The following is a 56,674-nucleotide window of genomic DNA, read 5'->3' on the forward strand; positions in this document are numbered from 1 at the left end:
GTAAAAACATTTTTTGTTATCTCCTATGACATTCTCAGCCTTGCTACTGTTTGGACCTGGGGGTGTGCAGCTGTGGCAGCTATGCCAGGTTTCTAGATTCAACACCCATAACATTTCTCAGCCCACATGAAACATTGAAGAAGGTCAATTTGATCAAAGGAGCCTGTGTAGAGACAGTGAACTGGGACACTGGGCACGCGTTCTTTTCTGCCACCTCCTCTGTGGGGCAGAAAACATCTGAGGAGTGCCGCTGGTAAAATTGTGCAGCTTTTTGTTCAGTAAATCACATTCCTTTTCATAGAAATACTCCCTCGAATCATGCTCTTGCCCCTTCCCATTGGCGTTTCTGTTGCTATGACTCTTCAGTGATCAGTCTAGGAACCTTTTCCTCTTGTGCAGTGCTGTAGTTTTTGGCTTTGCCAGAGCTGATGGGGTGGCTTGTGGCATACAGCCTTTGGAAAAGCAGTTGTGTAGTGGATCTGTTGTGATATGGCCCATATGTGTTGCACAGGCCTGAACATGCTTTTTCTTTTTCCTTTTTCTTTTAAGCAAATACCAGACTTCTATCTGACTTACAGGACATGACGGGGAAAGTCTGAAAACTCTTCCAGAGCTATTTGTTCCCAGTAACATGTTTGTGAAGAATCAGGACAGTTTGGTTTGACCTCTGTTCAGTCAGGGGCATCACGTGTTGCCGTGGAAAGCTGCTGTGTAGCTATACAAAGTCTCATGTAAATATTCCCAGTGGGTGGTTGCTCCACTGAAGTTTGAGCCTACGGCTTTCGGCATGTTCTTGCTCACTGTCCAAGGCGGTACGGGGAGTGGTTTTTGTTGTGTTGCTGAGCAGGCTCCAGGCTTGCTTTCCCAGTAAGTGAGACTGTTCCAGTCTTTGGATAACTGCTCTCTGCTTGCTGCCGTACACCTTTTTCTCTTCCATGGGTTTGTATTGATATGGTAGCATCTGTTCTTGTTGCTGTCCCTACAGGAAGGTCTAGAAAGGCTACTCAGGTGTGCGGGACAGGAGAAGAGAATATGTGGGAGTGAGCAGTCAAGTAGGCTCAGCCAGGGGTGGGGTGAGTTTGAGGAGTAGAAAGCTGGACTAGAAAAAATGGAGCAAGGAAGTTTGCATAAACAAAAATGAGATGTGAGGAGAAGACAGCATACAAAGGGATGGCTTTTGTAGACCATACAGCATAAAAATGTCATGGGTCTGTTGTGATGTGGTCTGTGCCTTAGCTGGTGTGCTAATAAATGCCATTGATGACAAATGACATAGTCATTTCTGATTTCAGAAGTGTATTCCTGTGAAGTAGGCAGGGTTGAGGGAGTAGACGCTGTCTTTTTTTCTGCCCTTTTTGCCAAACTCTGTCAAAGAATAGCCTAGGTTGCAAACAGGAACGTAGAAATTGCTGTAGCAGATTGGGACTGAGCTGCACACCAATGTCTCCTGCTCTAGAGTATTCAATGTCAAATGCTTCAGAGTAGTCTTCAGGTCTTTTTATCTTTTGCTTATATGTAAGCAACAAAACATCAACTGGTTAGCTGGACTGGATCTCTAGGCTTAGCTGTTACATCCTTTAAAATTTCATTTCCTGCCTGTGAGAGCTATCTTGCCTATCCTGAATGGTGAGCACCTTGATTATCTGTAGACTTGTTTGTTTTGTGGACATTTCTGTACTTAGCTGCATATTTATCATCTCTGAATGTCAGACCACATAGCTGGGTGCACATAGACTGTTTTTTTCTTAGTAGCTTTCTGCAGCTTGTTAGCTGGCTGTCCTTTTATGTTTTTTTTTCTTTTTAGTAGCACATTTGGTAAAGATTTTGGTATGTGTTATTTGGTAAAGATTTTGGTATGTTCCTAGAGCACTTCTTGTCTCTTCCCTTTTCAGATGGCAAGTTTGGTGCCTACATGCAGGTACACATCCAGAACGATGGTCCTGTAACAATAGAATTGGAGTCCCCGGCTGCCACTGTCGACCCTAAACAGGTAAGTGAGCCAGCAGGTCTGTCTGGAAAGGGTGGAGGTATAGGCTGTGCCACCTCTGCAGATTTGTAATTCCTGTTATGAAGCAGTATAGCTTTCCTTAGGCATGAGGACCTTGTGCTTCCTGTGCAGCTGCTGAAAAGTTAAATAATTGCATTGTTTTATTCAGTTTCCTGGCCTGTTGATAGCTGCCTGCTGTCCTGGTAAAGATTGTGCGTGTGTAATGCAAAACAGCTTTTTTACAGTTTATTCTTGCTCATCATTAAAGCTGCTGTTTAATCATAACTCATTAACTATGTTTTTAATGTGTCTGGACCCTTCCCTTTTTTTTAGTGAAGTTTTTTGACATTTAGGAGCTTTTGCATGTGGGTGGCTCGACGGAACTGGAGAGCTGCGTCTTTGTCAGAAACAAGAGAACAGCAAATTTAAGTCCTGAATTTAAGTCTGAAGTGGAGAGGAGAGTTAGCTCTGCTGAGGAACAGCACAAGCTATGCTGAAAACCAAATGCAGTGATGAGGTTTTCTCATTCTTTAAACGCAACAGTGACCAACTTTTCCAGGCTGAAAGAGAAGGGGGAGGGATAGTTATTACCAACTGTGCTTCAGCGAGGCCACACCAACTCAATTTGTATAACACTTCACTTAACCTTGTTAAAATTGTTATTGCAGTTTATAAGAAGGGCATGAGGGAAGAACCAGGAAACTACAAACCTGTTAATCTAACCTCAGTACCTGGAAAAATTATGGAGAAGGTTATACTGGGTGCTATTGAAAGGTATTTAAAGGACAATGCAATCATCAGGCACAGTCAACATGGGTTCATGAAGGGAAAATCCTGATTTGATATCCTTGTATGATAAGGTCATCTGCCTAGTGGATGAAGGAAGGTGGTGGATGTAGTTTTTCTGGATTTTAGTAAGGCTTTTGATACTGTCCCTCACAGCATCCTTCTGGACAAGTTGTCCAACTGTGGGATGAGCAAGTTCACAGTGCGCTGGGTGAAGAACTGGCTGAAGGACAGAGCTCAGAGGGTTGTAGTGAATGGGGCTACATCTGGCTGGCGGCTGGCAACCAGCGATGTTCCTCAGGGTTCAATTCTAGGGCCAGTTCTGTTCAATATATTTATCAATGATCTGGAGGCAGGAGTTGAATGCACCATTAGTAAGGTTGCTGATGATACTAAACTGGGAGGTGCTGTTGATTCTCTCAAGGGACAAGAGGCCTTGCAGAGAGATCTGGATAGACTGGAGCACTGGGCAGTCATCAATGGCCTGAAATTTAACAAGAACAAATGCCAGATTCTGCACCTGGGATGAACTAACACTGGACGGAAGTATAGACTGGAAGAGGAGTGGCTGGAGAGCAGCCCTGCAGAAAGGGATCTGGGGGTGCTGGTTGACAGCAGGTTCAATATGAGTCAGCAGTGTGCCCTGGCAGCCAAGAGGACAAACTGCATCCTGGGGTGCATCAAACACAGTATAACCAGTTGGTCAAAGGAGGTGATTATCCCTCTGTATTTAGTGTTGTGCGGCCTCACCTTGCATACTGTGTGCAGTTCTGGGCCCTGCAATTTAAGAAGGATGTGAAGGTACTTGAATGTACCCAGAGGAGGGCAACAAAGCTGGTGAAAGGGCTGGAAGGAATGTCCTGTGAGGAGTGGCTAAGGTCTTTGGGCTTGTCTAGTTTGGAGAAAAGGAGGCTGAGGGGTGACTTCATTGCTCTCTACAGCTTACTGAGGAGGGGAAGTGTAGAGGGAGGTACTGATCTCTTCTCCCTGGTATCCAGTGATTGGACGTGTGGGAATGGTTCAAAGCTGGATCAGGGGAGGTTCAGACTTGACATAAGGAAACATTTCTTTACTGAGAGGGTGAGCAAACACTGGAACAGGCTTCCTAGAGAGGTAGTCGATGCCCCAAGTCTGTCAGTGTTCAAGAGGCATTTGGACAATGCGCTTAATAATATGCTTTAACTCTTGGTCAGCCCTGAAGTGGTCAGGCAGTTGGACTAGAGGATTGTTGTAGGTCCCTTCCAACTGGAACGGAACTATTCTATTATTGTATTCTAGTCAGTCTTTCTAGCTGCAGTTTGTCCCATGTACAGTGATCCTACCAAACTACCTGGCCAGTTGACCAGCAAGATAAAATCACTTTGCTGATCTGGTCTGTCCTTGAGTTGCCACCTGACCATCACTCTTCTGAATTAAAAATCAGACATTTGGGTTTTTCAGCCAGCCATGTATGTTTATACATATATCTTTTAAAGCCTGCTTATAGATTCTGTGATAACTGCAGTGCAATGGCTGGCTGTAATTGGTGGGAATTATGCATCTCCTGGGAATTCTGCATATCTCAAAATATCATACAAAAGGCATTTGGAGCCTACTGGGAGAAGAGTGTGGGAAAGCTTAAAGAAGCATCTCTTGTTGCCTCAAAAGCTAAGGTATCTTGTTTTGGAGTCGTTTCGTTTTACCTCCAAATTCTGTTCTTTATCCTTTTGTGATGTTTTAGCCCCTGAAGGAACTATATCTGGTCCTGGTCTGTCTTTCTATACCCTCACAGCTTTAGCACAAAGAGTTCTCAGCCCAAATCATGCATAATCATCATCAGCAGCTGTGTCTTTAGAGTGAGGAATGATTGTAGATGTAAGCACTCACATCCCTACTTGGAGGAACTGAGCTGCTGCCTGATTTGCCTGGGAAATAGAGTCTGCAGAAAGCTCGATGGCAGGGAAATGGAATGCTGTGATGTCCCCTTTGAACTGTTCATCAACCCTCAAGAGAGTTACGGCCCACTGTTTTCAGGTGCCATGTTTATGGTATAGACTTGTAAAGGCTGAGGTTTAGTTATGGTACTTGTGGCAGTATTGACCCTCTGCTTTTGCCACTTCAGCTCTTTGTGAAATAGGAAAAGACATATTCCCTCCATGCCACCAAGCAATGTTTACTGCACAAATTCTCCATGCTCTTGCATGGTTCTATCTCAGGTGCTATATCCTTTCCATAGCAGCATTTATTGTAGCCTGCAGTTGAGTGCGTTAGTGGCAGGCTGGATGGCAGCATCACGTCCTGCTGCCTGTGACTATGAGATGGAGCTCCGTGGTGTCTTGGTCTCTAGGGCAAAGCTGGTGACCAGTCTTTTTTGCTCAAGCAGTCTAGTGGGAGTCATTGGTGTAAGGGTAGGTGGATCACTGAAGGATGGCACGGTGCAGTTTCTGACTGAAATGGAGAGCACTGAGAGAGCTTTTACCATTGCTGTCCCGTGTGTGGGTGTAAAATAACCCAAGAATAATCACCAGGGTGTGCTGGATTTTGCAAGTTTCCATCTCTTTCTTGGGGAACGTTGGCTTGTTTAAGGGTTTTAGCCTCACAGTTGCCTACTTTCCTACCTGAAAACACCTCCCTGCTGGCCATAACATGGGCTGAAGACTGGGAAGGATGCTGGTTTTCAAACTTCGTCTGGCATGAATTCCCCCTTTAATGTGAATGATTCTGCTTCAGTCTCGCCTGCTGATTGCCTTCCTTTCCTCCTTAAACCTCATTCTTCATCAGCGAAAATGAGGCTTATTGTGCAGGATGTGCTTAGAGCACTGTCATTTATCCTAAGGTAAGGTTACACCAAGTACCTTCTTTCGGAGTCTGTGTCTGGACCCTATGAAAAGGAAGACAGAGTCATTCTGTGGGCTATCTGAGTGGGTTCCGACAGTTCTTATATGAGAATAAGAGTAATGCAAATTTGCTTACCTTTCTTCTGCAAAGCGTTGTCCACGCACATTTCATGAGCCACCCTCAGTTCCAGCTTGTCCTGATATGGGGGATTCTTGTTTGTCACAGAAATGGATGAGCTCTTACAGTGGCGCAGACACCAATAAAGCAATCCAGCCATGTGTGCTTTGGATGCACAAAGAATTTAATCTATGCCACGTTTCAAAGAACCCCATTTACTTGAAAATTGGCAGCTCTTTTAACTGTTACTTGGTATCCTTTCCAGCTCATATCAGGACCTTAACACACACTGTTGGAGGCACTCCTGTTTCTGACACTCTAAAGCATCCTTTCCTGATATTATTTGACATGTGTGCCATCATCTGTCACCCATCATACAAGGTGTGGGATGAGGAAGAACCAATTTAAATTTGTCATTCTCTTCTCTTTTCCCTGCCTGTTGCGTTTTTTTTTGCTGTCATACAGTCTGTTGATTTGCTTGTAGCATGGGAACTGAGGCTCAGAGACGGTGTGTTTTTTATCTTTTTGCTTTCTGCTTTAGCAGGAAGAGGTAAATAAACCATCCTGCAGTGTTTAATGTGATGTTAACAGAAAAAGATTAGACAAATAATTGCTGATGAATAGCTCTTTTATGTCATTGGATGTGACAGTGAAATACCTCTTTTTTTGAGTGATTGTCTGTGGTTGTGATTGGTAATCTGATTTTTATAATTCCTTAGCAATGTAATTAGTAAAAATACATTTGGATTAATTAATCCAAATGTATTTTTATATTCCTTGAACTAGAGAGGTATAAATAAATCACTTAAAGAATTAATAAAAAAATTAATAAAAAAAAAGTCCTCCTCATACAAAAAATATATATGTGTGTGTACATATAGATATAAAAAACACATATGTGTGTGTGTATATATATATAAAAAAGAGAATATCCCAGCTGTTTGTGAAACCCTAGCAGAGGAAGCTACTACAGTTCAATTGGTTGTGAACTGTTCAGTTCCGTTGCTGTCTGATTTAATAATAAGCAAATGAATTGAAAGTATGAAGTAAATCAGAAGATTCTTACACCAGCAGTGGTTAGTGATTGCTGGGCCTTTTCTGAAGGCTTGTGGTTATTTTTGGATTTGGACATGTAATGGAACAATAGAAAAAGAAAAAATAGCTGGCATTTAATTGGCATTACCAAAAAGCACCTTTTGGTAAGTCTGATGTACAAGAAATTTTGCTTGAAAGGCAAAATAAAGCCATGGATTAGAAACTGGATAAGAAATGTGAAAACAAAAAGGCATAAAATGGGCGAAGGTCAATATACGCATGCGGTGATTCTGTTCTGAGTTCAGTAACAGTGACTGCATTTCCTACATAGTCTTTGAGAGTGAGCGTAGAAGAAGTATTGCTCTTCACTCTTGGCTGTGATGCAGAAAACAAAAGGATTTTTCCTGATGTTCTAGCACAAATCACAAGCATTGTAGTTTCCAGCCTTAACGGGTGAAGCAATTTTGGATAATTCCTTTAGAACTTACTTGCATCCATAATAATTGCATAATTACAGAGGTCAGCACTAAGAGTGTAGAAAATTTCTGTGCTGTCTTGATGAAGTTTGTTGTGATTGTTGCTCAGATTAGGTTAACTATGCCCAGAATGCTCTGTATGTTTACATCCTGTTTTGGGGAAGGTTAGGGAGATGTACTTTGTATTTTTTCGTAGGAATTTGTAGCTAGTAGAAGTAGCCAGACAGAAAATGGAGCAGGAAGAGGTTTTAGAGGGTGCTTGGGGAGGTGACATGGTGACAACTCAAAAAAAACCGCTTGAACTTTGAAAGGATTATGGATAATTATGGAATTTAGATTGGAAACATTCTGTGCACTTTCATTTCTTCTAGGGGAAACCGCTAGGGGAAGCGGCGTAGCAGTTTCAGTGTTTAATGCATTTATTCTAATTAGATGCTGAACTGATCTCTGTGGGTCCGTTTGTTCCATTACTGTCCAGAAGGAAATGAACTACATTATATTTTAAACCATCTTTTGGAACTGGTCACTGTAGTGGGAGGGATAAGAAGAATGAAAGCATTGGAGCAGATCTTTGTTACTGAACCTGCCTGTATCAGTACTGTAAAGCAGCGTGCCATGCTTCATCGATGCGAGGAATAAATAACAATGTAATGTCCCTTGGAAATGACAGTGTTTTGAATGAGAGAGGAGCTTCTCAAGACTGACATTTAAGTAACTTACATTTTTACAATGGTAGGAGGATCTTGATTATAGAAAATCCATTAAATGAATTCCACATAAATATTCTATTATTGATGCCTTAAATAACTTCTCATAACTGTGTAGCCAAAAGTGATTTCTCTGCTGAATGTGGAGAAAACCCAAATCTAGTATTTTAACTTTTCTATCACTTTTCAGTTAGAACATTTTAATATAATGTAGCTGAAGGTGTTTTCAGTTCCCCAAGTATGGCGTTGCTTCAACTTGCATTTTCATTTTAGGGAGGGATGGGGATTGTCTTGGAATTGTGTGATCAGTAGCACAGTCCTGACGCAGCTGGTGTCAAATATTTTATGATATTAAACTATGGTAAATGGCTGTACAGTGAGGGCCTCCATTTGCAGCGAATGGATTTTTCCCATTGTCTTTGAATTTGTTTTTTGTCACCTGGTTTTTCTTCCTTCCCATGCGAACATACGCACCGTTATGAGAAATAAACTATAGTCCTCTCCTTGGCACTGTCAGCTGACGTTTTTTCTAGATGCTATGTTGCCAGCTTTGATGTTTCTCTTCTTCCAGTTGCACTGTTTTTGAGCTTACTTGGAAGAAACAAATCCAAAACCTGTGAGTTCATTTTCTTACACCGAGAGTTTTGGTGAGGAAAATGAACCAAAGGGAGCTCAACTGGTTATCTGTATCACTGGTGGTAAAAAGCAGTTGCGGAAAATGAGTGGGGAAGCCATGCAGCTGATAAACTGCTTGGCTAGGGAATTTTTCCAAGACCCTGAGCAGCGACTTAGACCAGGCTAACTGATGAAGGGCTGGTGGCACTTTTCTTGCCTCAGGCTTTGGACCTATATAGTGTAACTTCATTGTGTGCTGCTCATGTTTCTTCTAGGAAAAAAAATGAAGTATATAATTCCTTGCATGAGCTGCTTATTGGCCAAAAGGATTTTGTCCTCAAAGAGAACAAAGCTCCTAATAACACTTTGATCGTAAGTCTAAGGTATAGATATGTGGAAAGCAAAAAGTCAGATGATCTACCATCTCCTTAACAGATTGTGAAGACTACCCTTCTTCTGTCATGACCTGTCTATTGATTTGTTTTTACAGGAGACCTCTGATAATCATTTTATCTCAGTGCTGTTATTTGCTTAGTGGCATTAATATTGAACTGCTAGATTTGTAATGCCCTATGGCAGTTTGAAGGATTGGACTCTTCCCGAAATGTCCTTAAAGTTGTTGCGATTTTTTGGTTTTTTTAGATTTGAAATTGCAGCAGCTTGGCACACCACTGCTGAAATTTAAAACATATATCTGCAGATCTTGTTGTGTTTTGAGGTTCCAGAAACATGAACACTGCCACTGATTTTCTGGCAGACTGCTAACAAAATAATCCTCTTGTTGGTGTCATTCACTTCTTCCTGGTGTTATTCATGGCTATCACAAAAGGAAAAGCTGTCTCTAGAGCAGCAATCAACCTCTGTGTACACACTGATCACAGAGAAAAGGGAAAACAAAGGATATGTTTCTGTATTCAAGAAGGTGGAACTTCAAGGAAGGCTGACACTAAGGCATTTCTGAATATGGGAAATTAACTTCAGCAAAACAAACAACCTTGAGGATTACTAGCATTTTCAAGTGGGGGACTTGGTGTGCCAGTTTGTTTGCATATTTTTGCTACGGCAAATTGGTTGCAAAAATGATGTGTTCTAGTATTACAGCTGACATAACAGCAGACATTTCTGCCTTGGTGAAACCCTCTTTCACAGTGCAGTCTAGCTTTCTACTGTAATTATTAAATTTTTAGAATTTCATGTCTGTGGTGTAGTATTAAATTGCATCAGGCTAGAATTTGTCAAAGAAGCTGTCAATCCAAATGTAAATTTTTACCTTTTTCAAAACTATTACTCTGTATGTTGGTCAATCTGTTGGGGACGAAGCAATGTCCACATAGTTTGAGATTATTAGTTCATTGGTAGTGTCTCAGCAATGTAAAATACCTGTCTTACAATGGGAGAAAAGAAGTGTTGCCTTCTGTGGACTGAGGACTCTTGCATTTTTGTGCATGATTATGAGGGAGATGGTCTTAAACACTTGAGAAGCTTCAGGTTTTCTGACTTCTTTTATGCTTCAGAAATTCAGCAGTTGGGTCAGACCAGGTATTGATCCCCAAAGCACCGATTTTGACTGCTGGCAAGGGACCATAAAGGACTTCTTCTGAACAGCTGATCGGCTTGTGGGTTTTGGTTCTGACCAAAGTCGTAATGCAAAGTTATTCCAGGGTACTGTGGCTTGAGATAAAAGGATTGACATGTACAGGTGCACATTATTTTCCATGTGAGTTTTCAAGCTTAGTTACTCCTGTTATGTCTATAGTTAAGACCGTCTTCACGGATTCAAGGGCACTGATTTTAATCCTGTGCACAAATTTTTGCGTATATGCATGTCATAGTGCAGGATGTCCGGTCTTGTGTTATAAATGTGAATATTGCGGTACTTGTGCAAATGTAACTGCTACACGCTGCTGACCACCCCAGCATTGCATCTTAGGCACACACAGTACTTTTGCCAGAGACAGTGCTGCTTCTGCTGTAAGATGCCCACGCTTTGAATCCTTAGGAGCCTTCCAAGATGTCTCAGAAAAGAATGAATTTTGGTTTATAGATGTAAAGCTGAGTTAGACACTTTCTGTAAAGGTGCACCATCTCCACAGCTAGCCAGCAAACATCATAAGGCAGTAGCCACAAACAGCTTATGATATTTCTGCAGATGAGACGATGAGTATGGAACACACTCTGTGCTTATATGGAAAGCATTAAAGATATGTTTCATTGAACCAGACTTGTGTGTCTGAAGTTTTATTCACTGTAATACCAAAAAGTTAACTGTTGTAACTTTTTTCAACTCACTGGCAGGTCTTTTGTGGTGGAGCATACTCCTATAACACATCCTTTTGAATTACTCAAGCACCTTATAAGCACAGAAATGAAAAAATTAAGAGATGTGTAATTCTTTTGTTGCCTGCATAATAACAACGAGACTATTTTTTGACTACAAAGAAATGCATTTTAATCTTTGTGTCTGAACTTTGGTTCATAGACTGATCACAGTGTATGCACAGATTGGAGAGCGTGCATGTGTGTGTTTATGTCCATAGGTACACAGAAATCCTTATCTATTTTAGTATTATTTGAGTTTTAGATGGATGAAACAGTTCATAAATGAACTTCACCTTTAATTTGTTATAATTTTAAAAAAAAGTAAATCCTGTTCATGTGAGACATGGATAAATGCAGCTTATCAAATTATCCTCTCCCCTCATCTAAATGAACTTTTTGTGTCATTTTTCTTTGAGCTGGGTGAATACTGCTGTCAGATCGTGCCATGGAAGTTCTAAATATTCCAAGGTTATTCCTGCTCCTGTTTTTCCTCTGTCTATTAGAGATGTTGCCCTGTGAGAAAGAGATGTAGTTGAGTAGTCATGAGTAGAGCTTTGAGTCTGCTGCAGAGCCAAGTGTGAAGATGGATCTGGATTTATCTCTGCATATATGCTGTTTTGTTTGCCCCCTGCACTACATCGTTCTCAAACTAATTAGTTACAGGACTAGGTAACTTATGAGGTCCTTTTTGATAAATATACATGTGATAACTTTGGAGACCATCTGTTGTGTACTGTTTACTCTAGGGTATGAATGCTGCTCCTATTTCTACAGAGAATATGGTCCCCTTGTACATCAGACTATATGTACACATATATTATGTATTTATAAAACTATATATAACTATATATACTTCAGAAGTCTTAGTGAGCATGCTGTTTGCCCCCAAGACCATGTTGGAAAATGGCCAGTGTAGGCATGTTTGAAATGGTAATATGACATGCTATCATATATTGAGCCATTTCTGCCTCTATATGTAAATTTTATATGAACAAATATACATTATGGATGTGGATTCTGTATTGCCTAACACAAAGTTCACGGCGTGAATACTCTACTGTTTTTCCTGTTTTGAAAATCCGGGGTTAGCTTTGTTGGGTTAGCTCACAGCCTTCTCAAAGGTAAAGGTAACTCAATTTAAACATCGGTATCATGTGTCTCAGGCTTTTTCTTCTTTCAAGTAGTAAGAAACACTAGTTGGAGGAGAGGGGATGTCATATCATTCAGTAATCACATTATTTACAGAAACAATGAAGTTTCATGGAGTTACAAGTTACAGAACTACAAGGTAACGGAAATTTTTTTCGGAATCATTATTGTTGAAAAAGGGTCACTGCTAGGAGCCTCGATGCTGCAGTAAAAAAGGGGGTACAGATTGCAACAGCTGTTTAGAGGTTTGTTGCAGCAGGTTTGACTGTGGTTTGGCTTGGTGTTGGGGGGTACTTTGCAATTGCTGACTGCTAGGTTGAGGGCCAGTGAGGAATGATGAATATGCACTACCTACTCACGTAGTTACTTACATGTGTACAAATCTATATTTTGAAACCTAGGAACTGTGCTTTCGGGTCTCTGCAGCCTGCAGCTAACGTAGTGTGCCTTCCCTCATCTGGTACATTGTTGTACCATGAAGATCACTGAAACCCCAATTCTGACTTCAGCAGCTGGATGACCCCAATACCATTTGCAAAAATAAAACCCAACTGCATAGATACCATGGGAGTACCATTAGTTAAGGTTGAGTACCTTTAATACTAAGAGCTCACAAACTTTTGTTTCCCTTCCTGCAGGTGCACTCACTTTCTCGATTACCTTTAACATTCATGTGCTGTGTATATAGGCAGCAGAAGACTAGTGTGTGTGTTGTCAGACATGTGAGTTAAAATACTGCCTGTATCATGCCCAACACGTTAGATAACAATCTCTGCACGTGACTTGAGGATTAGGTCATGCTAGACAAACAGTTACATTGTACTCTGTCATTTCACATAGTAAAAATAAACTGGTTTTAGTTTTGAAATAGCCAGCTAAGAATATTCTGTGTTAGACTAGAAGTCCATGTGTGCAGGTGTTCAAGGAGGGTGTGTATATGTGGGATAAGGTACAAGGGGATGCTGTGCATCCTCCCAAGGCTCTGCAGTCTGCACTCTTAGCTCTTACTGACTTGGAGCTCAGATTTTCGTCTTTGTATTCATCTTCCATGGGCCGTCTAATTCATAATCGACACATAATCTAGCTTATTTTATTCTGTGAAGAATAAATTCTAGCTTATTTCACCTCAGAAGAGATCTTCTGGCCGTGAAATTATGATTTATGACTAGTATGCTTTATCTTGAGGAAATTATGGAAGCAGTAGAGAAAATCAGTAGATTACAAAAATTATCCAAATGGATAAACTGCACAAAGTGTAGTGATTTAAGTAGCTATCAATATGTAGTGTCCCCAAAACTTACTGCAACCTGCTTCTCTGGAAAACGGGAAAGAGATGTAGAAACGACAGCTATGTGCAACTTAGTTTGACTCTTAGCATTGAAAGCATTTCTACTGAGAGGTGGCAAGGCAGTGTTAGCCAAGGGTTTTGTCCAAGCTGATTTGAAATGGTTATCTATATACTAGGTGATGCTAAGGCTCATATATCTTTTTCTCTGGATAAAGAATAAAATAAATTTATTCTTGCTTGCTGGATGACCGAACTTGGGATACATCTGTTGTCAGCAACTTTGAAACTACAAAACTGCCACTTAAGAGCCAAAACAGAAGAGGAGTTTGGTGGAATCCAGCTCCCCCTTTTGGTCCTTTTGTTTTATTCTTTTCCACATTTGCAGATTGTGTTGGGCAGAGAAGGAACCCTGGACAGCAGAGGATAGTCATTTGAATATGTGCACTTCTCTTTTACACTCGGGGTGATCTTGTTAGCATATGATGATAATTCACTGTCTTCTCCAAATTTCTGAAAATCTAAGCATTGGGCTTTTTTTTTCTTTTCTGTTTTATTGATATATGTATTGGTGTTGTGAATCTGAGTGGCAAGTTTTATACAAATGCTCATGTTTACAATTTTTTTAGAAATAGTCTTCTGAAATTATTTTATTCCATGAAGTGTTTTCTCGCTCTCCTTACTTTGTGAATAGCTGACAAAACTTGAAAAACAGCAACAAAGAAAAGAGAAGACCAGAACCAAGGTGCCCTCTGAGTCAAGTAGAGAAAGAAACCCCCCCCGTAACAAGGATGACCCCAGCGCAAGCAGTGGAGCAGAAGGAGATGTGTCTTCAGAAAGAGAGCCTTAGCTCATCCAAAGCAAGCCTCAGGTTTGGCTTTTCCATTCCTCTGTAAAGCTGTGTCCTCCTGCTTGGCGGTCTCTAACCCTGTGTGCTTTACTGAAGCAGCACATGCAGAGGGTTGCATTAGAAGTGCTGAAAGGTGAAATTCTGATAATCTTGCTGGTTGGTAACCTCTGCTTCTGTCTGCAGTCGGCACACCAGAAGTGGGTGAAAACGTCTTCCCAGCTGTGTGCTTGGCTGGAGGTGTGTATCTGTGAGTCTGGCCCAGCATGACTGTTTCCAGGTTGACTAAGGAAATCTAAAATTTTGGTCTTATAACACAGCAGTCACTTAACTCAGTATCCTGCTTTGTATTCTTCAGAGTGGAGATACATGGTTGTGTTTCTCTCTGTGTCTTTACCTAGCAGGCAGGTCACTCTGGAACAGCCCTCACCATTTGTAATACCCAAATAACATATAGTCCCCAGCAGTGGAAGTGGAAAACATTTCAGAAGTTGGAGACAGGCCAGAACTGCAACTTCTTATCACGGTTCCTACCTCTCCCTCCTCAGTTTGTTCTTTCCCAGGATGACTTGATAACAGGCTATTTCATATACCTTCACCATCTAATGAGAACATTAGGCCAGGCACTGAGAGCCAGACTTGCTGCTTGAATTCAGTATGAGAACTGGGATTTTCTCTCCCTTCAGAAACCTGACCTGCAAGACATGCCTGGATATAAGTGAATGGAATCAGACTGAATATAGACCTGAATCCTTTGTCATGGATTATCTACATATGTAGATATGTATTTATCATACTCTTCCAGTCAGTTTTAAGTCTTCAGGACACAACTTTCATTGCCTTCCTTACCCCTACCCCACAAAAAGGCTACATTGCTGATTTTGAACTTTCAAACATGTCTGAGCTCTCAAGAAAGTATTGTTTCCCTCATCTTCACACTGAAGCCCTGAGCTGGCTGTGCAGTTTAATTATTAACAGCTTTGCAATATTAAGGTCTAACCTTTCTCTCATTTTCCCATCCCTAGAGTTCAGTCTGGCTTGTGATTTATACAATTCAATATCATGCATTGCTCAGAAAGTTGCTTTCAAAAAAAAAAAAAAAAATCCATTAATTTCCCCTGGTGGTCAAGACATTGGGGGGTGATTTCTGTTTTATAGAAGTTTGTATTATCTGTGTGGTACTAATATAAATGAATTTGCATAAGGCATTTAATAGATTTCTGGAAATATGCTAATTTCTTTTGGATTGACCGGGAAAAGGGATCAAAGAAATTTTCAAGTCCACAGGCTTTTTTACGCTGGCCTCATGGAGAGAAGCTTCAAGACTGGTGTGAAATGGTTCTGTTCATTAATTGGGTTGCAGTCAAAAGTGGATTGTCATGTTGTACACAGCTGGAATCAAATGAGTTCTGCTTTCTTCAGGTTTATGCTCGGTGCACCTTCCTGTATTAATACTGGAGAGGAGCACGCACATTGGGAAGGAGAGCGTGTTCTTAGAAAACGAAGTGAGGGTGTATTATTTCTCAGCAACGGTTGGCCTTGCTGCTATGCTGCAGGAATACAAGGTTTCCCCCACTGTTTCTGGGTTGTGTGTTGAAATAACGTTTTAGAGAGCAGGAGAATGCAGGCCTTCTAGAGTTCCTTGGTCAGTCTGACCTTTCCAATAGCATTTGAAATTCTAGGGAGCTGAACATTTCTAAAATGTGATATACTGATAACCTAGCATTAATTTTCATGCTGTGACAATACGTAAAGATACTTTTCTCTATGGGATTTGAAGGAATCATACTCTAGTTCTACTCTACTTACAGTAATGTTTCTGTTTGTTTGCTTTCCACAGTTTCTCGTACAAAAGCTACGCTGAATTCTTGAAGAGAGACCCAACAGACATTCACCTCAGCACCACTCTTCAATGACTTTGGAAAAGAACGGAAAATGGGAAAACAGAACTAAGACATTAGAAACCTATATCATTCTGTATTGAAACAACCAAAGCAATGCTATCAGATTCAGTTGTTAATGTGTAGTATCAGTAGTAAAAAGGACTTGTAACATTTTTGTGTATGTGTTTTCACATGACTGCTGAATAAAGGGTGACTGTAGGCAGATTGTAGCAGTACATTCACTCTCAGTACATAAGCTCCATTTCAAAGATAAATCAGGGTTTTTCCTTAAACTTACACTTGAATTCTGAAAATTATCCAAGCAGGCTTGTATTTTGATTCTCACTCTGTGGTGTCATGTGCTACCTGTTTCCATGGCAGCGTGTAGATCTGTGTGTATTTTGGTATATTGTTCAGCTGCTACGTAACACCAAGTTAGGCAGTCCAGTCTTTCTGCATAGATTAAGTTATTAAAAGGAAAGATCAGCCGCTAGTTGTTTATCATGTGGAATACATCTGTCTTGTAAACTTTTTTAAAAACAGAAAAGACTTTATTAAACAAATGATGCTAGCGGAGTGTCTGTTGGTGTTTGTGTATTACATTCCCTAAGATATAGTGATGTGTTTAACAATGTGAGTGACACAGCAAAAGTTACAAGCCAAGAAACACCTCGTAACTCATCCACTTGTCCTTTGGAAGTTTGGAAGTCAGGTTGCTGAAATCTTTGCTCTTTCCAACACATCTGAGTCCTTTAGTCACTTTATGGTGGCCATCAAAATGCTGCAGCAGCTGCTCCACGAACTACATCATGCGCCTGCTGACATTTCTGTCAGATTCATCAGAGGCAGAACAGCATTTCGAAGCTGCCAGCAAACAAAGAGCTGAGAAGCAGCTGCAAAACTGCTCTCCTGTGGGTGTTAAAGCCAAGGAAGTTTCAGGGGAAATGAAAGACTGCAGATCGTTACACCTTTGACTTCTTTCAGCGGTGGTTGTGGTACCTTTTATACAGGGTATTCTCCAGGCCTTCCTTGGCCTTATGGTCTTCACTAACCATCTGCCGTGGCCACCATCAGAACCAGGATGCTTACTGCGCAACGGTCTTTACCTGATTATAGGGCTAACTCACTGATAATAGTTGTTCTTAATCCAAATGCATACTGTATTTACAATACTGCAGACAGTGCAACCACTGTGGTTTTTTTTTTTTTTAACTTTTCTCTTGTAGCTTTTTGCTTCTAACTGCTTGTTTAGTAAAGTATCAGTCAAACCAAGAGAGGAGAGTTTCAGAACTGCACCCTGAAATGGCTTTTTAAAATACGTGAAGCTTAAGTAAAGATTTGGCAAGCCACACACCTAGCATTTATGAAGAATGGTGAGTAGCCAGGATAGGTTGAAATGTTACAGTTAGTCTTGCCTTCAGGAATTTACATCATTTTTCATCTGGCCATTACATGCAATTTAGCTTGCCTGAAGTCACAGCCTTGTCACAAGCAGTGCTATTTCACCTCCAGGTACACGTGTTGTGTCTTATCCCTTCAGATGTCCCTTGCCTGGGACTAGAGCCTGATAGGCGGTTGCCAGGTTAGTGCTTAACTGGCTGCAAAGGGCAAATTCAGTCAGGAAGATAGCGAGTGCCTACCTCTTGGGTGTTGATATGGTGGTTGATTGACCAACCCTCAGACCTATCTCATCTAGCTTAAGTGTCCTGCTTGCTCCAGCACGTTTGAAATCTTGTCTTCTGCTTTGCAACTTGTTCTTAAGAAGACAATGGTGTGAAGAAACTCCCACGGTCTCTTTGCATCCTAAAAGGTAAGCTGGTAGAAGCCAAACTAAAAAAGAATAATAAAGGTTGAAAAGAAAAAGTGTTATAAATACGTCTCAGGGGAGGCAAGAGGTGTATTCTAACTATGTTTAAGCAGAAATAAAGGGCAAAGAAGTGGTGGCTGTTGGTCAAAGATGGGGTGACCTGATGCTTGGCTCCCTGCTCAACCACGCTTTCTCTGAGTGACTGGACTATGTGGTCTTTCTTAGTCTCCCTTATATGTTTATAAAATGTTAAGGGACAATATTAATGAACGATAAGTTGCTGCTCATTATTCCCTTTTCTACAGATTTAGAGTTACAGGCTTTTCTCCATTTTCCTGTCCCAGCTCACAGAGCAGTTTTGCCAGAGTTCACTTCTTCGTGATTTATGGGCTAGAGTCGGAAGATGACCATCTAATGTTTGCTAGCTATACTAAAACAGCTCCTGATTCAGAGACCCTGCAATGTCTGATCTCCAGCTGCATGCTAGCTGCCCTCAGGTTGAAGTCCTGCAGGCAGAAACTAGAGGGTGGACATTTGGGGAGTGCCCCAGAAATCAATGTCCTGTGGTCATTCGTCTTTGTGACAATGCTTCAAGGATCCTGGTCAAATCTTTCAGATTCCTTTCTGCTTCCTCCTGTGTTGGTGCTGGTGTCTATTTGCCTCACGCTGTCTCGTGAACTCGGGCGAAAATCATCCTCTTCAGTGCCTGGGGAACCTCTGAGTGCCATGAAAATAATAAAGATGACAAGCGAGGGTCAGTATTACAGTCCTCAAGCCAAGAAACTGCATTAGTCTATCATTTCATTGTGGTTTCAATTGTTCATAATTCAATATATTTTTTACAGTCTCCATACACCTATAGTGTGGTCAACAAGCAATTCTGCCTTTACAACAACAAATGCACATAAAACTACAGAAAATATTCTTAGTAGGATTTCTGCAAACACCTGGTAGCATTTGTATGTGAGCGAGGTCTGCAAGAAGGTCATGCTGGATTTTCCCATTTGAAATTCCTAGCAGGTATCTGGGAGACAATCTAAATCTGAATACAGATATTTTCCGTAACTGTTTAAAGTACTAGCTAACAAGGGAGTGTCCGCAAACCATTCTGTTTCAAAACTCTCACTTGGACTTTCCACTGCAGGTCCTATTTTTCTTCCAACCTTATTTTCTCAACAGAAGACTCCCCAAGGAAATCTCCCTGGTAAGCAGAAATTATGCTAGGACTCCTTTGAAAATTTATTGCTAATTTTCATTGACTGCTATAACCAGAAAAGACAGTAATTATAACAGTAAAAAACTGTTTCGTAGGTATTTTGCGAGCATCTCCATTCAGATACTGAATCTATGGACTACGTTGCTTGAAAAAGTAGGATTTTAAGAATGAAACAGAGTAAGTGATGCTCCTACAAAGCTATTCGGAAAAATGATTGGGTAATTTTAATTTGGCGTGTAAATACAAATGAATTAAAGGCAAAATAACTTATGACTATTGATGTAAATCCTCAATGGATAAACTCACAGTTCCCAATTTTAGAAGCTAGTGCAGACAATGAATGAAAAATGGTCTGATTTACAGAGATGCTAGTTCCTGGAGAATCCTTGTTTGAACATGTTGGCAGTAGCTCCCTCTCTCTGCTCCAGTCTGGTGACCGTGTGATGATGGGTTTCAGTCTCAAAATAATTTACTGCACTTTGCTAAAATACACCTTCCTATCATTCTTCTGCAGGACCAGGGTAGTTCCAGTCCATTGCAAACCACACTTCAATAGCACACCAAAAATGAAGTCTAGCATGGCTGGATAGTGGTGCAAGGAAAACACTCAGGTGCATTTAGGGGCTTGCAGTTAAAGCAGATCTGCAATCCTTTCAGTGATCACAGTGCTATCGATTGAGCAGAGAGAGACGGAGTTTGCAGAACAGGAAGGAGGGCAGAAGTACCTCTTCATGGTGCGGTACAGAAAAATATAGGGCTCTAAGAAAGAGGGAAACCTGCTCTGGCTGCAGCCCGGCTTTTCCCATTCGCCACCCAGCACCCTCTCTCTGACTAATTGTCCTGGTGTCGGCTGGGATAGAGTTAATCTTCCTCCTGGTAGTTGGTATAGTGACATGTTTTGGATTTACTATGAGAATAATGTTGATAACACACTGATGTTTTAGTTGTTGCTATGCAATGTTTACACTAGTCAAGGACTTTTCAGCTTCCCATGCTCTGCCAGGTGCACAAGAAGCTGGGAGGGAGCATAGCCAGGACAGCTGACCCAACTGGCCAAAGGGATATTCCATATCATATGACATCATGCTCAGCACATAAAGCTGGGGAAAGAAGAAGGAAGGGGGACGTTCAGAGTGATGGCGTTTGTCTTCTCAAGTAACCGTTACGCGTGATGGAGCCCTGCTTTCCTGGAGATGGCTGAACACCTGCCTGCCGACGGGAATTAGTGAATGAATTCCTTGCTTTGCTTTGCTTGCGCACACGGCTTTTGCTTTCCCTATTAAACTGTCTTTATCCCACGAGTTCTCTCACTTTTACCCTTTCGATTCTCTCCCCCATCCCACCGGGGGGGAGTGAGCGAGCGGCTGTGTGGGGCTTAGTTGCTGGCTGGGGTTAAACCACGACACTAATGGAGTTTCCCTCTTGCAGCACTTGCCCAGCAATGGGGAGCCAGACCTCCCGGAGCAGGTTTTCAGCTGGTGGGATGTGTCTGCTCTTCCCTGGCTGCTGGTCCATACCGAGCATTTCCACACTGTCCTTAGAAATGCCCATTTTCTGTGGATTTTGTGCTTGTGTGGTTAGAAATGCTTAGCTGTCAACTCAGCTGCAAGCAACAAACACGCTTTGCTGACAATTAAAAAAGAGCTTCCTAAACTTTTTGCATGTATCTGGTTGTCAGTGAAAGTGAGATGACAGACCCCTGGCAGGAAACAGAACAGATGGTGTGAAAATATGAACTAGTTGTCTGAAATAAGGTGTGAAATCCTAAGGCTGGTCACTTTTCCATGTTCTGGAGTACCCATTCATTTCCATGCCAACCTCAATTTTATCACAAGTAACACTATTCTCAATGCCGTAAGAGAGAGCACCCTATCTCCTCCCCGATCCATGGTTTGCTAGGCTAAATAAGCCACGTCCTAATCCTTCCTGTGAAAACTGGCCTCCTGTTCTCTTGTTCACCCTGGCATAAATAGCTCCAAGCTGAAGTCTTTTAAAGGGATGAGGAGTCAGGCTGAAGCTTGAGGGGTGGATGACAGCGTCACTGTCCCTGAGAATGGATCACGGAAATGCGGAGCTGCGGCTGACCTTGGATTCCCACACCCAGCATAGAAGGGCTGATGGAGCAGGTATAAACCCAGCCAAACCCCCCCGTTTTCCTTGTAACTACATCATGCAACTTATTGGCACGGGATGTTTTAGGAAGCCACAGGTGTAAATGGGACTGAGATTCAGAGCAGCATAGCCTTGGTGGATAAGAGATACCAGGGGCCGGAGACAGCCCATGGCTTAGCGGGGTCTGAGCATCTCCGCTTGCACCAGCTGGGACAAATGGTGAGGGCGGGACATCTCCATGTGTGCTAACGCCCTCCCATGCAGGCTTGTGGTGTTCACCACAGCCCCTCGAGGGTGGGCTGTGCTGCCGGACACCTGAATTTTGGTGTGGGCTCAGTAACTTGACGTTATTTGTGCAGCCCCTGTTGATGCTCTGTGCTTGTAGTACCCATTGCAAGGACCTTTGCCAGGCCCGCCGATGCTGAGGTCCCCTGCTCTTCCTCAAAAGCTTCCAGGTTTTTATCATGTGCTGCTCAAACAAATCACTCCCAGTGTTTCAAAAGAGACGTGATGCAATTTCAGCACAGCGGGGACAGCTTTGGTATTTGAGTTAACATAATGATGTCAGTGAAACAGCAGAATTTAGAGAAAAGGAGGCAGCGGATCAGTGAGCTAAACACCGGTGACTTGGGTGCCACGAGCAAGTCAGCGGCGCCTGCTCTGCCCCCCGCCTGTCCCTGTGCTGGGTTTTCGGGGGAAAGAAAGCAGGAAAGCAGGATGCCTTTGTCAGGGCGTTCTCTCAAGCTGCCTCTTCACAGTTCTCTGAAGGCTTTTGCTCTCTAATTTGTGTACACTCCAACTGTATTAACATTAACCTACTAACCTTCGTTAAAGGAATGCTTGGTAATAGTAATTAACACCAAGTGCTTACACAGGCCAGACTGGATGAGTGGTCTTGGGGTTGCATTGCCAAGAGATTTTAAAAAAAGAAAAAGTGTGTGGTCAGGTTTTCTGGGCTGTGGCGCGTCTCTTTGCCGGACACCCAGCGCTACGAGCCAGGGGTGCTCGCTGTGTGAGCCGGTGCACTGGGGCTCTGGAAGCGACACAGAGGGATGGTCACAGCCATTGTCGCGGGCATTCGTCCTTACACAAGAAATGTGCCTTGGTGGATTTGCTGGTGGCAAAACCCTGAGGATGGATCAGGATGTTACAGGAGGCCCTGTCAAGAAACGTGGTAATGAAAAATTAGCGTACACATGAAAAAGTAAATCTGAGATTGGTGTCTAAAGCAAGCTTCATGAATAATGTCAGAGTTGCTCATAAATCCTTATACTGCTGAAGTGTCAATGAGATTGCTGAGTTGCAAATGCCTGTTTTGTGGTCTGGGATGTGTTGCTGAGAATCACACAAAAATACACTGCAAATATCCTTATAAAATATTGAATAAATGCACCATAGTGTTACTGAAGGCACTTGTGTACCAAGTAAATATTTTTTCAAAATATTCAAATATTTTATTTTTCCATGCTAGTTTGTTTCAAAGAGCTCCTCTGCTTTAAAAAATACTTTAATACTTGCAGTCAACATCATACCCACAATGTTTTAGAGTTGCTCCCTTTATTGCATTGACAACAAAATATTCCTCTTGATATAACGAATATATTGTAACGCTGGTGTGGGGGAATGTGGCTTAGTCGCAACATAAGGAGAGGAGATTTACTCTTTGGGTAAGAGAATACTTTGCTATCCATGCCTATTTAGTTTTTTTCCTCTTGTGTTTAACTGGGGGATGTTAACCAGTGCCAGATGCGGTATGATGGCAAACTTTTTTCCTGTTAAGAACTGGCATTCATTTCATATGGGTGGTTGAAAAGCTTCTGGCTCTATGGAGCGAATATATATCTTTTTATTAATCCTTTTGCACTAACACAAGTGTATACAAAAGATTGAAGTACTTGGGGCGAATAGTTGATACTGTAGATGTTACTATGTCAAGGCTGAACCTGTAAAAGACTTCCATGGCAGCTTTCCTGAAACTTTGAGTGTATTGCCTTGCAGTAATAGAAATGCCAAGTCGTTATACAGAGAGGTTAAGGTATGATGTGGCTGGTGGAGCAGGAGCACGTGTGTCTATCGCCTTAAGACGCGTTCCCTGTGTGCCACCAGGTGTCAGCAAAACCTAAGAAACCGAAAATCACTGCAGTGGATTAAGGCGGTTTTCATTAACGTCTCCTTCCTTAAAGGAAAATAATGATTTTTGGCCATAATTGAGATGGCTGTTTTCTTTAGAGTGTATGTATTGCCTATAAGTGGGATATGTATCCTTCTCCAGATAGCTGCCCTGTTCAAAAACTGTAGAATATAATCATTTTTTGCGTATTCACGCGATGATCTGCATTACATTTGTTGAAAACCGTCAGCCTTGCAGAGAAGCCGCAGAGGGAAGGAGCAGTAACGGGATTAAGAGGCGCCTAGTGCTACCCGTAACCATAATTTACACTGCCGTGGTGCTGGTGCCAGTATTTTCTCTGCTACCTTTATGGAAGCCTTAGACTCTGGGTTGTCTTTGGTTTAAAGCATTCGTCAAGATAGACGGCAGTGGTTTTGGCACCACCAATATATATGGCACGGGTTTAAAGGCAGGACGTGTTTTTTCCTGAGATAAGTTCAATGCTTACAAACACTGTAACCAGTCCCTATGACTGACAAATCACCTGCCTACAGAAACAGGAGCGTGCCTTTTGATAAAAGCAGGATAAGATCGTGCTCAAATACACGCGTACAAGTTCTCTGTCAGGGGAGGAGGTTGCGTTTGCTCCAGGTAATCTTCTCTGGACATTTTATTTTTCCCGCTGCTTGTGCAGATACATTGCAGTTTAAATTAGGCTACAAATACATCTTTCATTGTTGCTTGGGAGTTTGTTTGTTTGAGATGCCCTCGCTACTCAGAAACCAGACTGTTGGTTGTACAATGGATTTTATTTGTATGTACAGAAAAATAAAGGGTTCGTGGTACCTGCAAATCAGTTTTCTTTAAGTGCTTTTTTTGTTTCGCCTGTGTTAGGAGGGTACAGAATAGGAATGTAAAGAGTAAACACACTTCTTGTTAATCCTGAAATATATTAACATTTTAAAAAGTATGATTTCAGGATAATACTTGAAATACTGGAATGGAATATTTCTCTCTATGGAGAGTTAATTGCTACGTTCTTTGGGATGTTTTGTCATGGTCTCACAAGGTTGGGGTTTGCTATTCCTGAAGCAGGCATGTTGTAGGGCAGTGGAGCAGTACGGGCAACAACCTTGTGATGCCCAGCCCAGCCAAGGAACTCCTGGCCAGTGTGGAAAATTTAAAAGTTGATAAATGTTCTTAAAAAAGCAACCTGAACAAAAAACCCAAACTTGCTAAAACCGTTTCTGATATGCTAACGCATAGTGAGGGCTCCGTGAAAGGGGAGGCTGGAGCAATGGAGATGTTTATTGTTTATTATTTATTATTTATTAAAAGGAATAACAATGAAAAGTTTAAGTTTTATGGAATTTGTTGGAACATAGCCAGCGGGCTTCATAAGCTCAGGTGTCCACTGCAACCATTAAGTAGTTGTCTGCCTACTGCAAAACTGCCCCTGTGTTTCAGGGGGAAGAGAGAGGTGAGAAACTCACTTTTGTTTTCTCTAAGTTTAAAGTAAGTAGATTTTTAACACATCTAACTACAAATTTTATGACTAAATTTCCATTTCTCCACCCCTGTTTTGGGGAAATCCACATTGCTCTGCTACAAAAACTGATTAGAAGTATTATGGATGGTAGGAGGAACTGTATATTTTCCATTATGTTCCTTTGTTAAAAGTATATTGAGCTAACCAGAATGTTCCTACAAATAATTACCGTGACATATAATGCATTATTGCTTAAAAATCCATAAAGAGAAATGATCAGGGTATTTATCTCCAGACTAATGTCCTCTGCCTAGGAGAAACTACCGTTGAGAAGTGCAGGGAGCATGTAGTCATATGCTGATAAGAAAACCGTCCTGAAGAGCAGTACTGTGCATTTTGCAAGAGTAAAAATGCTGAGAGTAAAACTGGAACTGATTATGTTGAACATGGTTTAGGAAAAAGGTTTCAAAATTAGCCCAGAAGTTTTGGCTACAACCTCTTAACTTCAATACTTGTTTGCTGTTGTTTGCATTGACGTTTAAACTGTGCCCTGTGTTCATGTGGATTCACTTGTTTCTTCACCTGTACCAGCTGTAGAAACCTTTCAGGGTGAATGGGATCTCGGGTCAGGAGAAGCAGTGCTGCTCCTGATGCCAGTACCACTGTTGGTTATCCTCTGATCTACGCTGGAAAAGGCAGAAAGATTTTGCATGTCTTAATATGAAGGCAGTCCACATTTTTTTCCAAGTATTTCCTACTTGAAATACTTGTATTTGTAAAGATAAACACAGAATACCTTTAATTCCTGTTTTATGCCTAGTGCCTCATAGGGAAGGTCCCAGATGCATTGATTTTGAGCACATTTTCTCTTGCCTTCCAGGGTCTCTTCTTTCCCCACGATCAAGCTGATCGGCTCCTGTTCCTCTGTAGGGCCACGACCATTGTAATCCCACGCTGAAAGGTGGACCCATCCCACCGGGGCTCCTGCCTAAGCGCGATTTCCAGCACAGCTTGCAAAGTGGTTTTTGTGTTTGTTTTGGAAATATTTAGAAGGGTATAAAAATAACATAAAAGGCACTGTGAAGGAAGAAAAGCCGCTTACCTGTGCAGTCAGGAATCATTTTGACGCCCCAGTGGGGTAATGAGGAGTAAGGGGAAAGGGAAGCAGCTGGAAGCTCAAGTGGTATCGATGAGGTTTTTCTTTGGCGGGAACCAAGTGGAGTAAAAGATGCCTCATGTACAAACTTAATGTTTCTAGACTAATGGCAGCGTGCCCAGTACTGCCGAGTGTAAAGATCATAGGAGATGAATTAAATGCACTATATGGTGTTCCCAAATGGCCGTTGTAAATAAAGTATAAAAAACATTGACCCATGGTCTAAAGATCTCTTAAGCAGGGTCTGTAGGCTGACCATCTGTTAGTCTCTAAATGTACATGTAGCGAGAATTTGGAGCATCAACATTTTTTCGTGTCTTGCTAGAATGTTAGTTTAATGCGAGGCAATCATTTTCAGCAGTCAGTCCCTAGTAGTTGTACATCTCTGAAGTGTAATATTTGAGCTCTGAGGTTCGTCCGCTGTCCCATCTATACTGCTCTTGTTAATTTTATATCAAGCCCCAACCTTACTTTGGACGTGTATGCTTCCTATGGAGGCCAAAAATCTGGTGGTGGACTGGTGACTCCTCAATGATGCCAGGGGGATGAAGAAGAACGTACATATCCTGATCTTTCATCCCCAGTGTCCTGTACAGGTTCTGCTGTTGTTCCCCTGTTCAGAAAACACAGGAGATGCTGATGAAGACCTCTTGGGCCACGGTGTTATTCGTATGGTAATGATTTTTACTTCTAGCTCTTCTGGTCATCCGATTCAGTTAGTCCAATTTTCTCGTGTTACCAGCATCTAGGCGAAGTGGAGATTTACTTTATGAGTGTGGGTTGGCAGAGGATTAATTTAAATAACATGAAAATGTTACTCCTGATGGGGAAATTCAGAGGCGCTGGTGAAACTGCAGCCGCTTTTTGTATTCAGGAATTACGCTGTGCCTAATCAGCTTGGGTGGCAGAATGTAAGGTATCTCTTGGATCCTCACGGCAGCAGGGTACAGCATTTCTCTTTGTGATTGGTCTGAGAATTGCCAACTTTGCTCCTTCCAGCAGATCTTGCTGGAATATGCATACATATATATGCATCTGTCACCTCCAGGCAGGGATACTCTGGTACTTTCTTATTAAGAACAACCTTAAAGATCACTTGGCAGCTTCAGCTTGTGCTGACTGCATTAGAGATGTGCATGTATAGCATGTTTTTGCTTCACACGGTGTGCTGAACTCTGGTTGTTTCTATTTTCCAGTCTGTTTTGATCAACAAAATCCTCTCTCAAAGAGAATTTACTTCCACCCTTGCTGGAGGCTCCCAAGGGGTGTTGCTCAGTGCAGGGGTTTCCCTGAAGTTGCACTGCTCGTTTCTTGGGACCACTGGCTTCAGCTCACCCCGTCTTACCTGCTTCTCAAAGAGAATCCAAAAATGTGCTGTATAACATAACGTAATATAATAATATTCTAAGAGGTTTTGACCTAGACCTATATTCTCACTTATAAAAACACTGTTTACAGAAATAGAGAATAGCCTTTTCTGTAACAAAGCGGAATATATGGAATATATTTAGGCCCTTTACATTTTGCTGTAGTAGCTTCATTTATGGGAGAGCCCATAGGAGCAGTTTTACTTGTTCCTTCACTCCAAAGGCTCCAGAACTTGGTCTCCTTGAGGAGTACAGTGCACACCAAAGTTTGCAACATCTCGTTTTATTTTGTAATCATTCTGGTTGTCATTCATTAAAACCCTAGCATTGCTCAGGCGGGCTGCCAGCTTTTGACTCTGCGTTGTGAGCCGTGCTGGTCCCTTGCTTTCCCAATTCAACAAGACAGATTAAAGGGAGAGATTCAAAGCGACTGAGGAAACTGTTGCGCTTTTCATATAAAAATGGGAATTTTTTGCATGTTGACTTTCCAAGAGAGTTGCGTGGGCCCTTAGGAGGCTGTGGTCCATGGTGGTGGACCCTGGCTACTAGACTGAGCTGCTCATCAGGGCTGGTTGGGTTGGACTCAGCGCTGTGCCAGGATGATACAAGGCTTTGGGATCAGTGCTTAGTCATGTTTGCCTACTGATGCCTCTTCAGGCATCTCAGTAAGGCTCAAATTAGACTCGTGGGCTGGGGGTTATGATGGTTTTCATGCAATGAACGATACCTTTAATCTTTATTGGTCTTTCTGGGAAAGCCTTCAATGTCTAGGAGAGGTCTTATCAGACTCTTTAAGAAGGCTGTGGCTTCATCGAGTCTGATCCCTTGCCTCAGCTCTAAGGTTTGGCCTTTTTAGTCTCTCCTAGTAGATCCATGAGAGCTTGAACGGCTGCGGGAGTGGGGAGTCTGTCACCGTCCACAATTGTTAATACTCCTTGTGTTACACAAGGCACATTTTTTGACAGACCTCTGGCTAGAATGACGTAGTTTTTCCTTCTTTTCTTTTTTTTTCCCTGTTAATTTGTCCTTGGGTTTGACAAAGGGTCGCGTTAGCACGTGCGTGAGCGGCTTCGCTAGAACACTTGCAGGAGCTCCAGCTATCGGGAGGAGATGCTTCTGGAAGCAAAATTGAAGAAGGAGAAATGTTACATCAGCAGAAATTACCTTTAGGTAATTTCTGGACAGTTATGCATACATTTGTATTTTTTTCTAATTCCTTTCTGTTGATCCCACAGCGGAACCTAAGCCTTTCTTGGTAATTTCTGTCCTGGAAACTTCTTGGAGTTGCAAGGCTTCTTCCATGGAAATGTTTCTTAAGTTTCCTCACAGACTACTTTTGGTGAATTCCTTGCTGCTTGCTTTGGCTGCCAAATTTTTTTCTAATATAAACATTTCTACTAGGTTTTTTTTTCCCAAACATGTGCTTATATAAATTCCAGAAATGCAGCATACCAAACCAAAACTGTAGTTAGCTTTCTACTATTTTAACAGTCCTATTAAAATATTAGCTTTCCTTTATAGTAATGCATGCTAATAAGCTGAGTTAGGAGAAAGATAACTGTCTTAGCATTTTTGGGGTTCAGAGCATTTTAAGACAAAGGCACATCTTGTGAAATGGCATTTACCAGGGCGATCCTGTGACGTCCAATGTGGACTTCTTACAAGTCCTGTTGCTTTCCACCTTCAGACCTTCTGAAAAGCTGCATAAACTTTATGAAGCCTTATGAAACAACAAATATATCTTAAATTTGCAAAATGCAGAGACGTTTAACATTCATAGTGGTTGAAAGGGTGAATCAGTAATAGATCTAATGAGAGAAGGGTCTCCCTTAAATATCATCGAATGGAAAATTTAACACTAATTCTGATTGCTTTGCACAAGGGATTGCCTGTTCTTATTTGCAGTAACCTCCACATAAAAATGTTGTGTGTGGGGGTAATGAGTGTTTTTAAAATAAAGTGCCTTAATTCTGAGGGTAAGAAATTAGGTACTGATAAGTTTACTTGACTGTGGTTTCTATTGCTATGCCTCCTGCAGAAAGAGGAATGTACATGTCTTTCCTCCATTCACTGCCCATATCTTAATTTTCACCCCAGAGCCTGAAATATTTTTTCCTGTCTCTAAGCAATGTAGCACATAATTTGTTTTACATGAAACACAATAGAAGGCAGGGTGTGTGTGTGTGTTTGATTTTTAGACCAGACTACAAACATCCTGGTAATCAGCGCTGCGTGATCATTTAGGACAAATTAGTTTTGGTTTTGAGAGGGGAGGGTAAAAGCAGAATAATTATGATTATTGCAGTGAGAATTTAGTGATGAAACCATTGAGTCGTGCACTGAATTCTTTAACTATATCAATTATATCTCCTTATTAGGAATGATTATTTTTTTCCCTGTTGTAATTGAAGGTGCTGAAAATGGGCATGCAGGCATTACAAAGTTTCTGTTCCAACATGGAGCGGATATTAATGGATGCCACCCTTTGTGTGCATGAAATTCTTTGCACCAAGCTTCATTTCGGGTAACCTGTAAGTCTATCATCTCATTTCCATGTACTGTTGTATTCTGAATGATAATTTGTATACTTTTTGTGTTGTTATCAGGTGATTTTTTTTCCCTAACCTATCCTGACAGCCGTAAGGCAGTCTAAATGCTAATGGAGTTGAGATGCACTAAAAGAGCATATTGAGACAACATCAGCTGTTAGGAAGCAATAATTATTTAAGTATTATAAATATTGCATGCACTTATGAGTTCACTTATTATATTTGGGAAGTGAATCTGTTATGAAATTTTTTGAGAAAGAGTTCTGTTTAGTATCTCTTCATAAGTAAGATATATGACCTATTTCCAGAACAGAAATATATTAGCTTAATGGTTCTAATAAACAAACTCAATTTACATTTCTGTTTATTGGGTAAATGAACAAATGTGAAAAATTAAATTAAATTTGTCTAATTTGTTCCACTATTTCAGCTTATATTTAGAGTATTGAATATATTGCATTTTTCTGATTTCTGTTTTGAATGTGTGGGAAAAAATAGGTTATATCAGTTCCCCAGTGTTTTGAAGAGCAAAAATATTTATTTTAGGGATACACTGAAAAAATAAAAATACTCCTGGAGAAAGGAGCAAGCAAGGACTGTGAGGATGATTTTGAATTACACCTTTCTTTGTTGCTGCTCAACCTGGAGAATTTAAGAAAGCTTTTATCACATGGCAATGGTCACCATTCCTTTATCTTGGGTTTTTAAACTTGCATTGAATTGTCATCGGATAGAGTTTTACAGTTCTAGTTCTACTTCTACATTGTAATGTCAAATTTCAGTATTTTCAATTTAATTTTAGTTGCAAGCAGGTATGTGAAACCATTATTAATTATTTAAATCTTTTTGTTTAAGTAATTTGATATATTTTCCCTTAAGTAATAGCAAGAAATAGGAAATCAAGCCTGTGAATAGATTAAAGACCAAATTTCACAGTATTATTAATCACCCTTAGTAACACTAGCAAAGCAGTTTGATCCTGATGACATTGCTCCTGTAATGTTGTTCATTACAACTGGTAAGGACCTGTAAAGACCAGATAATCTCTCTCTGGTCCTTAAGTGACAGCAACAGTTTAATTCACATAGACATATAAAACTTGTTAAGTGCAATTATTCCTTTCAACCAAAATTAAATGTATTGCTATTAAACCTGAGGGTGCCTTAACCTAACCAGAGACCTTAACCTAACCAGAGAAGTCATATGAACTGGTCTGTCAATACCTGTGGGGGAATATATATAAAAAAAGTAAGCATGGCGAAGAAATACATCCATCCCATTGCCTTTCCTCTGGCATGTTTGCCAGTTGTTTATCTGCTGTTGCCCTGATCTTTCAGAGAGCTGCACCAGTGACCCCTTGGTCTCTTCTTTCACAATAGGAGTAGAATGCCACATGAAATGCTTAGCAGGATTGTAGATAGTAATAAGCAATGAGTATGATTTATAGTTCCACTTCTTACATTTTTTTATTATTAGCGTACAATATATTGCTAGTAATTTGCAGCTATATGAACCTAACAATCTGTCAGCTGAACCTAACAATCTGAGGAAGATTACTGGCATACTGAATAATGGCAGTGTCCTCTACATGGAGAAAGTGGTTCTCCTCTGTAGTATGTTATTTTAGTGCAATTTTAATAGTGCAGCATAAATAACTAATATCTAAGGATTACATTTGTTTGCTGCACTGCATTTTTTAGTATGTTATGATTAACTTAACAACAGGGTCATCAATACGGTGTCCCTTCAGCAGACCATTGTGCTAGTCTGAAGAAGGTATACAGCCCCAAGTCCTCTTTAAAATACCGGGTTTTGAAGATAAGTTAATTCTTTCCTATTCAGAAAAGAGGAAACCTGTTGCCCCAAGCCACACGTATAGAAGGTCACTTGCTATGCTGGTATGTCACGGCAGTGACAGCTTAAACAGCAGCAACCTTCTAATGGTTCCCTTATTACCAGGGACAAACTGCTAAATGGTGAGGTCACTCTGTAAAGTCACTAACTACCAATTAAGGGTAATTGGTTGTTTATTTTGTGCTGTGTAATCGTAGTGATCTACCATGCGGCGTATCAGCTGTTTTGTCAGGTGCAAACATCAACTGCCAAGCCAGGAAAAAGCCACTGCCCCACAGACCGCGGCACGGCATGGCCATGCCAAGGGGCAGATCCAGACCTCCCAGACCCCTGCCGGATTTACAGGTGTGCCCAATCTCTATGAAATAGGTAGCTTTTGCAGAAGAAAACCAAGAGTGGAAAGCAATTCCCAGAGTGGCAGGTCACCGAAGAGAAGTCTTTCCCGGGGACCACATGGTTTGCATGTGGCTGGCAGCACTTAGGAATAAAGATATTTGAGACAGGCTGTTAACTGCAAAATTATCAGTAGATGCTTGATCTTAACCATTAGCAAAAGGGGATCATCAGCTGAACTGTCATTGAAGCTGTGTGCCCGACTGAGGACTCGTCTCAGGCTGATGAAGAGGTCAGGCTGCAGCAGATATTGAGAGCGCTACTCTTTTTTCTTCAACTTTTCAGGAATGCAAGATGGGTTGGCAAAGTTGTCAGTACTAGAAACATCCTTAAATCAGATACTGCCTTCGTAGCCCTTCCAACAATGCGTAGCTTGTAATCTCTGAGCAGCATTGATAAATCCGAGTATCAAAGGAACTGGTTTGTCCACTAATCCTCATTAGCTGGGAAGGATGCAGGTCAGAGGGGCAAGTTATGAAATAAGATGATTTTTCTGCTTCAGTATCTCGGTGAGCACTGTTGAACAGAAGGAAATATTAATTTTGCTTGCAGCTCACATGTTCACTTCACCTCCAAACTCCAGAGAAGCCTGGATCTAAATGCATGCCACAGGCGCTCAGTATTGCTGCAAAAGGGATTGCTGGGTAATATCAAATCTCTCTCTCTGGTTGTAATTAAAACACATTTATTGCTTGCCTACTTAGAATAACGGAATACAAGATTTTAGACGCACCCGAGCCTGTATGTGGCAATGTAATTTATACAGCCAGTCAATGATGTTAATCAGTGCTAAAGCACACTGTTTGTTATGAACATATTATTGAATGATAAATGCTGTTCTTTTAAGCAAATTCAGTAGTGGAAAAAATAAGTAGGATTTTGTTCTTAAGGTAGGATCTTGTTCTTAATGACCATATAAGAATTGACGAGAAAATTAAAATGTAATTGCTCCATAACCTCACAAATTAGTGACTTTAAATATTTGCAGTATTCTGGAGTTGCTAATGCTGACGGGATCTGTGACAAATGGGCAGACAAAGGGATCCCCGTGTGTTCAGCAGTGGTGGTGAAAAATGTTTGGAAATATTACTTAAAGAAGGCTACAGCCCAGATGCTCAAAAGTGCCTAACATTTGGCTGCAGTTCACGCTCTCAGGTGTGTGGTTTTCCAAAAACAGTAAGTTTACCTCTTACATTTTGAAATTATTCATTACTGTGTTGGCCTTTTTTTTTTTTTTTTTTGGTTTGATGTGCAGACTTTTCCTGCTTTCTTTCCTCAACTCTTGAGATGGTAGAGCTGCACCTTTAGTACTGGATGATGTGCGGGGTTGGGGTCACATGCAGGAGCTAAACAACGTTGCTGAAACCTCCTTTGGGAAGCTCAGCTTTCTGAAGAGGAGTCTTGTAGAACATAATTGCAGTCTAGTTTTTGTGCTTTCAAAAGGCCTTATCAGCCCATCTCTGTCTTCTGGGAAGTTGGCTTGATACTGTAATTGAATCAAAGAGACTCTTAATTAGTTAGATTCTTTTCAATAAGGATGAGTTATTGGAAGATACTGATTTACTTTCTCTGCATGCCAGTGTTGTGCATGAAAACAAAGCTACGTAAGTTTTAGACATACTTTATAATTAAAGTTTCCCCCCGACATGTTTCATACCTTCCTTGCTTCATTATTCTTGCAACAAGACCGCTGTGCCATGCAAGCAGAATATCAGTTCAACATAATAGCTCTAACAAGGACTTGAAATTATTGAGTGATAAATTCTTTTAGATCATAGCCCAAATAATTTTTTGCATGGCATGTGATGCACACATCCCTGCTATACAACAGAAAATAAAATACAGTTGTTTTATAATGCAATGCCTATAATTGCAGCGGAAAATTAATAGAATATAAAAACCTTACTCCTGAATGTACATATATACGTATGGTAGATCAGTGAGCTGCCTTCACATCCTTATCGTTGACTTTTCTTTTAATAATACAGGTTCTCATTCCTAACTCTACAGGAATTAATTCATGGCAAAGTACAGTATTATTCTAATAAAATTATGTTACTGTCTCTGAGCTCTCCGTGTCCTCCTACCAAAGAGGTTCAATGCATAAAATATTATTCAAAAGATTAAATACTGTCACAGCTCAGATCAAGACATAGGATCAAATCTCAGCCACTTCTTGGAAGTTTTGAGCTTTGCATACTGTCTAGAGCTATAGCATCAGTGAGTTTACGGATTTTGATGGAGAATTGAGTCCACACACCTGAGTCTGCTTTATGCTGGAAAACAACAGAGAAACCCAGAACTTTCATGTGGTAGAGAATACATTTGAAAAAGAAATTTTTTTTTGGTCTTTGGCTACTTGCTGTTTTTCATTTAATATTTTGCCAGAATTCAATTTAGTTCACCCTTTACAGACAGTTCTCTTCAGCATTATGAAGTAAGGCAAATGGCTAGTGTGCCTCATGAAGGAAAACATCTTCATAAAGGCTTTTAAATCTTCTTTAAACTCAATTCTAACAATTTTGATAGCAGTGAATTTAGTTCATCCCCCATTTATAAAAAACCAACAAGTTATCCACTTGATCTGAAAACATAGCTCTCAGGGCTGGCTTACATTTGTGAATCCTGATTTCAGTGTCTCATTTTTTCTTCTTGTCTTCCACATGTGACCGGCTCTGATTTCCTTTATTTAAGGAAGAAAAATCAAATTAAGCAACATTTTAACCGCTATTAGATTCCAGAACATTTTTACCTGCAAAGCTTCTTAGCCAAAATACTGAAATTTAAAGTAAGTGCCTCTTGCAACCTGACTCCTGTAACCAAGCGAGGTCTGAATGCAGTAGATGTGGAGGGGCTATCTGAGAAATTACGTGGTATGAGAAAAGCCTGTTCTCTTTAAAAATGGTGGTCTTGAGGTGGTGCACTTCTTTTCCCTGAGGAAAGCCATTGAACGAATTAGTGTGGCTGGGATATTCTTTGCTGAAGTTTTTAGTTGCTTTTGAAGTTTCTTTAGTGGATGTGGATATTAAGTATGTATTGATCTCAAATGTTAAACGAGACAAAGCACTTACAAAGAAATATATTTGCAAAGTGATCGCACTTCACTCAAATATTCTTGAGAATTACCTGCTAGTAATTGATAGGATTGCATATTCTTACAGTTTGTTTATGAAGTATTTTAAAAAGGCTACCAAATACCAGCCATCGGTCTGGGGAGGGTACCTGAATTTAATAAATAACCTGCCAGTTTTGCGATTTTCCTAAAGGGAAAAAAAACCTGCAGTCATTTTTGCTTGAATTTATCCTACTTCAACTAGAAGGGCTAGTTTCAAGGCAGAAAATCAGCAAGGGGACAGTGTGGTTTTTTTTCTTTCTGTTTTTTAAAATGAAGCACGTCCCCCTGACTGTGCCCATTGCAGCCCAGCGCGCCTGGGGTCCGGCTGCGGGCGGCAGTGGGTCGCTTGAGGCAGGAGCTCATCCACATCCCGAACTGCGCGTGTGAAAACACGCGTCTGGATAATAACCAGAATGGGCTTTACCACATCTCCGATAAATTATATATAACGTTTGCAGTGAAGTGAAGGCTTAGGATTTATTGTTAATGATTTTCACTGCAAACTCCTAGAAAGTGTCTTCAAGCATCCCTGGACATCACGTCCTCTCCTACTCTTAGTGTATGATAAAATAATTTAGGAAAGAGAGACCTGATAACTGTACTAAAAATGTGCTATAGATGAGGCAGGTAGCTTCCAGATCACTCCACAGAAGTGATGTGCAGTCAAATTATTAACTAAAAATGAACACAAATTACTGGTGTTCACACAAATTAATCCATTATTTTATTATAATTAATGCAGAATAATGAACAAAATGTTGAAATGTGATTTGCTGCTAATTGCAATGAGGGCAAAGGAAAGCAAGTTGTTTTGGCAACATTCTTCTGTCTTTTATTGGGCACAAAGGAAGGAGTTACTACTCCATGAGTTGAAATAGACTGTGTGGATTCAGTGGCCTTGTGGGTACGTACGACCTTGTAGTCTGTAGGCCTGGTCATAAAATTGAGGGTAGAAAGAAACAGTACTTAAAATCAACCTCTTGCTTGACAGCTCTTGAGTGTTTAAACACCATCACTTTCATTGCATCCTGTAAAATTATTTCAATATTTTTTTAAAATCTAAAAGTAGCAATTAGATTTTTTTTATAAAAGTTCAGTGGGTGGCGGAGCCTCCAACAAACACAGCTGAATGTAAACCCTAAAAAAGTTCCCAGTATTAGGATAGTCCCTAATTCTGAGACGCAGTGCTTTGATATCTCATGTGACACAGATTTAAGGTGAAATCTAAGCAGGCGGGCACGGCGTGGTCTGTCTAAGAGGAGCCCGCAGCAGGCGAGGATTGCGGCAGCACCCCTGGGTTACGGACACAGAGGTTTGCCGGTAAAGGACTCCACGTTGTTTCCTTTCTCCACGGATCCGATGCGGAGAGTGGGGATTTCGGTAGCTCCAGCTCACCCAGACAGCCCCGCTCGGACACCGGATGAGCACAGCTGGCGGCCGCAGCCCTACGGAGGCAAAGAACCAAAGGGGTTTTTTGGGGGGGAAAAAAAAAAAAACAACAAATGTGTTCAAAGGAGTCTTCAAAATTAGTTTTTCATTTTAAGCTGATGCTGCCTAGAAATAACTGCAGTCATGAGGGCTTGGTGGGTTTCTCTGCGGTTTGGGGAGATCTTTGGTAAAGGAAATTTGCTTTCTTGGTGGTAATTAGCAGAACTGAAGTGGCAGGTGCTGCCTGTGATGCACCAACAGGATGTGCTGTTCCTTGTGTTTCTAGGTCCCTAGGTTTTTTATTTGATTAATATATTCCTGAAACATACAATCGCCCTACTTTGGATTAATTTAGCATATTCCTTGTAACATGAAAAGTTTACTCTATTTTGACGCTTCTTAAGTTACGCAGCTGAAGCACACAAGCAGCACGAGGAGCGGCTGCCTTATCTACCGTCGGGTGGTTTTAATCCGGTGAATTTACTGTGCAGACTCTGGTAAGCAGATAGCACTATGTTGCTTATTTAAATATGGTATGCTAATCTCCAAAGCTCTTGCCTGGCTAGTTTAACGTGCTTTCAAAGGATGGTACATGATAATTAATTACCATGCCCGGGCATAGTGAGGGTTATAGAAAATCTGGAATAAAAAAATTAATGGGTGAAGTCTAGATCCAGTAAAACATATTTCTTCCCCCTTTTTAGGAAGAAAGCCACAATGAAAATTGTTTCATTACTACCCTAGAGAAAAGCATCCTTTCTCTATTCTTACATGGAACATCTTGTATTAGCTCCCAAATTTTGTTGAGTAACAAGAATAATTTCAAATGCGTAGAAAGAGGTCTGAAGGGACAGGAGATGAAAGTAAAGCGAAGCTGTGCCAAGGTTAGGAGGGAAGGAAATGGGTACGGTTAGAGACTGTGTGACACAAAACAACAAGGCAAAAATACCAGTCTGATTTTTGTATTTTTCCCACATAGAAATAACTGCATGGTAATGTTTAGCTCTCAATTAGGCCCTATAGAATTAAACTCGTATTTAAAATTATGGAGTATTTGTATTTTCTTCTGGTTATTGTTATCCATAAAAGATACTTAGACTTCCATATTTATGAGCTTTTACCAAAATAATTTAAGATATATAATGTCATTAAAATTATTATTGGTTTTTGTTATCCATAAATGATACTTAGACTTCCATATTTATAAGCTTTTACCAAAATAACTTAAGATATATAATGTCATTAAAATTATTACTTAACTATATGAAAATAGCAGGATTTTAAAATTTACTTAGTTTTAAATATGGATTTATATTTCAGATACCATTAAGATGTCAAAATGTATTTCAATAAAATCTTTTTTAGCTACAAGTAACATTTCAAATGTTTATAAGAGTTTGATGTTATGCTTTTTGTAGTTTTAATTGCATTTAGTGAAATTCTGTCGTTCATTGGCATTCACGCCTTTCTAAGCAGTAGTTAGAGGAGCATACTTAAAGCTTGGTATACCTGTGGCTCTCTAGATCGTATTTATATATAGAAGACTAAGTGTAATTGCAAAAGTAAACATACTACACAATTGCAATTCCACGACAAACATACCTGGCTGCCCATTTATATCATATATAATGCTTTTTAATATTTTATTATGTAATCCACAAATGCTTTTATAAAGATTGCTTGCCCTGCTGAAAAATCTGCTTTTTAAAATAGTACTTATCACATCATAATCTAGAAAACAGATGCTTTTGTAAACTCAACTGCAATATTAGCTATTTCATCCTGGAAAATAACAGGACAGTTATAGATGATAAATGATGTTTATGCACATGGCTGATTAACTGTCTCTGGCTCACTGTGCAAAACAGTTGTATAATCATGTACTGGTCGATCTAGTGCACTGACAATTTTAATGGCACTGTTACCAGTCGCAAAGCAAAATCACCATTTGCTTAAAGACAGCTAGGCAACCAGGTCTCTCCCCTATATGTTTTTTGGTAATTGTAGAAAAAATTATTTTCTGCTGGTTGCAGTCAAACATGAAGTCTCTTAATGTTGAAAAAGGAAATAATTTTTAAAAAACACACAAAAATCGTGCATAAAATAACCTTTGACATAAATCTCTTGGAAAAAGCAAATTATTAAAGATTTTTAGTCTGATATTTTTGTGCACTTAGAGCATTTAGTTTTCCACTTAGGTGGAAATTCAGGAATGCATACATCTAGGCAGAAAACTGTTCTGGGAAATTACACAGCTTTTTATCATACATAATACCGTAACAGTTGCTCATACCTGCTGTGTTACCCTCTTGCCCAATTAAGCTATCGTTAAAAGTTCTTCACACACTGTAAAGATTTGAAATGTAAGTCATACCAATTTCTGAATAGGAACAAGTGCAAACTCTGGTGGAAGGAAAGTTTGAAACACTGGTTAATTCTGTATTAAAAAAACCCAAACAACCACCTAAATATACTTGATCTGTTTTTTTTTTTTTCCTTTTTTTCCCCAAATATGCCCCAGTAACAGGAGACCTTATAGGTGAAATTACAAAATGCTGCAGAGGAGAGTGCTGCCTACTACTGAGGCATATACATTTGCAAGCAGATAACTCTTCTTCCAGTCTAACTTACTTTTAAAAAGTCACAGAGGAAGATCTAATTGCATTAGGCTGTCAAAATTACTTTTGAATTGTCTTTGATGTTTTTTTGTCCTTAGGATATAGGTTGGTAAGGATTTGTTAGAAAATAGCAAAGCTTTCTATGTATTGTTCCCGTTATTGGTTTTATGCTATTGTGTAAAAAATTGCAATTTTAGAGGAGTGTTTTGCTATGTAGGATTTACCCCGTGAATGAGGATGCCCTTAATTTCATTCATGGTGTTAATGAACTGGGAGGACTTTGTCCAGCTGTGGAGCAAAACCTTTCAGGCCACAAAAAGAATGCCACCGGGGCGCCCAGCAGCAATACAATTAGTAAAAAAACCCTCTGTATGCACCGGTTTCCAGAATTTAAGTGGGAAACAGCTCTTTGTGCTAATGCACAATAGCAACAGAAAGTCCAATAGTCAATAGTAATTTCATGCCCAGAAATTGGGGAGCAGAAATAGTAGTTACCTTTTGTAGAAAAAAACATATTTGGATGCATTTCACTCATCGTGGTGTTTAGTTCATATTTGGCGTGTTTCAGGGAGGTATTTTTAACATGGGCGATCGTGTCTACTTCAAATCAAAGTGTGCGCACCATGTTGAATGCTGTGGAAGGTCACAGAGATACTGTCTTATGAGCCCCCGTACGTGTGAGCGCAACGGGATGGTGTCGTTGTAAGCATGTCTGTACGAGTATGTACACAAACATATGCTCCAAGTGCAATTTTCTGAGCTTAGATGAGGTGAGAAACTGGGAGATGGTGACGTGGCCTTGCTCTTTGTCGGTTACCTTCGATACCCAGAGGGAGGTGGGAACTGCTATGGAAGCACTCCGGGAACTAGGTGGAGGAGTTCAGGTGGGAAACACAAAGTACGGGCAGTGAATGTAAATTAGGACTGCATCTTCTTAACATGATTTGTTCAGCCCCTTGGAAGATTTAAGAGAAGATAATGAACGTTATTTGATTACATTTTCTAGACAATATCCCACTGACTTTGTTTATTAGTTTTGGAATTTGATTTGTATTTCCAACAAAGCGTCTATCCTGCTATGTTAGCACTTGACAGTAATCAAAATACAAACCACATAAATTATCATAATAAATATTTACAGCTTATTGTCACTCCTATAAACAAAATGAGGTCAGCCAAAAAAAATTCAATAGCTGTTTGTCTGCAAATGCCACCCTCTAGAAAACAGCTTTAAATATAGACTTTGCAATATGATTTATGTATTGTTATTGAAAAATTGTACTCAAATGTCTTTGGTACTGACTCATTTCTAACAAAATTCTTCTTTGAAAGGTGCTAGATTGTGTTAGTGTTACTAAAAAAGAGTTTATTTGGAATATTATATTTAAAGCTAATTAGCATAAGTTTTTTGGAGTGACAAAGGGGGCTGCCTGGGGAAATTTAATTGGAGCTTGTTCTTTGCTTCCTTTGCTATTTGAAACTCTCCATGTGAAAAGTATGATTATTTACATTCTTTTTTGTGTATGTGCAAGTCGCCCACCTCAGTGGACAAAAGCCATGAGAGCGAGTCTGTAATTAACATTTTTGAAGGAATGCGTTCTACGAGAAACAAGGATGTGGTGGGCAGCTGGCATTGCCCAGGCTTTTGGGAGCCACCCTTGCTAGTCTTACTGAAATTATAGCAGATGAGCCGCTACATCCTTGCACAGTGGGCTCAGTATCCAGTAACCAAACACAGAGAGAGGAGGCAGAGAGGAGGGGGGGGAAAAAAGTCAAAAGTTTTCACTTTTTCATTCTTCCAGCCAAGAGCATTCAGGGTAGGCAGGCCAGCTGCTGTGCTGAGATACAGCCTTTCCCACCTGAAAAGGCTGAGCACTTGAGTTGGGATAAACTCGTCACGTGGCTGAGCATAGGAAATTAAAAAAGAAGGGTTCATGCTGATAAGTTCAAGAACTGGCGTTCACACCTCCAGCTGACGCGCGCCCCGGCGTAGCGGACGTACAGCCCGGCGGAGCTGAAGGAGCTGAAGGAGCAGCTGCTGTTCACCAGCTCCTTGCACGGCTTCTTGTGGGACCTCCGCACTGGTAAGTGCTATGACCTGGTGTTTGCCACTGGGAGTTCCAGCATTAGTCCCCTTGTTCTACACGGGAAAGTAACCAATACTTAACTTGTAGTTATTACATAGCATTAAATGTGCAGCACATAGTATATAGTTCCTATATGCAGTATTGCATTCAATTACACATTACAAAAGGTCCCGATCGATGAAACAGACCCTGCCTTAGTTTCTGGGAGCATGGTTATGAGCTGTTGGCCAGCTGCATTAATTGTGCTTTGGCTTCTGTAGCAAGAAAAAATGCTCGTGCTGAAATCAGGCCATGTATACCTTACGTATTGGATTTTGTTTGCAATGACAATGCCACCAAGCTTTGTTGAAAGTTGAAGATTTTTCATTAAAAAAAGTAGACTGTTATAAATTCTGTATCATTCGAATGATGACATAGATTGAGCCGTAGATAACAGTAGACTTCTCCACCAAAGGTTATATAACATGTTCACCAAAAGGGTTGTCAAGCACTGGAACAGGCTGCCAGGGAAGTGGTTGAGTCACCATCCCCGGAGGTATTTAAAAGACATGTAGATGTGGTGCTTAGGGACATGGTTTAGTGGTGGTCTTGGCAGTGTTAGGTTTACGGTTGGACTTGATGATCTTAAGGGTCTTTTCCAACCTAAATGAATCTATGATTCTATGTAATAAATGCCATGAGATTTTTCAATACTACAGATAAACTTAGTTTCGATATCAGAAGAATTTGCCTTTTTTTTTCTTGGGAGGGGTTGCAGCCTCTACAACTACAGTTTCTTTTATATAATTAGAATTTCAAAGAACCGGGTGAGGTATGTGGATTTACAGAGAGAACAACTGATTGCCCAGCATAGGCAATAAATTGCATCTTTAACTTCTAAAAAAAAAAAAAAATGCAGTAAATAAAGAATGCTGCTTCCTTTAGAAAGAAGGTCAGCAAAGCAATGACTCCAGGTCTCCTTCTGCAATGAGAAGTGCTCTTTGTTGTGGGGAGTATCACCACCTGAAGGTACTCATTCCATGGGATGAGCTTTCTGCCTCAGTGAGGAAACTGGCTTGACCATAGCAGGCTCCTCTAGCCTGAACCACATAAAAACTAAACTAGATTTTTTTCTTAAGTGAGGCAGAAATGATTGCAGTAAATATTTTAGATTACTTTGGGATACTCTAAATGGGGAAGCAATTCTAGAAGGGTTTGGAGGCACTGGAGTTGTTGGTGGTGTTAACTGGTTCCCAGAAATATGTAATGTCAGGCTTGTGCACGACAAAAGCATATATATACACACAGGAAACCACGGATGCCATTTTCAACAGAAAATATGTATTAAAGACTGCCAGTTTATTCTTGACTCATACCATATGCTCTAGTTTTTGCTCAGATGTGCGAGTTATTTGTCATGCCTGGAGTAGTATTTTAGGAATCAATCTTCTTAATTTTAGATCATTGTTTTTAATCATCATTTTGGGAGAAATGGCTAAATAATATATGATTTTGGTCTTAGATAAGCATTTGTGAGGGTGATAGCTTGTATACTGAGATTAGCGCACTCCTTCGGGAATTGGGTGCAGTGACCTGCTGTCGCTGCTCCCCTCGCTCCTCCTCAGCCAGGTCCTTTTGACTCCTGGCCGTTCACTAGTTGCTATGGTCAACACAAAATACGTCCATTTTTGCAAACGACCGCTTCCTTGGGCTGTCGCACAGTCAGGGGAGGAGGTGCTTTCCCCACCCAGGTAAGCAGGCAAACCCAGGGCTGTCAACAAGGCGGTACGTGTGTGTAACATGCATTGATCTCCGGAGGAGAGCCTAAAGGAAAGGTTGTGGCAAAGGGGGAAAAGACTCCAAACGCAAGATTGTTGTAACTATTTTACTTTCCTGTGCTGTATGTCGGAGATGACGACAGGGGCTGTCCCCCCCACATGCTGACAGGAATAGATTGAGTCTGCTCTGAGATGGAAAGGACTTCAGGCTCATCCTATCTGGGCATAGGGGACATACATACAATTTTGTTTTCTAATTAAAGCTCTCAATTACCTGCGTTGTTGTATTTTATAAATGCTCTTGTTGCTCTGCTGCGCTCCTGTTCTTGAAATAAAGGTCAGCCAATTACTTATGGAAACCGTGTCACCACAGACCAGGCGTTTAGGGGAACAGATAGTGAAGATGCAGTGTGTGATCGTCAGTTGCTAAACAGGCAAACAAGAAGATGAAATACCACCTTTTAATAATGAAAAGGTTATGTTAAACTCTGGTTAGAAATTGTTTTTATTTTCCTGTCGGCCAGCAGACATGAAGTAATGTCTGCACCTGACTATTTTGTTAATTAAATTTTCTTCTGTAACTTGCCCCTTTGTCAGTTCACCGAAAAGACAGAAGCTGTCCTCTGCTACTTTCGATGCCTTCTCCGCTAGTTTCTTTCCGTCTTATTTGAACTTTTCTTATATCCAGGCTCTCTTTTCCAGAAATGTAGCCCCGACACCTTTTGCTGGTTGTCTTGTTCCCCTTCTTCTCTCTGCCATTGCATGCTATTGGCAGAAAGCCCGGAACAGATTCCTTTAATGCTTTTCAGCCTGCTTAAACTTTAGTTCATTCTATGTTCTTTGTTATTGTATAGCACTTACAACATCTAAAGAAACAGAAATCTCCTTTGTAGGTAAGTTTTAGCAAGCCTCCCTTTTTAAACGAGCCTTTTTTTCTTCCTGCAGTCAAATTCAAACCAACTTTCTAAAAGTTATCAGGTTTGACAAGGTACATTTAGAAAGAACTTGCTACAATTTCTTTGGTATATATTCCTTTAAATGTATTTATGTTGTAAGTGGAAAAAAAGCCTGGCCTAATTTTTCTGATTTGGTTTAAACCCTCAGGTTACTAAAGGCAGAATATTATTGTGGGTGACCGCAACCCTTCTGCACTGCAGAGGGCTGCCAAAGGGGTGTCTCTGTCCGTGGGAAAGGGGGCTGGGCACGTTGATCTCTAGCAAGAGACTTCATAGAAGATAGTGAGAAACGAGACTTTTCTGTGAAGAAGTCAAACGTGCGAGTGGAAGAAGAGAAGTCCTTCTGGAGGCTGCAGTCTGGTGAAGTTTTGCTAACTCTGCTGTCAGGTCTCTCTGACCGTATCTGAGACAAAAATGTGAAGCCTGCATTCGGATATGCAACTCCAGAATATTACAGTTGTTTTTTTTTTGAGTGAATGCACCTTTACAGACATGTTTGTGCATTTTGTAGCATACTGTGTATCTTTTGCCCAATTATTGAGCAACGTTAGATGCAATGAGAACATCTGGCATTATATATCATAAGAGAGAAAAGGTTCCCGTGGACCGGTTTCTCATTTCACCTTGAAGCATGCAAACTAACATGATTTATACGTGTTCTGTACAAAAATGTAATTAGGAACCTTAGCAGGTTTTAATACATCAAGAGAAGTTAGGTTAAAATAACTTGAACAATAATAGATTACTCTGGCTATTATTTAATATTTATTCTAAAAGTGTCTTCCCTCATGTGACTTTTTTTTGCGGATGTTGTTTGATTTGCTTCTTTCTACGCTTACTTATTTTTGATTTCTGATTAAGTGGCATGGGCTTCTCTCTCCCCAAGCAGCTGGCTGTTTTAGGCTGGTTGGATGAAACTTTCTGATTAGAGAAAAAATGTTTATTTTATTGCTTCCCTGTCTCATCTGTGTTATCTGGTCGATTTTAGAGAGTGAGCACCTACGAGGTGACCAGTTTGCCCAGGAGCTGCCATTCCCAGCTTGTCTCCAGGACTGCCTTCCCTGCTGGTGTTTACCCAGCGGGAGCGCTGGTCCACAAGCGGTGGGTTTTTGGGGGATGGAGGAGGCAGTTCTTCCCACCAGCCCTGCCAGCCCTGAGGGTGCAGGGGAGAGGGAAGCGTGTAATGCTGGCACGTGGGGTGATGGCACTGCCAGTGACCCAGCGCTGGGGCTGCAGATGTCATTATGGCAATTAGCAGACACCAGGGAAGAGCTACTGGAAATAATCGTTTGGAAGTTCATTGCAAGTTGTACCATGTACTTGTTTAAAAAGTCTGCTCTAGTTTTCTAAGACTGCAAACATTTTCTATTTCTAAAAGGAATTTTTTTTGTCCTTTTAACGTGAACTCATGTCACTTATAAAGAAATGTGGATCAGGTTTATATGTGTTTACTATAGTAGAATATACAATGCTCATATCAGTGTCTGAATTAACAATTACTCCAATGATATTTTGGAATGATTGTACAAAAGAACTCCAGTGCTACAGAATGACTTCAGACTTTATAGTTATGTATGCTAAAAAAAAAAGGGATATTTAAATGTTTTTTGAAAGAGTGAAGCACCTATATAATGAGTCAACTTGTACACACCTGTATTCTATGCATTTATATCAGTGAAAAAACCTCAAAGAGCCACAGGAGTGAATCTTTTGGATACATTTTTTCCTTTAACTTCATAGCAATTGCAATATGTGTTCTGAATTGTGATTATGTTAAAAGCTGAGCCAATTTTTTATAATCCTGTCAAAGCAATGTCCGTTATTGCTTGTTTCACTCCACTGTTGCTTTTTGTCAACATTTTTATACTTATCAAAGAGCAAATCATTGTATTTGAACATTATTAATAGATCAGCATGACTTGAAGTCAAGAGGTTTCATTGTCTCTGTTACTCAGTGACTAGTATATCAACATCATAATGCCTTCAGAAAATTTAAAACTTTGATTTGGAATAATGATTTTTTAAAGAATACAGTTTGCACCTCAAATACATAGTTACGGTTCTAAGCAAAGCCTCTATGAGTTGCATCTGTGAACTGGAGAAATGGAATTAAGCCTTGTAACTCACGTTAAATCCCAGTTTCAAATGTCTTTCTCATCCTGAGTGATATTTTTGTTATTTAATTTTAATGTGACTTGCAGTATAATGCAAATACCAGCTATAAAAAGAACTTCTGTGAAAAATTTGGTCTCCTCATGTAGAAAAAAATCTGTTTTCCCAATACCCATCATGATAGCTGTGGTCTGTCCCTCTCTTTGCAAGATGGGCAAGGGAGGGGTGGCAGACCAGGAATTTCAGAAGTGCAGTAAGCAGAACGTGATTATAAGGCCAGACAACACCTTGCCATTCAGCCACACACCTACTGCCCCAAAGCAGGACTAGAAACCAAATCTGCGTCTTCCTTTTCTTCAAGAAAAAAACAATTGATCCGAAATATGGAATATCAAATTATCTGACAGTGTTAGGAACCAGGATCGGGGAGATATTTGAGGCTAATGAAACACTGGGAGATATGTAACGGCTGCACTACGAAAATTTTCCAAGATAGATTTGTTCTGTTCAAAGGCTGTCCTAGAACAATAACTAACTATGCATTTTGCCAGGCTTATGAAAGCAGTTTTACCTGCTACATAGATGAATTTACAAAAAGTGGTGCATTTCATAGCTTTACAGTTTTCTATTCCTGTTTGCTGGAGAAGGCGGTTCAAAGTTTCTGTTTCCTTCACAAACAGACGATGAACTATAGAATCAATAGGATCCTTTTCTCTGTATAAATTGCTGCATAAAATCTAGTTAACTTGTGAATTTTGCATGTTTAAATATTTGCTTATGTACTAAGCTGTACCAAACTACAGATTTTCATTATTAGTAAATAATACTCATTTTGCAGCCATTGACATCAATGAATTTTCATTGTGCTAGCAACCACTTGTCTTGATTAATAAACAATGTCAGAGAAAAAAAAATCGTGTTGGAGAACTCTCATCAGATGGACTATATTTTTATTTTAATGCCGTTTTTCACTTCACGCTCCTCACATTTCAAACTGGAAAAGGGCAGCTCTGAAACCTGTCCAACCAACCTGGCTTTGGAAGCTGCAGGCTCTGTTCAAGCCAGTTGCCTACGTCTGTCCCTAGCAGGTGGCAAACTGAGAGACATCTTGGTTTAGGACGGACTGAAATACTCCCTGTTTGTGGTATTTTTTTTTAGCTGAAGGGATGCCTGACTACTAGATGCATGAAGTCAGATGAAACATCACTAGCAATGTTATTTCATGGATTGATTTATCTTCTGACTCTGTTGTTTGACCCTATCCACATATGATGCCAGAAAAATGAGGGAAATTTCTTTTGGATGTGCCTTCCTAGGTACCCAAAGCTGGTATGCGCTTTGCCTGCATGCCAACCGTGTGTCTAAGAGCATTCCTCGTGTTGTTTTGCAGTTCTGACCGGTCTTTCTGGGTGTGTTGTAGCTTGTTTATTGACGATCTGTCCAATCCCTTTTTCTTTAAAGCAAGATGATAGAAACCCAAGAAAAGTAATACGCCTCATCAGTGGAGAATCAGTGTGTGTGGGATATGAAGTTATGTTGTTTCTAAATCCTGCAGGTTGTCTGATGCTCCAAAATGTGAAGTTGTGGTAGTTATCTTAATGGTAGTATTATAAACATGACAAATATTTTAGGGACAACATAAAGAAGGAGACTATGCAGGAAGGGAGTCTCCAGACAAAATGAGACTGCATGATGGTGCACTCACCAGTAAAATGTGCCTCAGAATCTGGATAAAACACCTATCTGTTGGAGAGACACCTAATCTTGTCATAACATCTCCAGTGAATGACTCTAAACCTTCCCCTTGTAATCTTTCCCAGTCCCTGATTGCCATTACACCGCCAATGGCAGGAACAGTTTTATTTCAAGGTTGAATTGGTGCAGTTTTGTTCTCATTCCAGCCACGTGACTTTGCTGGCTCTTTGTGAGATTAAGAAGTCCCTTGCTATCAGATACTGTTTCCATATGTAATTACCTATACACAATGATTGAGTCTCCTCTCAACCTCCTTTTCAACAAGCTGAATAATTTAAGCTTTGCTTTATAAGACTGTATTGAAGGAAATCCCTTTTTTACACATTTAACAATGTCAGGGCAGACATGAGCTGCTTTGATGGTCATTGATATATTTTCTTCTGTATATTCTTCCCAGCTAGCGTGTTTGTACATGCATTTGGAGAGATATAACACACCAACTGCTTACTTTCAGCAACATCCCCCTCAAGGTATTTAAATATTCCTTAAATTAGGGGAAAATCATGCATTGTTCCACTGCACTTCTTGGAGCTGTGTCTCCATCCCCAGTGTTGGATTGACCTTCTCAGTCCTGGGACTCAACCGATGGAAAGCAGTTTGTCTCAACAGGGAAACAGCGAGCCACTTCCCTGTGGGGCATCAGCATTAAAGGCACTACATGGGCTAGTGTTTCTGGCTCTGTGGAGCTTTGCTAAACGGTAATTGCTGCATGGAGTTTCTGCTTCAGTCACGTTAATCAGTGGGAATAAAACCGACTTTTTGCCATGGTTGAAATTTTGAGGCACATCTCTGGTGGCTCCTCCCTCCTCCTTGCTCTGGGCAGGAAGATGGTGTTTTTGTCAGAGGTGGACAACTTTCTGCTCTGGGGAAGACATTCTCCAAGAACGTAAAAAGTGAAATGCCTTTGAAACAGTGCAGTTAGTGCAAATAACGTAGAGGCTGTTTAGCTTTTAGGAGCTTAATTTCCTGAAGAGCTGCCTGTACTGAGCATGTTCTGGTTGGGACAGAGCTGGACCTTTCCTGTGGTTATGGTGGTTCCAGCACCCGGCCATCCAAACTGGAAACAGGGGGTCTCCCCGGCGGTTTCAGCGAAATTTTCCAAGCAAGGAGAAGCCACTGAACATACCATGGAAGGAAAGACAGGGCAGGTAAAGGTCTGTGGCATGGGTCCAAAGATTTCAACACTGCTGGTTGCCCATACGAATAATGATGGAATTTAGTTTTGCCTTCTTATGAAAATCTTAAGAGAGTTACACCCACATGTATTAAAAATACTCAGGCATGAAAGAAGGGAGAGAATAAGAAGGTAAAATTAAATGTTCAAGGTACTGGGAAGGGACAGGCCCTGTCTACCTTATGCCTAAGTCCTCTGTAGTTTCTCAGCAGTAGGCAGGTTTCTTTTTCCACTCTATTTTCTTTGGAGCTCAGTTCTCTTCCTCCAGCTGCCTGGGGTTTGAACCCTGTGTATCGTTCTGAGGTTTCTTCCCCTGTTATTAGAAAAGCAACAAAGCCGATCCAGGCAGCAGCACTGCAGAAACGAAGCAACGTGAACAAGAAACGCTACTGTAGACAACCAATAATAACATGCATATATGCAGGCATTGGCAGCAGGTGTGAACAAAATTCCTAGTCAAATGTCACAAGGAACAATGTCAACCTTATGGAGCCAACAAAAAGCAATATCTGTTTCTACTGATACCCCTTAGAGCAACTCCACCTGAGCCTGTTATTACTCCTCATGAGCGTCCTGAGTTTTTATTTCTCTCAATCTTCAGCTGTCTTCCTGCAAAAGATGATTTGCATCTCAAATTAGCAGGGACTTTGCAACTACAGAGCAGTCAGCTTACAATGAGATACTACTCTGGGGAGGAATTTTAATGACTGCAGCTTTAGTCTAACAAGAGCACGGGCTTCAGATTTGGGAAGAGGTGGGGAGACTGGAAGGATGGAGGAAACCATATGGGGAGAATTTTAACCTTCAGAGCATACTGAGTAGTTTCCTGATGTTGCAGAAACTCTGATGTAAGTTTGACTTCTGTGCCTGAAAAGAACAATTTTAAAAGTGGCGTCTCATGTTACAACCTGTCAATGTATAAACAGATCCGCAGAAGTTTCAGGGTTAGAAAAAAGAGTGGAAATCACATTTATGCTGCCACTTGACACTGACCGTAAGCTCAGGTACCGTCTGTCTAGCTCCGAGGGGCCGGTGGGGCTGTGGTGGGACCATGCCTGCCTCTCTGGGAGTTCAGGGGGAAGCTGTGGGGTAGCAGAGTTGATATGGGGCTGGACCAGGTTTCTGAATCAAGACACGACCTTCACTTTTTTCTTGTTTGCTGTCTCCAATGTCTTCATTTTGATCACTCCAAACCCGGGCAGGTCTCACTTATCTATCAGCAAAGACAGTAGACTTTGTGAGCAAGAGATGCTCTGCAGAAGGGAAAGTCCTCTGCCTGCCAGCAGAACATTTAAAACTAATAAAAGTGTTATTACTGTCTCAGTAATAAAAATGATATGGCTTGTTAGCTGTTAAAATTGCATACTACAAAATTTATATGAGCCCATATATTTGGGGTGTTATTAAAAGGCAAGGCTTGTTCTGTGTGTAAGCCCTCCTGGTACTCAGGGCTTGGTTCAGCTCTGGTAACTTCACCGGGAGTCTTTCCTGTAGCCCCAGTTGGGCCCAAAAGGGAAACAAGAAAGCCCACTAATGGTAACCTGCCTCCCTTAATAACCGACTGCCCTGCAAGCTGAGCTCAAATGAAGACTGTAGGATTTGGCCCTTACTCTCAGAGCAGCTGCTATAATGTTCGTACGAACAGCTACGGTCAGGGAGGGAGACGGTCACTGACGCTCTGGCATCAAGTGGTGCTGGGGCACCTTCAGACAGCTTTGCTGTGCTTCTAATTATCTCCTACGAAGAGCTGACGGAGTCAAAAGTGAAAGATTTCTGGGGGCAAAAACAGGGACTAAAGCGTACAGCCATATGCTACAAGTAAGAAAGCAGGCACAGAGCAGGGTGTCCAACACTATGTTCAGTCCTGACAAGCGACAATAAAATAATCTTCAAAGAGACAGGCTGACAGGGCCCTTACCTATGCTGTTCAAACTGCAGCAGGCAAAACAAAGTGAGGTTTCATAGGAGAAATAGGTGTAGGTAGGGACTTAAGCAAGGAACCCATCCAATTCTGCGGAGGGGCTCAGGTCAAGCCTCCAAACTCTGCAGTGGGTTTGCCATACAGAAAGGTGCCTTCTGAAGAGCACGAGTGAAATCTCAACCCTGTTAAAATCCAGGGAGGTTTCGCTGCTCATAATAGGATCTCAGAGTTCATTCCAGGTTTCTCCACAACAGGGCCTCTGCATGTCTGCAGGGGAATGCAACAAAAGTGAACTCACAGCTCAAACGGCTTTCATACAACAGCGGTTATGAAATAAAGCAGAGAGGATTGAAGATCAGCAGCATTAGCTCTAGGTAACCTTAATAAGCTCTGTTAATTCTAGAAACAGTAAGGAGCTCAGCGTTGTTCCTTACCGGGGTAGACAGAAAAATTGTGTTCGCAGAAAAAATTAGCACCTTCTCACACAAGAGGGCAAAAGGCTAAGGAGAACGGCTGTGCATCGCTTTTGTTCTCCCCGCCTCTATGCCTCATTCTTATCCACAAAATCTGAAATGGCTTTGAGTTCTTTTTTTTTTTCTTTGAATGCCAGGTTAATATTTTTCTGCCTCTCTTTCTTGACCTTTCATATTTTCAGAGGAGGAAGATGCACTTTTCTGAATTGGGGTGAAAACTGTGCTAACCTGCAGCATGCACACCTACACCACACTTTTGGAAAACAGAGGGCAGCTGTGCCGTGCCTATGTAGCAGAGCATGCCTTGGAGCATTTGGCCCAGGGAACACATCTGATGGGGAAATAATTTCTCCCTTCTCTTCTCTGCTCAGACAGCTTTGGTGTGAAGGATCACCCCTATATAGCTAGGAGGGTAATCTGTCTTTTAGGGTCTGAGCTAAACTTGAGCAGGACCCTATTGATTTCTATGGGAGCTGGATGGGCTTATAAAGGCTTTGTAGGTATAATTTGCTACTCTGAGCTCTGGTCACTGCTTTCAAATACTTGCAATTTCGTTAAGTCAAGAGTGCTTTCGAAGAAGGGATAGTCTTTACTAGTTCTGGCCTCATCTCTGGCTGCATCATCTTGAACAAATCACGCAGGTCGGAACCTCCTATTTTGTATTTTTCAGTCCACTTTCAGGTCACATCAATGAATTTGACTTTCCAAGGTATTGAACACCCACAGGGTAAGACTCCCATACTTTAAAATCGGGAGAGTATATCTTCACTAAGCAGACACTGAGTTTGAAGGATTGTCCTACGCGCTCCATGCTGTACACATCCTAGGGTTATAATGGTAAGACACGCAAAAAGAGAGTATCCTTTGCAAAGGGGCTGCTTGGAGACTCTCCGTTTGGCAAACAGAGATGACATGTATTCCAGACAGGGGGTACCTGTGTGATGTTAAGGGGTTGAGGTACTACACTGCAATGTGGTTCGGAGAAAATTGATGCTTTGGGGGAAAAACTGGGACCCTGCACCCACGGCCGAAGACGTGCTGCAGGAAACAGTGGCATGCCTCCAGCTGCAGGAGGGAGGAGCTGGAGGAAACCTTTTGCATTTGAAGTCAATGCTAAAGCTCGACTTATGTGGCCTTGCTGGGCACTGAAACTGTACTAACTGTTTCCTCTGTGTTGTGGTTGACTAATTGGGGGCAGATGGGAGTTGCATTGATAAGAGGGTTCCTGAAGTGAGAACTGTCCTGACTTGCAGCAGACACTGGGTCTGCAAACGTGTCTGTGGGCTTGGAAACTTTGCTGGGTTCAAGGTTAACGTTAGCTATCTAACACTTATGCAAGATGGCTAAGTCTTGGAGGGAAAGCCCCTTGAAAATGGTTGTACTTTAAACGTGTTTGTACAGCGTCTGTGGTTATGGCTCTGTGTGTGTAATTGCTCCAGAATATGGCTGTGGTTTTGACAGCTCAGTGTTGTATTGGGAAGAATTGCAGCACATGTATTATAGTTGGTTAGAAAATGTAGTAAATTTTATAGGTTATCTTATTAAGTTAGAACTGTTCTACTTGGGGGAAAGGGATGTAACTCTGACTTATGATACAGACTCATACGAAACCTTTCTAGAGACCTGGTACAACATCCCCTGTTCTGTGTTGGATAAAAAGACAGCTGTAAGCAAACCTGTGCAGGTGACGAACATGACATACCTAGTTTCAGGTGGACATATGGGGGTTAGTACCAAGACCACTCAAGAAGAGAAGTAAAACCAAAGTTTATTCAATTTTTGTTCTTCTGGTGAAAATCCACCTCTGTGTAAATGGCTACTGTGCAGTCCATGTGTAACTCCCAGCCCCATATTTGAGGTGTATCTTAGCAGTGAGGATGTGGGTATGCTATGGCTGAGGGTGACACAGCAGTGTTTCCAGCCTGTGCTCCCCCAAGCTGGAGTAAGGGCTCCAGCATTTGCCTGCAAAACTATGTAAAACAACGGCTTCAATAGCATTTTTGGTTACAAGCTTAGAGGGGAGGAAGGACTGCAAAATATTTGGAGGGCTGATGGTGAAGCAAACAATACAAGCTCTGCTGCTGGAGGGCTGTAGGCCGTTACCAGAGAATGGTAGCAGGTCCTTGGTTTTAGTTTCTTAGTGTTAATCTTCTAGGATTTGGTGAGGTGCCAGTCATTGTACAGGTGTTGGAAACTTGTCTGGAGCGGTTAATGGACTTTACGCCCTTTATCACTGAAAAGTCACTAAACTTGTATGAAATTAGTATCATGCAGGTTACTTGCTGTCCTGGCTTCGGCTGGGATAGAGTTAATTTTCTTCCTAGTAGCTGGTATAGTGCTGTGTTTTAGATTTAGTATAAAAATAATGTTGGTAACGTGCTAATGTTTTAGTTGTTGCTAAGTAGTGCTTACATAAAGTCAAGGACTTTTCAGCTTCCCATGCTCTGCCAGGTGCACAAAAAGCTGGGAGGGAGCATAGCCAGGACAGTTGACCCAAACTGGCCAAAGGGGTATTCCATACCATATGACGTCATGCTCAGTATATAAGCTGGAGGGAGTTGGCTGGGGGGCAGTGATTGCTGCTCGGGGACTGGCTGGGCATCGGTTGGCAGGTGGTGAGCAATTGCGTCGTGCATCACTTGTTTTGTATATTCTTTTGTTATTATTATTACTATTTTACTTTATTTTGATTATTAAACTATTCTTATCTCAACCCAGAAGTTTTCTTGCTTTTATCTCCTGATTCTCTCCCCCATCCCACCAGAGATGGGGGGAGGGAGTGAGTGGCTGTGTGGTGTTTAGTTGCTGGCTAGGGTTAAACCATGACACTTGCAATAAAAAAAACCCCAAACATGCCTTAGCAATGGGAATAAGAAAGGAGTGGAAATGAGGTGCAAACTGAGAGTTTTTTTGAACAGATAGGTAAGTCTCTTCCGAATCTTGGAAATTCAAACCTTTCCATGTGGGAAAAATTTATCTCCTTTTACTACGAAAAAACAAACCCCAAACCAGAAAGAAACCACTGTGAATCTCCTGCCCTGCTGCATGGGCTGGCCCTAATCAGACAAGCCCTCCCACTGATGTCAGCAGGGAAAAGCCTGCAGCTCCCCACAGCTCAGGAGAGCACATTGGCTCCTATGTTTGAATCTGTCTCAATTCAGCCAGACCCACCATGGATTTAGCTTTAAGCACGTGCTTAAAGTCCCACTGAGGCTTTACATTGGCGCTAGTGTAAGTACTGCTGGGATTTTAGCTTATGCTAAAATCGGTGCTGGAGTGCCTGGCTACAAGGGTGTGTTTGAATTGTGGCTTCTGGAAAAGCATGTTTATATAATGCAATATCCTGATTTATGAAAGGAGGGGACATAATATTTATCTGGGTACTACACGGATCAGGTTAATCTCTGTGCATCCTTAAATTCTTTTATGAACCTTTGCAAGACTTTGGGCTGAAAGACCCTTGTGCTCAGATTGTAAGAATGCTGCCATGTGAGGACAATTATCCATTAAATCTTTTTATTTATGTTAGGCAGGGAGTTAATTTCAGAAAACGGTGCATTTAGAAAAGTAACAGAAAACCTAAATTTATGCAGCATAGCAGTTTTGAAGTAAGCAGGCAATCTAGATACCTACAGCAGTTACGTAAAGATGCATCGAGGACTTACTAATATTTCACAAAACAATGAAATGTTGTATATTGAAGTATTAAAATATAATGTTAGCCATTTAGTTGCCTTGCAATGGAAAACAAACCGCAAGAAGGCATCCTGTAAGAAAAAACATCAGGGTAGACTTGCAATTTACGTTACATGTGAGGCTTTGTTGGTATAAAAAGGTGTTAGATAGGAGAAAGGAAGCAATTTTCAGGGTCTCTTCTAGTTTTACAACTGCACGTATTTCAACTATATGTTGTAGCCTGGGACAAACCCACAACAACTTATTTGTGTGTATTCACACCAGCTATGACGGTGTTCAGAGGCGTGTTGCCGGCCTCCTGAAGGCAGAATTACACACTTGTTTTCAGAGCTGTTGGCTCCGTGAGCACGCGTGGCGGCTCAGCAGCTGGAAATGAAGATGCTTTAGTGGGATGCTGATATTCCAACTGCTGAGTAGTAACTGAAGCCAATGGGGTTATTCGTGTGAATGACTGCTCCCTGCGTGAAGCTTTGGGCAGCGAAGGCTGAACAGTTTGTCTCTGTCCTTTATAAGACACCAGCTGTAGCATAAACCAAACTTCATCCCAAGTGTAGGCACCTCTTCAGGCTACTGGGGCAAAAACGTGCTATGTTTGGTACAAAATACCTTAAGCTGCTGTGGGCTCCTCCTCTCCCAATGGCAGAGAAAGTGACTAAGGAAAATACAGGGCTTCTTGCTTATTATTGCTTTACTAGTGAATCACAGCCAAGATTTGTCAAGAAAGACTAAGCGAAAGCTGATAAAATTAATTGGTATCTATGGCACTCACTTTGTCCTGAAATTAGACCTCTGATTTAAAAACTAAGGGGTTAGATTTAGGCTACCTTTGCTGCATATGGTTATTGAATATGGGATCCTATCCCTGCAGTCTTCAGGGGATTCAAAGTCCAGATCTGATTTTTGCAGTATTATCCTGTATCTAATACCAATTCCTGTCACTTGCTTGTTTTCCCTAGTAGTGATGGGGAGAGAAAAATTAAATATTAAATGTTTCATTATGTTTTAGGCAGCCTAGGGTTTTTAAATTTCTGTGGATTTTTTTTTTTTTTTTTAAAACCTTGATTCAGTTCAAAACCATCAAGGGCTACTACCTGCGTCATATTTATAGTTACACATGTGTGAGTGCCACACACAAACAGCTGTCCCCACCTGAAGGGCATGGAGAAATTGTCAGCTGAGACCTACCTTTTTTGTTTCATTCAGATACACCAAATTGCCTATTTTATACAGAGGTCTGGGGAGAATTCTTTTGTTTGTTGCTAAACATTATGTTTGTTTCTCAGTCAAATGAATTTTTGCAAGTGCACTTGCAAGTTCGGAATAAGATAAATGCAGGCTTTAGAGCTGCAATGTTTGGAGGAATTGGGTGCTTAGCTCGCTCTCCAAATCCCTTCTACATCCCTTTGAAAAGCCAAACATCTAGGGAGAGTTTCATATACACAAGTTACATTTAACTCCATTAAAAAAACAAAAAAAGCCCCAAACAAAACACCCCTCCCCCCCATC

At 41.0% G+C, this 56,674-nt stretch overlaps 1 protein-coding gene across 1 annotated transcript; it reads left to right on the forward strand.

Moving 5' to 3' along the window:
- The first annotated feature begins 787 nt into the window (after window positions 1–787).
- LOC104083137 (D-tyrosyl-tRNA(Tyr) deacylase 1-like) lies at window positions 788–16,599 on the forward strand. The gene is made up of 4 exons (XM_009586524.1): window positions 788–812; window positions 1,893–1,990; window positions 13,988–14,164; window positions 15,981–16,599. The coding sequence occupies exons 1-3, from the start codon at window positions 788–790 to the stop codon at window positions 14,141–14,143; spliced, it is 279 nt and encodes a 92-aa protein (XP_009584819.1). The 3' UTR covers window positions 14,144–14,164; window positions 15,981–16,599.
- Window positions 16,600–56,674: the final 40,075 nt, after the last annotated feature.

This window comes from Fulmarus glacialis, unplaced genomic scaffold, assembly GCF_000690835.1.
Source record: "Fulmarus glacialis isolate BGI_N327 unplaced genomic scaffold, ASM69083v1 scaffold13931, whole genome shotgun sequence".
NCBI classification, from domain to species: Eukaryota; Metazoa; Chordata; class Aves; order Procellariiformes; family Procellariidae; genus Fulmarus; species Fulmarus glacialis.

Excerpts from the sequence above, each read along its gene's own strand:
- LOC104083137 (XM_009586524.1), top strand. The coding sequence starts at position 788 with ATGTTCTTGCTCACTGTCCAAGGCG. Across the intron at positions 813-1,892 it reads CTTGCTCACTGTCCAAGGCG|ATGGCAAGTTTGGTGCCTAC; the intron begins GTACGGGGAGTG and ends TTCCCTTTTCAG. Across the intron at positions 1,991-13,987 it reads CCACTGTCGACCCTAAACAG|CTGACAAAACTTGAAAAACA; the intron begins GTAAGTGAGCCA and ends CTTTGTGAATAG.